Source organism: Emys orbicularis, chromosome 5 (assembly GCF_028017835.1).
Source record: "Emys orbicularis isolate rEmyOrb1 chromosome 5, rEmyOrb1.hap1, whole genome shotgun sequence".
Lineage (NCBI taxonomy): Eukaryota > Metazoa > Chordata > Testudines > Emydidae > Emys > Emys orbicularis.
The window spans coordinates 103,376,468-103,448,556 of record NC_088687.1 but is presented as its reverse complement, the minus strand read 5'-3'; positions in this window follow the sequence as shown (position 1 = coordinate 103,448,556).

The following is a 72,089-nucleotide window of genomic DNA, read 5'->3' as shown; positions in this document are numbered from 1 at the left end:
CCCTTATGGGATAAGAGCCAGATTCACACAGGCTATGCACTAGCACCTACCAGCATACCGTTGCTAGAAAGGGAAAGTCCATTCAACGTGGGAGTTTCTGGAGAGCAAAGCACCTAGAGCCAAGAGGCCTGCAGCTGGTCAGCACCAGAACCATCCCTTGGGTAGGGCAAATTGGGGGAACTGCCCTGGGCCCTGCACTTTGGAGGCTCCACACTTCGATAAAATTGGGACTGTCCCAATATTTAGCCCTTTGTCCCGCATCCCGACCAATGTTCGATCGGGGCACCATTTGTCCCGATATTCAGGTGAGGCGGTGGGTGGGGAGGTGAGGCAAGCGGGAGAGGAGGCAGGCGGAGAGTGAGGAGAACGGTGGGCGGGGGGGGGGGGGGGTGAGGAGGCAAGTGGCAGCTGGGGGGGGGGGGGGGGAGAACACCAGGCAGATGGCAAGGAGACTAGTAGGGAGGCTGATTTGTCCTGGGCCCCGTATCCCGGCTAGGCAGACAAGGGAAGCACTGGTTCAATGTATTTGCACTCATGGGCACCTATCCAGCCCACTCTAGAGTCTAAAGCTGCCTTCCCACAGCAGACTCCTCAGAGGAGGTCAATGGCATTCAGTCTCCCACTACTCTCAATCTGCTTGAAAACATTTCAGAACCTTCCGACTGACTGAGTAACTGCAAGGGAACCTTAACTCACCCACTTCCAACATACAGAACACTTCATATGTTGGTGTCCTTTTAGTCTGGGGATGTTTTTTGTTGCTGATATGTTATTGGGTGGATTTTGTTTGCTAGTTATTGGATTTTTACAGGCACGTCACCTTTTCTTGTTGTAACTTAAAAAAAAAAATCTTTAGGCTAAGTAGTGGGAGCTCAAGTCTGGAGCCTATAATTAAAGTTTATTATTGCCACTGTAAAAGGGACTATAATTGACAAAGCTAAGACTAGCAGGTTCTGCTAGTTTGCAGAAACAGCAAGTAAGGTATGATTTTACTCTGGCTTTTATAAAAATAACCCTTTCCTTTTGTCAAAGATTTTCCTTCCTCAATATCCTGTTTGATTCACACTTGCTTGTATTATTCATCCTGAAACTCTGTGGGATACCAATATTTCCCCTCAGTGGTACAGTTATTATTAATTATTATCAGTATTAACTTAGCCTGCTCCAAGGGTACACTATTGCTCTTTTCTTTCAAGAGATGGGATACATTGCCTTACACCACATTAGAAACAGTACTGTAAAGGGGAAAAATGGAAGCTAGTCTCTGACTTATAGGATCAGAAGATGAACATACACACTTATCTACAAGTTGGAGAACTATAGCAAGTGGAAGGATGGACAATACTACTAACCACATGAGAAGTTACGTCCACAGATACTCTAGGAATAAGAACTTGACTTTACTGGACATTATCTTCCTGGAAAGGGACAGTTTGGGGGGTAACCACCACAAACAGGCTGTGAGCTTCGAGGGACACGTATGAATGACAGTTCATCCAGGAATGGAACTCTGAAAACATAATAATGCTAAACACTACTGTACCTAGCTCTAATCTTGATGAAAATTCAGTCCTTAAGGTGAGATTTGCAGTTGTTGCCTACAGAAAAAACAAGTTATTTTCTTTTATTTATTGTTTTTACACATTTTTCCTCTTTCATAAATAAAGAGCATTGTGTTTACATTAGATGTATACTTTAAGCTCTCTGTAGCAGGGACTGTGTCTTTTTACACCTGTATGATATCTAGGACATAATGAACATATGATAAATCATTATAAAAGTAACTTTAATTTTGATTTGACTTAATCTATAGCAGAGCACGCAAGACTGATTGTCCAGAGAGATTAAAAAGGCCCAGAGATGAAAGATGAAATTGCTTAGAACCCACTCTTCCTCATGGTCACAGAAAAAACTGAGATCTCATCCTAAAGAAGTGGCACAGACAGTAAAGTGTTCAGAACCCAAGCCACAGTGATGGTCTTATTTCTGGATTATGATAAAAGGTACTGTGATGGACTGGTATGTCAGTACCAAAATGTGACCTTTGCTTGATATTGTAACCACCATTTTGAATAATGTGACTTATATTTTGAATATGTAACTGTAGGTGCCCACCGATGTCAAGGATAGACCAGGGCAACTTATTAGAATGGCTGACACCTCCCCTGGACAGACTAGCATGAGAGTCATCAATGGTGATTGTCATAACAATGGTTTTGCTACAGGGAAGGCCAATCTAAAGGGAACTGGTTTTCCCAGTCTGAACTTGGAGGGGGCTTGGAACTTCCCAGCTGACCATTTGAATGGGGTCTGAAACTGACCAGCTGGTCACATGACAGAGGAAGGGAACTTATTTAAGGGCAGGACCCATCCAGTGTTTGTGTCTCTCTCTCCTGAGCCAAACATCACCAGGCATCAGAAGGATAGCAGAAGGCAGAGAACAGGAGGGGCCTACCTGCCTGACATAGAATGGGCCTAAGGAGTTACAAGAAAGGGTGAGCATAGACTCAGGGAAAGTAAGTAATTTTTTGTTTTACCTAAAGATTTATAATTCCTGGATGCTTTGAGTGTAATAGTTAGTCTGGTTTTAGAAACTCCTGTGCACAGCTTGTGTTCCTTACTTTACCTGATATGTGGTCCCCAAAGAGTTAAGTATAACCAGAGCACCCACAGTGATGGGACAATGAGGGGGAAGCATAAATAAGCTATGAGGGAGGCTTCAGAGGTCAGAGCACTGGTTTCAGACCCTAAGACAGTTGGACGGTAGAGTATCACATCTCAAGGAAAGGAGACAAGTGGGAGGTCTGCCCCCAGGAGCATAACTTTGAGGCCCACAATTAAAAATAGTGACTGGACACTGTCCAGACCCAGCTGGCTTGAAAGCACACGGGATGCAAAGGTTGGGTTGTCTAATTACAAAATACTGGTGACCATTCACTTAAAGAACACAGACAGGTAATGATATTCTAAGCACAATTATTATATATGTATAAATAAAATATTGTGGTTACAGTATCTTTTACAGCTGCATATATATTTTTTTTTCCTTTATCCTATTGCATCCTCAGATGCATAGGGTATCCAGCAGTTTCTGCCATTTATTTTGGTCTTGTGCTGGTCAGTTCAGGTTTCTGTGTCATTATTTATATATGCATATATAGTGTATGTGTGTGTTCATTACAATGACACTTAAAAATATACAAGTTTAAACTCGCACATCAACATCCATCACGGCTTCTACATTTTTACCACATGGGAAAGAAGTGCATATATTTCTTCCCACTTACCACCCCAACAAATGAGTTTAGTGGAACAGAAGCTCTTGGAGACCTTGAGCCAAAGATTTCAAGTTCATTTGAACTCTATCATTAAAGGGATTTATAATTTGTTTTCTAGCATAGATTCTGCCTTAGTCTTCATTGATATGAGTAATTGTAATGAGATTTGGGGAGTTTTTTAATCTTTACTGAAGCCAGAGTAGTGCTACACCAAAGATCACTATAATTAAATGTATCAAAGAGAATAAAATAAAAAGCAGCATGAAAAGATTTTAAAGATTGATTAAAAAAAAAAATCCCTAGTATTCAAAGTCATCTTCAATACATGTAAAATTCTCTGGTAAGAGCTAAGGCAAAAAAACAAATCAAAGAACTATCAGTATTTGCAATACTTTTGATAGGTTAACATTTATATTCACAGCTTATAGTGAATGCAGGATTATCTGTATTAAGTCTGCAGGAGTTGTAATTCTATTGGTACCAACATTCAGACTTCCTTCTATTACAGTTAAAAAAATCCCCTTACTGTATTTATTTTTACTTCAGCAGAATAGCTTTGAGGTTATTAAATTTTTTTCCCCTTTGTCAATGGCTAGCAGAGTGGTAATGGCATTTCTGATATTCACAACTGATGCTCTCACCGGGTATGGTTATTAAAGATCCCATAGCACTTATTGCAGAAGGGTGGTCATGTGGTTAAGGCACTAGACTGGGATCCAGAGTTATAGGTTCATCCCAACTCGCCCAAGGTCTCATAGGAAAACTGTGGCAAAGTTCCTTAGGGCCTGATGCAAAGCTAATTGAAGTCAGTAGAAAATTCCCTTTGACTTCAATAGACTTTAAATTGGGCCCTATATTTCTCTGGGTGCTTCCAATCAACATCTGTTAAACTGGGATAATTGTTCTCCCCTATCATCCCTCACAGGGGTGTTGTGAGAATCTATTAGTGATTGAAGCACTCAGGGCTAAATCCACAAACATACAACACCTAACCCCTAGGTGTCCTGCCACCTGCTGGAATCCTCAGCTCCAAGTCAGGTGCTTAGGCTTCCCACAGAGTGCATGGGGAGAGGTAGGCACCTCAGAAAGGGATCTTTAGAAGCCAGCAAGCCTAGAGGGAAGCCACCGAAGCAAGCCAAGAGTTAAGGGGTGGATCTTATTCCCTGCCCCTCAAAGGAATATAGGCACTTAACTCCCACTGATCTGGGCCTGGCGAGAGATGGGCAGGAGGAGGTGCCTCTCTCTGTTTGGAATTCTCAGCCATCAACTCTCTCCTGGAGTTAAATGCCTAAACCAGGGCAGCCCATGCTCTACAGGTGAAACCCAGACCCTTTTTGTGAAGAAACTAAAGACAGAGATTAACACATGCTCCATTATAGCCAGGTGCTAAGGGCACTCACCTGGGATGTGAGAGACCTGTTTTCAATGCAGAGCAGGGACTTGAATGCAGATCTCCCATGTCCTGAGTTTAGTGCCAGATCCATCAGGGTATTTGATATTCTAGAATGGATTTATCTTTATCTCTTCTGTTGAAGCTGTTCCACTTTGTATAAATTCTTTGGACCAAACACTTTGATCTCCCACATCCCAGGTGGGTACCCCAGCCACTGGGCTATAGAGTCAAATATATTTTTCTCTCTGGCCAATGACTAATTTATAAAAACAGTGGAACAGCTGCCACAGGAGAAATTGAAAGTGGGCAGGGCACTCACTTCAGATGTAGGAGACTTAGAGTACGTCTTCACTTACATCCGGGTCCGGATGTAAGCAATCGATTTTCTGAGTTCGATTTATCGCGTCTGGTTAAGACGCGATAAATCGATCCCGGAAGTGCCCCGGATCGATCCCGGAAGTGCTCGCCTTCGACGCTGGTACTCCAGCTCGGCGAGCGGAGTACGCAGCATCGACGGGGGAGCCTTCCTGCCGCGTCTGGACCGCGGTAACTTCGGACTAAGGTACTTCGAATTCAGCTACGTTATTAACGTAGCTGAATTTGCGTACCTTAGTCCGAAGTGGGGGGGTTAGTGTAGACCAGCCCTTAGGTTCAAGTCCTTGCTTTAAATCAGGCAGAGCAAGGATTTGAACTTGGATCTCCTACAGACTGAGTGAGTGCTCTGACCACTAGACAGGGACATTTGTCTCAAATTGTCATGACCTGTTCACCCTTGGCTGTCTTTTACCAAGGCCCACTCCTGTAGACTTACCTTGAAAATGCCTAGGGGACTGGGCCCCATAGGTAAGGTAGGTAGAAGAACACTGCAAATCCTGCATCTGCTTGGAGCCCTAGCTCAGGCATCTCATTAGATGTGGGGTGGCATCATGATAGGGGGATTTGCAAGTGCCTACCAGCAGAACTTCAGGCAGCAGCTGAGTGGTAGTTTTGAGAATATCAGCAGTGCCAAACTGTTGGCACCTATAGAAATTGTGTGTAACCTTTGTGGATCTAACCCTCAGGTGCCAAAGTGATGGGAGCCACATAAAATGACTAGATAGTTCTATTTACATTTAAATTGGGTAATTACATTCCACCTACCTAAAAATCACCCTGGAATTTGATAAGATACTCCTCACTGTCAAACAGTTTTACAGAGTAACTCTGCATGGTTAAGCAGCTATTTCTCCACCAAAGAAACTGCCCTTCAACTGAGGATGAAGTGTACAATTTGTAAAAACATTTTGGAATCTTTCTGGAAGAAAGTGCTATATGAATGTGAGATTGTTTTGTTCTAGTCATATTTGATCTTCAGACAAAAAGAAAACATGTATATAAAAGAAACAGGAAGGAGGGGGGAGGGTCACCAAAAATCTGCCACTTTTTATTTTCTAACTTTTCAAGGAGAACTAGCTTGGAAAAGACTTTCTTGTGAGGAAAACTTTATTGGCTACATTATTGCTCTGTTCTCCACATTACAATTATGGATGAACTATGTTATATTTCATAACCATAATTAAATACACCAGTGCTTGCCAAGTTTTGAATGGAGTGAAGCAATAATTCAACTTAAAGATTTTCCCAATAAAGGAGGAACACGCTATTGAATATTTTGCAAGGTTTTTGTCTTGAAAATACCCAAGTTATTAATGCTGGACAACTCATCCCTATAGAGGCAGTTACTAGGTGCTGTGCTCTTTACCTGTTTTGACTCCCAACTCTTGGAGGTAAGCTAATCTTACTAGTCAGCACACCTAAAGGACAGCAGCATGACAAGAGAAAAACCTCATTAAAGAGAAATGCATTACCTGACAGACAGTTGATTACAGTACTAAAGAGCCTGAGCAATTAATTCAGAAGACAGAGGTGGCCAACAGAAAATCTTCTGCTTCACTCAGGAGACTGGACAGGTTTGAATATGAGTTTTGACAGGCTCATGCAATTGTGAGTGATTTTATGCAAGCTAATAGAATAGCATACTAAAATATAGCCTGCCTTTAATTAGAGCTGGCAAGCTGGAAGGAAAGCCCATTAAGCCTGGAAGCTTGTAAGGTTCATGGTATATTAGGGCCACCCAGGAGTGAATTAAATTTTCGAAGACTTTTCTGCTCTCCTAGGAACTCTCTCACATCGAGAACAAAATGGTTCAATTACACAATATTTAGAATCTAATTGAAAAAATTATACATTCTGTAGCATGATCCACTAATCCTACTGAGAAGAATCTAATTTTCCATTATCATTCCTGGGCTCTGGTCATCCAAAGCAAAGAATGTATCCTGCAGAACATTCTAAGCAGAGTATCTGTGCACTTCAGACCTGTGTGCTTGAGGGAATATTTGATCACAGTATCATTTTAGAAAGAAAATGTAAACCTTCAGACCCAGGGCCATTTCCCAATGGAAAACACATGTGTGCTTGCTAATGCATAATTTCACCCCCAGAGGCAGGCTTCTATGAAAATTTGAAGTCTTAAAAGGATTTTTCTATGCCTGAGTCCCTTACAGTATGTAGTGAGAGATGGACAAACCTAGGGAAGAATAAATGGAAAACACTGTAAGGGCTAGTCCTCGCCCACAGACAACCCACCAACCTTAAGCATATTCTCACTAGCAACCACACACCGCACCATAAACAACTCTAACTCAGGAACCAAACCATGCAACAAACCTCGATGCCAACTCTGCCCACATATCTACACCGGCAACACCATCACAGGATGTAACCAGATAAGCTACATCACCACCGGTTAATTCACCTACACGTCCACCAACGTTATATATGCCATCATGTGCCAGCAATGCCCCTCTGCTATGTACATTGGCCAAACTGGACAGTCACTACGTAAAAGGATAAATGTACACAAGTCAGATATCAGGAATGGCAATATACAAAAACCTGTAGGAGAACACTTCAACCTCCTTGGCCACACAATAGGGTAAAGGTAAAGGTAGCCATCTTACAGCAAAAAAACTTCAGGACCAGACTCCAAAGAGAAACTGCTGAGCTTCAGTTCATTTGCAAATTTGACACCATCAGATCAGGATTAAAGAAAGAAAGACTGTGAATGGCTAGCCAACTACAAAAGCAGTTTCTCCTCCCTTGGTGTTCACACCTCAACTGCTAGCAGAGGACCTCACCCTCCCTGATTGAACTAACCTCGTTATCTCCAGACTGATTCTTGCCTGCATATTTATACCTGCCTCTGGAAATTTCCATTACATGCGTCTGACGAAGTGGGTATTCACGCACAAAAGCTTATGCTCCAATACATCTGTTAGTCTTAAGAGCCACAGGACTCTGTTGCTTTTTACAGATCCAGACTAACACGGCTACCCCTCTGATACTTGACTGTAAGGAGAAGATTGCTTATCTCTTTGGAGATAAGCAAAGGCACACATGCAGTGTTTCCGTTAAGCCACAGCAGAGTGCACTCAAATCAGAAAAGGAGGCAGGAAAGTACAGCCTCCTAGAAGAACAGCCAAACAATGTTACCAATTCCCTGCAATAATGGAGGCCATTGTGGTCCTCAAACTTCAACTGCCCCACAAAACAGTCCACTCAAGCAGTGCTGGAAACAGAACAAGATGTACATATTTGGCAAGAAGTTTTTTTCCCCCATTCTGTATACTGGGGTGATATCCTAGCCCTATTGAGGTGGCAAAACTCTTATTAACTTAATAGGAACAGGGATTTCAGCCTAGAGGAGCTTTAGGAAATCCAGTTAATTCTTTTTAATTAAAATTCTTTAGATGTGTTAGATATGCCTACAATACACTGACCAAAATACTATCTACTGCTAACGGAAAGTGTCTTCCCCTTTTCTAACATACATGAATTTAAGTTGCTAAACAACTACTACAGATTCTGATTTATAATTTTGATTAATGGCCGATTCTATATTCCATCTAATTGGAATAACAATGTGATGTGTTAAATAATCTCTCTCTCATATGGAGAAAACATTCTTTATATATTTATCCACTTCTATTGTATGCATAGTATAAGCAGGATAAGGTGTATATATGTAAAAGTGTATTAATACCATATTGCAGGAAGTTAAGTGTTTGTGTGTTAAATCATGCATAAACAAAAACAAGTATGAAGATATGTGGTCAAATAAAAGAACTGAAATAGCATAGCTTAAAGATATCTTCAAAATTCATCCCACATGAATATAAACAGAATGTGACACACAATACCTGATGTATTGTAGGTAATACAGGATATACAGAGAAACAGACTCACCCAGTGGACTAAGCATGGGAGTGGAAGCTAGGTACTACTGCATTCTAATCTTGGATCTGGCTGGGTGGCATTGACCAAGCCCCTTAACTTCTTTGGTGTCTATTTCCCCACCAATGTGTCATTACATCAGCTAATCCTTGTACTGTACAGTGGAAATGTGAAATTATGTGCAAGTACTAATAAACAATGTTACATTTAGAAATATTGTAGCAGCAGCCAGCGAGTTCAGTGCTGCTAGAACAGAATCATAGAAATATAGGGCTGGAAGGGACCTCAAGAAGCCATCAAATCCAGTCCACTGTGTTGAGGAAGGAGCAAGTAAACAGACCATTCCTGACAGGTGTTTGTCTAAGCTGTTCTTAAAAACTGTCAATGATGGTGATTCCCACAAACTCCCTTAGAAGCCTCTTCCAGTGCTTAGCTAGCCTTAAGGAAAATTTCCCCATACATCATGGGAGACTAGACCCATAATTATTTTCTTTTCAAAGGTAGAGTATTAAAGAATATAGTCAAACTATACAAAGTAGATATTTGACCTGATGATCCATATATCAAAATGACCCTGAATTTAGTTTTCAACTAACAGCAATTAACCCTTTTAATTGATACCTCATGCTACAGTTGTTGAAACAGTCCAACTGCAACTAATGCAAAGCAGATATCTATAGAACCACAAAAGAGAGGATGTGCCTGCTGGCTACTGAAAAGGCTAAACTCTTTGTCATCAGAATTAATAGGGGAATATCAGTTTTGCACAATACCATGCAGTGAATGTAGTTTCTATAACATTGCATATGGAGGAAGAATAAAGAAAGTTTGAAAAGCAAAGCTTAGGTGTGAACTGTGACTTTACATTATAATATAATATTTGCCTTGATTATGTTGACTGTGATGCAGAGAGAAATGGAATTGGGACGATCTGTGAAAATCCACTTTAGGTTTATTTATTATCAGGTTCATATTTAGGGGGCTATGTTAAATTAAGTCAGAAAGGTGTCCTAGATATTTACTACTACTAAATGACTATTAAAAATTCACTACTTGACAATGCTGGTGTCTCAATGTGGGGGGACGTTCAGCTATGCTTTCTACTTTAGGGAAAAAAGCAATCCTACATCCTATGGGCAGCTAAGATCTTAGATTATCCTTTTCAATAACATGCCCATTGAGCTAAACAGTGCACTTGGGAAGGCACTCATTTATATTTAGGACAAAGGTGAGGCCAATAAAGACTCATTTGATGAAAAAGCTATCAATACATTGAGTTTTTGTTTAAGTCATGTACCTTACAAGCCATACAATTCCTAACTTCACACAAAAATTCCATTCTTATTCCCAGATTGCAAAATGCTAAATTATTAATAAGGGCAACTCTGAATACTTTGTCATGTAAAGAGTTATTGAAATATTTGAGCTGTATTTTGATTTCTCTGTATTTTTTCCCCTCAGTCCAGCTGGCCTTACTTATATAGAAGTATTAAATCAACTAGATTTTAGACTATTTGAATAAGAAAACCACAAGAATTTGGCCTTGTGGGATACAGTAATTTTTGACTATATATTCCATTCACTAAACTAAAGCAAGTTATTGCTACTATTCCTTGAGTCTCCATTTATGAAAAAGGACACTAGGAAAAATCAAAGAAGTTATTCAATAAACTGCATTATATTTCTAATATGGCCTCCCACAAAAAATTACTTGTAGAAATGTTTATTAAAGATTTTAAGAAATAATGTTCCCAATTATTGTGATAAATTTACTTAATCTGCTGCAGAATTTTAGTGTGAAATTTAGATTAACTGGGGCCAAATTCAAAAGTGAATTCACAGACAAGTACATCCAGCTTCTCAATGTAATTTATTGTCAAAGGTACCTATCAAGGTGAAAATGTGAGCTAGGGGTGTGATCAAAGGTATTTATGCACTTAACTCCTGTTTTTAGGTACCACTATGATCCACAAGACTCCTGCTTGGCTGCCTGTAGGTGCCTAAACTCATGTGGTACATGAATTTCTGCCTCTGCGCCTATGCACTGCAGCCTCACTCTAGACACCCAGGTACCTCTCCCCCAACTGAGCATGTTTACTGGTGCCTTATGACAAGCGGGAGATAGGTGTCCAGATACTCAAGTCCCAGAGTCATTCACAAACTAGGAAAAAATAGCCTAGCCTCTGTTTGCCAGAAGCTGGGAATTGGCCACAGGCACAGGTGCTGGAAATAAGGGTGCTGCCGCACTCCCTGGCTTGAAGTGGTTTCCACGATATACAGGTTTTACAGTTTGTTTTAATCACTTTCAGCACCCCAACTATACAAATTGCTCCAGCACCACTGGCCACAGAGGATGGATCAGTTCATGATTACCTGTTATGTTCATTCCCTCTGAAGCACCTAGCATTGGCCACTGTCGGAAGACAGGATACTGGGCTAGATGGACCTTTGGTCTGACCAAGTATGGCCATTCTTATAAGGGTTTGGTTGATCAAACTGTGTCTGGGGGTAGGGGGAGGAGGTATTGATCCCATTGGCTGAGAAGCCACCTAGTCCCTCAGGTGAGTTCATCCCAAAGACCCAAGCAATACCCTCCCTTTAGCCTAGATGATAGGGTAATCATGCAGGATGTGGAAGACACCCCCCCCCCAGTTCAAATTCCCCTTCTTCCCGAGAGGGAGAAGGGATTTGAACATGGATCAGCCACCAACAGGTTTCCCTTGTTTTGAAAGTTTAGCTAGGTAAACAATCTTTTTAAAGTTATATATACACACTATAGCATTTTAAAAGTGCATTGGATTTTCAGAGTCTGATTAGTTATTTTAAGGATTGCTTATAAAGGACTTAAACTGACTAGAGATGGGTGAATACCTCAGAACAGTTTCCACAAATATTTGCTTGAATCAAAGCTGTGAACTGCGTGTGTATCTGTTCATACTCCCCCCCCCTCCCCTCATGGAAAACAAATTTTCATGACTATTCCAAGAAATAGGGGACTTGGCAGGAATGGTCATTTAAGCAGTAAATTATAAATGAATTTTCTGAAAAATAATTTTGAACACACAAACAGGAGTATTTATTTGCACTCTAAACCTGATTTTTAAAGCTATACTTATAGATTCATAGATTCTAGGACTGGAAGGGACCTCGAGAGGTCATCGAGTCCAGTCCCCTGTCCGCATGGCAGGACCAAATACTGTCTAGACCATCCCTGATAGACATTTATCTAACCTACTCTTAAATATCTCCAGAGATCCACAACCTCCCTAGGCAATTTATTCCAGTGTTTAACCACCCTGACAGTTAGGAACTTTTTCCTAATGTCCAACCTAGACCTCCCTTGCTGCAGTTTAAGCCCATTGCTTCTTGTTCTATCCTTAGAGGCTAAGGTGAACAAGTTTTCTCCCTCCTCCTTATGACACCCTTTTAGATACCTGAAAACTGCTATCATGTCCCCTCTCAGTCTTCTCTTTTCCAAACGAAACAAACCCAATTCTTTCAGCCTTCCTTTATAGGTCATGTTCTCAAGACCTTTAATCATTCTTGTTGCTCTTCTCTGGACCCTTTCCAATTTCTCCACATCTTTCTTGAAATGCGGTGCCCAGAACTGGACACAATACTCCAGCTGAGGCCTAACTAGAGCAGAGTAGAGCGGAAGAATGACTTCTCGTGTCTTGCTCACAACACACCTGTTAATACATCCCAGAATCATGTTTGCTTTTTTTGCAACCGCATCACACTGTTGACTCATATTTAGCTTGTGGTCCACTATAACCCCTAAATCCCTTTCTGCTGTACTCCTTCCTAGACAGTCTCTTCCCATTCTGTATGTGTGAAACTGATTTTTTTCTTCCTAAGTGGAGCACTTTGCATTTGTCTTTGTTAAACTTCATCCTGTTTAACTCAGACCATTTCTCCAATTTGTCCAGATCATTTTGAATTATGACCCTGTCCTCCAAAGCAGTTGCAATCCCTCCCAGTTTGGTATCATCCGCAAACTTAATAAGCGTACTTTCTATGCCAATATCTAAGTCGTTAATGAAGATATTGAACAGAGCCGGTCCCAAAACAGACCCCTGCGGAACCGCACTCGTTATGCCTTTCCAGCAGGATTGGGAACCATTAACAACAACTCTGAGTACGGTTATCCAGCCAGTTATGCACCCACCTTATAGTAGCCCCATCTAAATTGTATTTGCCTAGTTTATCAATAAGAATATCATGCGAGACTGTATCAAATGCCTTACTAAAGTCTAGGTATACCACATCCACAGCTTCTCCCTTATCCACAAGACTCGTTATCCCATCGAAGAAAGCTATCAGATTGGTTTGACATGATTTGTTCTTTACAAATCCATGCTGGCTGTTCCCTATCACCTTACCACCTTCCAAGTGTTTGCAGATGATTTCCTTAATTACTTGCTCCATTATCTTCCCTGGCACAGAAGTTAAACTAACTGGTCTGTAGTTTCCTGGGTTGTTTTTATTTCCCTTTTTATAGATGGGCACTATATTTGCCCTTTTCCAGTCTTCTGGAATCTCTCCCGTCTCCCATGATTTTCCAAAGATAATAGCTAGAGGCTCAGATACCTCCTCTATTAGCTCCTTGAGTATTCTAGGATGCATTTCATCAGGCCCTGGTGACTTACAGTCAAAGAAAAAAATTCCACAACTTATATATGCAATCAAGTCAACTAACTCAGCTCAGATTTTGAATATCAAATACTTTCAATAAACTGATGTATGCCAAAAACATCTGTCAGTTATTTGACTAGTTTCTAATACATAAGCTGAAGAAAATCTTAAATCATTCTGGTCAACATAGAATCCGAGTGCTTTCCAGTAGTGCATTAAGTAACGTGACTAATGTCTGTCATGGTTGTTCATTCACACAGTAAAGTTAAATCATCCAAGAAATTATTCACTATGAATTATACCTAGAAAATTTGTTTATACAGATGTAATGATATAGAAGTCTAAATCTTGCCTGATGTGGCTTGTAAGTTGCAGCACAATTTGCTTTCATGCTTGTTTAAGTTGATAGCAAAATTCATTCATTCAAGAAGAACAGCAGCCAATCATTTACTTTTCAATCTGGCCTTGCTGGTCAGCTCCTGAAGCAACATCTATCGGAGTCTGGTTGGTAGTGTCTCACCTACTTCCTTTTTCAAGCAAGAGGTCAGTCACTTGTAATGTTAGCTACCCGACTAAACAGAGTAACTTTACAGAGAGAAAGTGATAACCCAAGATGTCTCAAAGCTGATGTTCCTTTCCTTCTTCTAACTGTACATTCAATACTTCAAAATATGTAATATAATTTAAAAGTGATAGGTTATCATATGTCTTCTGAAGACTGACTATTACGGGCTGCTGGCAGTATTACAATGCTACAATCATAAATAAGTGCCGCCAGCAGATTGCAGCTAACTGTTTCCCAAGTAAAACAAAATAATCCACCCATATGTTTCCTAGTCACACCTAAATACCCTTTGTGACTAAACAAATATTTTCTAAGGCATAATGACACACTACTGATATACACAGTTAACCAAACCAAGATATTCAACAAAATGTGTCAGATCCTCAGTTCATGTGAACTGGCATAGTTCTATATATTTCATTTGAGCTAGTCTAAATTAGTGTAGCTGAGGATCTGACTTAAATTCAATAGTGCTGGATGTTGTTCTAACTGGACTATAAAACTCAATATTATGGGGCCTGTATGGTTCATGAGCATAATAAGGATTATTTCCCCACTGCTGTGGATCACCAGTTTGTATCCAGAAAAGGTTAACATTTACTATCTGAAACTAATCATTAGATAGTTGTTGATCAACTACTTTCACATATGATGGCAATGTCAGTCTAGTTCACAGCTGGACAGTTAATGTCCATGATAATGGATACTCTGAGTTGCAGACTTAGTAGAAGTGGAAAGGCCAAGGGAGAACACAGGAAAATTAACAATCATACAACAAAGAATGAATGAATGGGCTTGGAGACAATTACCTATTCAGCCCTAGAAGTGGAGCTCCAGGTCAAGGGTGAATATTAATAAGGCGAGTGACAAAGTCTGCAGTATCACACACAACACACTGTCATGTAGCTGTTTTACCAATAGAGAAGATGACAACATCTCATAATAAAACAAATGTTAAAATACACTTAAAAAAAAATCTCAGGTCTATGGGCCTGGTTCTCTGCATTACACTTATTTTAGTGGTGTTACATAGGTGTGAAGTTGATGTAACGTGGTGGAAAACAGGACCATAGACTTGAAAATTTAAGTGAATTTTAGCATGTGATATGCCAGTAGTAGATGCTGAAGCCTTTTCTTTATCATCAAGACAGCCACACGACAATGTATATTATGTATATAGAAAAAGGTCTTCTCCATTCAGTTACATCATTATATACATCATAGCATCTTTTTTGGAAGAAAAGAAGCACGTGCAGTAACTGTTCAACATGTACTAGTAACAAAACAAAAAGTATAAAATTAGGCTCCTTGATCTATGTCTAGGTATCTAAGCAAGTGGGTTGGCTTTGAAAAGTAGAGGGCACCTAGCAGCTCCCATTGAAATCAGTAATTACTCATTCATGAAAACATTGTTCCACAAAAATCAACTGACATCTGTTTGTGATTTTGTGGACAACCATTGTGTTTTCATCTTATCAAAGTTTTCAAATATATCTAATGCAAAACTAAAATGAGTCTACAACAGAATTATCGTCTGTGATCCAGAAGTGAAATCCAGGCCTGATTGACATCAATGGCAAAACCCCTGTTGACTGCAAGGAGGCCAAGATTTCACCCGAGGAATTTAGAAACATAAATGTTAGAGTATAAAGAATAAACTTCCAATTGGGTGCAATAGTCAAAGGAGCTAGGAGTGACTGACATAGTCCCACTGGGTCTAATTCGGACCTCACCAGTTTTATGCCAGTAATATTCCATTGACTTTAATGAAGTTACTCCTACTCTACACTGTTGTAAATCAGAAGAGAATCAGGCCCATTGTATCTAGCTATAGGAATGCTTTTAAAGAAGTTTTTTCCTATAATATTCTATAAAGCAGTACTTAATGTAAAGTTGTCCTATAATATCTGTAGCTTTACATTTAAAAACATTCTGCTTTGATATTTTTTTAAAATACTGTTTATTTTCAAAGCATCAAGTTGGTAACCATTTTCAAACAATAAGTAATCCAGAAAATAAATTCCATCAGAAATAATCATGTGACAAATCCCCAAATACAATTTCATTCCCCCATGGGACTGAATCATTTCAAACATATGAGTTGCACACAAACCACAGGGAGATTAACAATCATACAACAAAGACATTTTCAGGTAATAGAGCACTAGCAATATAAAAAGAGAACAGTCACTACTGGGATTAAAGAGATTAAGCAGCTTTCATCCTACTCTGAACTAAGTCAATTCTGCTTTACTTGTTCTAGTGTTTTTATTTTTCTGGAGTAGATTACATCCTACTAAACTCTGAATTCATCTAACTGAGGACTTTCAGCTTTTATCAGTCTTTCCATAGCAACTTTGAACTGCAATACAAGTGGAATTCATTGGGCAAGTCAGCCCTAATAGATATGTTTCTCATTTTTCCTATCACTGTGACAGTTCTCTGGGGACCCAGGACTGAAAATCACCTTGTTAGACCCCTACCTCCAGCAACAGGGAGGCTTACTTGTGCTTAACCTGGTGTCAACTCCCTGACACCACCAGTGAGTTAGCCATCCAAACAGTCTCCTCTGGACTATGCCAACCAGTAATGGGGTATACTCACCACTGTAGAGTCTCCTCGCAGCTACATTTGAGCATTAGCTGTCTCCCATTGTGGCACCTCCCCCCCCCCCATTCAGTTGTTCACTGAATGGTGTCTCTTTCTGGACTCTGCAAGCTCCTTCTTCATGACTCCTCCCTCCAGCCAAGTCAGTAGTTAGTCCTCCTCTATCAGGACAAATGGTCTATCTGCAGTCTCAGGCTGCACTTCCAAGTCTGTACCACTTTTCTAGTGGCAATAGGGGAACCTGGCCCACCCACTACTCCAGGTTCCACCCCAGGGACCCTGTGCCCTGCAACCATGGTCTACTCATGTTCTGATCCCATAGCTGTTTCCCTGGGCTCTTTCCTACCTCTTTTATCTATATTCTAGCCCCCCCTCTGGGTTTACCACTGCAGCTTTCTCCACTCCCTGTAGCTACTTCACCCCTCTCCGCTTCTTGCCAGAGTTCGTAGTCCAAAAGAGAATCTACCTACAGCTCCCTTTTTTGACCTAGCCAACTTGCCTTCTCTTTAGGAGTGATTATAGAGCTATTCCCTGCAGTCCTTCTCCTACCACCAACTTTCTCTTTTTATAAGCCTAGCCCAGCTCTTCCCCCAGCTGGGTGTCATCAGCCATTAGGCCTCATCTGTCCTTGGCTTTGGCTTCCCTCCATATGCAGCCTATAAGGTTAATTGGCCTATTTTACCAGTTCAAATCTTCATCACACAACCCTTATTTTGTCTTGTAGGTTAACAATAGGTGTACCGCAGTCCCTGAGACTCTTTGAAGCATTGTTCTGTAATGTGTAGCCCCTTATCCACTGAATATTCACAGAAATACCAGTTCTGCTGTTTCTAAGGGAATAGTGTATGATTCAACTCAGCACCTAGTTTAATACCATGGCACTGAGCTATATTTATAGTGAAAACAACAATAATTTTATTATCAAAGATTCAAGGGATAGTGATTAAGGATACTGGAAACAAAAGGGTTACATATAAAACAAAATCATAATGCTTTTTAGAGACTAAACTTAACCGGCTAACCTCCTGTCTAAAGAAGGCTTATCTTACCCAAATTCTTTTGCAGCATCTTCCAACAAGTTAGGCAGAGATCTTCTTTTCATGAATGTGAACACACTGTATGATTACTTTCCTGGTGCAGGATAAAGGAGTGTGTTTTTTCCTTCTACTTATATTCCCAAATGTCATTGTATGTATTTCAAGTCAGAATAATCCTTGTGGTTTATTTTCCTGTGTGTTACTTGCCTGTTGATTTCATATTCCCCTGTTGACTTTGTATGTAGATGTGTAGCCATTGTGCTGGCATACAATACTTAATTTACATGCCAACAGAGAGACAGATGAATAAACATCTTTTGTCTGACAGAATACCTGTTTGTCAACTCTGCCTTGATACAGACTTTAAAACACATTTCAGTATACATACATAACTCCGTACATAATATCTCTATGTATATTTCACAATTATATTAATGACCAGTGTGACTGACTTTCACTTAATATCTCACATGACATTCTTTGGTGAACCAGAATATACATGCCAGACTCAGGATATATCTGTAATCCCCTTGCCAGCTGGCATTGAGGAGTTTTTGGGGCACAACAACATTAACAGTTACTGCAACTTTAATGAGTAAATTCTGTCTGCTCATCCACCGACATGAGGTGCTTGCACAGCAAGGTGCATTTTAGATATATGCACCTATGCACAGTAAAGCTGTAAACATGCAGCAGATCCTTGGAGGAAAGAAAAGCCTAGGACACCCTTCAGAGGCCTTGGGCTGGTGCATAGATTTCCTTGCCAGCTGCACACGTTCTAAGATCTGTGTGGATCTTGGGGCATCTGCAGGTTTAAAGGAGAACCCCCTAAAAGTTTCATAAGTGCCAGCAGGGAAAACCCTACCACTCTCCTCAATGGGCTGATGCAAAGAAACTCCACAAGCAGACACTTATGTGGAAAAATCCATCTAGGGACTGCATGTGGCCCACTGAATATATTCCTGTATTAGAAGTATATAACAGATCCATTCAAGATGCACCATTTTTTAATATGAAAAAATACTAATCTATTGAGACATATTATACCAATACCTTCTTGAGAACCATAGCAATTAGAGAAATAACAGACATATCAGGCAAAATTGTCCCACCCCCTACCAGTGTAGGCATTGAATGATTTGTCTACTATAACTTTGAATGACTCAAGCATGGAGTTTTTCCCACTTCCTACAGGAGACTATCTAAGCCTATTAGGAATGCTCGGACATTCTTCCTAGTGCCAAGCTAAATTCATTCAAGTTTCCTCTAAATAAAAATTCTCCCTCTTCAAAATTTACATCCTTGAAATAACAGTCCAGATGTATTGATAAAAAGGAAGAAGTGAAACACTAACTTCTAGGTGATAAGGTACCAACTGTACCTTACTTCTCAGAGCAGGTTATATGCTGTGATGAGAATCAGCCATCTGTGGTTGGGGCTGCAAAAAAACATGGAGGTGAAGTCAACAGAACTCACCATGAAGTTTGCATCCTGCCTATGCTTGGATTTCCAAGGAGAGTGCTGTCTTAATAATCAACTAGCCAATCTTCTCTGAATGGGAATTTAGCAGGCACAAACCAGGAGCAGATAGTAGGAGAAGCGAGTCCCACAAACAAGTAAGTACACTTTATTTCCTAACTCATGCTGTGAATCAACCTAGATGTTCAGATACTAAGGTGATGAGTCCCATCAAGTTGCCTATTAATAAAAGTCATGCTCTTATTCAGCAAGTAGTTCCGTTTAAATCATTTGAACTACTTTTGAATTAACATACTAGTGAAGCTATGGCCATAAATAAGTACATAAAATCCAGTTAGTGTGTGGCTTGGCTGCTGCTTCTAGCTAATGAGATTCCTCAGCAGGATTTTCTTTTTAAATCTAAAATAAATTCAGACAAATAGCCATGTTATACAGTGCTTATTTTGTGTTGATTTATATATTTTTTTCCAATAATTTGGTTTCCAGGTTTATTTACTGCTACATCCCTTTATTCACTGCAATTGCTCTCTAGATAACGGGAATGAAAGTGAACATCTCCTCCTCAGTTCATACGTTCTCACAATATTCAGTGTGGCTGTGTTTTTAAAATAATAAAGGCCCTTTGGCCTGATTTTCAAAGGCATTTAGGTGGCTAGTGGGATTTTCAAATGCACTTAAGCGGGTTAGGCCCTTAATGAGATCAGTTGGAGTTAGGCACCTAACCTGCTTAGGCATTTTTGAAAATCCCACTCGGCACCTATATAGATCTATAGGTGCCTAAATACCTTTGAAAATGGTCAAAAAGTCCTTAGTGGACTTGGTAAAAGGGAGTTAATCCCAATTTCTGAAAGTCTAGTTTGAGATTTCCATTCTTCTGCAATGTAGAATTTAACATAACTAACTGCCAGTGCAACCTAATTGGAATGACAAAACATAGCTATACCATCTCATTTTCAATATAAATCTTACTCTCTATCTTTATGTCATTATTGTAGTTTCCTTTCTTTTTCCCTTTGACACAAATCATTTTTAAAAATCTGTTCAAGCACTTCAAGCTTGTGATAGGTGCTTTTTTCCCCCTCCAAAACCTACCTACCTACCCAACCTTCATTTATGGTGTTGTCCCCAGTGGAAATTTTACAAATGAACATGACTGTCAATGTTACATTTTTTCCTACTTCAAAACTTCTAATTGGTTGAAAGATGTAAACAAAAGTGATTCCTTTACAAACATATAATATATAGTTTGTGGTTTGTATTTGCATTAACTACTGAGCTCAATAACACTGTTGTTGACTAGAAGGGAGCGTATTCTGGCTTGGCAAAAGTGCCAAGTTTTTGACTTAATTCAGTTTTTGCCCATTTGAAAATAGGCAATCTTAATATAATCCAAAAATTACAGCATTAAATGTTATACAATGCTAACATTAAAAAGCCTAAATTCCTCATGAAATGCAGAGAGTGTCCCTCATTGTTAAGGAGTTATGATAATACAGGTTATTTAAATTATTTACATGCACGTAACTCAATCTTTTTTTATTCTTATTGAGCTAGATCCAAAACACACTGAAGTCTGTGGGAATCCTTGTATCAGGCCCTAAAACAAGTTAAAAATACATTCTATTGTATATACATTTATACTTGGTGGTATTGCACAGAGACCAAATAAATACAGAGGCAACCAATAGCGCTGATGAGTTCATGGGGAGAGAAGCCCCATAATCGATAAGCCACTAGCTAGGGACTGTGACCCAAAGAACCCCTCAATGCCAATGGTAAAAAAGGTTACAAGAACATCCTGATCCTAGTATGTACCTTCTGGTTCACCAAAGTGTGTCATGTAAGTTCTTAAATGAAAGTCAGGACCACCCTGATCATTAATATTATTGTGAAATGTATGTACAGATTATATGTAAAAAGATATGTATATATAAAATGAAAATAAGTTCCTAAAGTCTAAATAAATGCAGAGTTAACAAACTGGTTTCTGCCAGACAAAGGACGCATATTCACCTATCTCAGTTCACATGTAAATTAAGTATTGTAAACTAACACAGTGAAAGCCCAATTTACATACAAAATCAACACGGGGGTGGGAAGTCAAAAGGGAAACCAGACACAGGATACTGAATCACAGGGGATTGTCCTGTCTCTGTGGGCAGACAATGAACTCTGGGGAATATGAGTGGAAGGCAAAAAGACATCCCTTTATCCTGCACCTAGGAAGGAAATGGATAGCACATTGACAGGATCCCAACCAGCCTTGTTTGGAAATACTGCAGAAGGACATTTGGGGTGAGATAAACTACTTTAGACAGAAGGTTCAGCCTGTTAAGTCTAGAAAACGTGTATTGATTTTGTTTTATATGTAACCCTTTTGTTTCTATTGTCCTTACTCACTATCTCTTAAATCTTAATCTTTGATAATAAACACAGTGTTGTTTTCACTATAAACATATCTCAGTGCTGGGATATTTTACAAGGAGCTGATTCTGAGCTGAATCATACAAGCTGGTATGTATACTGTTCCTTTGGGGACAGCATACCAGAAATTACTGTGAGTGTTCAGTAGATAAGGGGCTGTACACTACAACAGGCACTTCAAAGGGGCTTGGGGATGGGGTGCAACTATTGTTAACCTGCAAGGCAAAGAAAGGGCTGGCATTGCCCAGAGGAGATTGTTTGGGTGGCTAACAGACTGGATGGGTCAGGGAACTGACACCCAGTTAAGCATCAGCAAGTCTCTCTCTCTCTCTCTTGCTGTAGGCAGGAGGGTAACAAGGTGACTCACAGACCTGGGCACCCCAAGAACCATCCCAGGGAACCTTCTGGGATTTGCTTTGAACCACACACTAGGGATGAAAAGCCCCATAATCATTATCACATGGTAAGCAAAGATGTTCTTTACCAACCTATCTCACTAAGGTTTGTAAGGCATCAGTCCTTTGTCCATGAAGAATTCATCTGATGGGCAGGAGGGAAATGGATGTATTGTGTCCCCCAAATACCATTGTAGGAACAGGAACCTCATACTGGGCCATTTCTAAAAGACCTTGGTTTCAGGGTAGGGGTCACATATGACCTCATGAAGCCTTAGGGAAAGGCAGAAGGGACAAACTGTCCTAGAACAGGGGAAGGGTACTGGCTCTCAGAAGATACCAAATGAAAGTTGAGGGGAGCCCAATGTACTAGAGATTTTAGCACCCCTGGGAGAGCTTCCTATTTTTTTCTTTGCTCTGCCTCTTCATCTTTTTTTTCCTTATCGCTATTTCACGTCACAGTTTCTGATCACTCAAAGAAAGAATGGACTCCATGCATTATTCTGTTATTCCGAGAGAAATGGAGCCACAGAAGTTTAGTATCTCTTATTCATAAGTATTTACAGTCTTGAACAAGGATACTGATGATTAAAGCAGCACATTTACACTTCATAGGTGTAGATGACCTTTGAAACTCCAGCAATATTCTGTTCCCATTAATTGCTTGGTTTCTGTCTTTAACTTCACCCCAAATACATGGAAAATCTTTTCTCTTAAGACTGTCATTCAATTAGTACTCTAGTCATGTGGCCCAGGAGACAACTAAAACTAAATCAATGCAGTAGACGTGTCTTCCAGATAATCCCTTCTCACTATCACATATTAAAAGGCAAACTGTCTCTGAAATGATGAGTGATTTTTGTCTACTCACATACCTCTCCAAAGCACCTTTTCATAATTCTGTAGTGAGTATATCTGCAATAGCTGTTGAATGAATGAATCCCACTTTAGTTATTTTATTTAAACAAGGGGTGAAAATTCTACCCTCACAGAAATCAACAGAAGTCTTTCCATTAATTTCAATGGACTTTGGATCAGGCCCATTGTGAATAAATATTTGTATGATCAAGACCTTAGGGCAAGGTGCATATTTATTTACGATTAGAGCTGGTTGAGCAACAAAAAAAGAATTCAACTAATAATTTTGTAGCCAAATATCATTATTCATTGAATAATTTATTCAAGTAACAGTATTTCTCCAGCAATACAGCTAGTCATCTAATGCAAAAAATGAAATATATTCATTGAACAATGGCAGCGTTCTGCCAATATACATTTGACCAACTATATAAGTCATCCATGATGTAACTTCAATGAAGTAAATGGAGTTTTAACAAAGGTGAATTTGGCACTATGTGTTTTTCATGTTTTGTTTTGTTTTTAAAAAGTGAAAACAAGTGTTTATAGGAAACAAATATTTGAATGAAGCCACAGAGAAATATGATAATACACTGCAGTTCAGATTATTTTGAATGCCTAATTCTAACTATCTCAAAAGGAAAAAAAAGTTTAATGGTTTTTGAGACTAAGTAAATAGAGAAAAACTCCAGTTCTGCATTTTATATCTTATTAAGCTTTATTCCTAAATTTAAACCAAAATGTAGGCTGCATACCATATATCCAAAGCCAACAAATTCCCAAAGGCAGCAGGTAATGAGGGGTTTCCATCTAGATCTCCTACTGTTTGCAATTTGTTGAAGTGCACTAAAAACAGATGCCATCAAACATGAGGATGCACATCTGATTTTAACGGTTATTTAAAAATAATGAACTATCTAATAGGGATCTTTTTCTTTCTAAATGTTCACACAGTAGCTTAAATCACTGAAGTACTGTTGGGCAACTCTATTATGTATTCTGCTATTAACAATGATAGGGACAAAATTCATGTCACTGTAGAATACATTGTTACGATTATTTAAAACCTCTCATGGGAACACTGATATAGAGAAAAAATATTTTTTTAGCAATTAGAATTCTGAGGCTGATTAAACTGGTCTGAACCAATCTACCTACATGATTAGTATTCTTCTCATGATTCTGTGGCAGCAGAAAGCTTAGCTTTAGTATCAGGCAGTCATTTGTTAAGAATGATCAAGCATATACATTTGAAATAGGCCTTGGTTTATAAAGGTGGACAGCATTTAGACCAGGGATTGGCAACCTTTGGCATGCGGCCCGTCCGGGAAATCCACTGGCGGGCCAGGACAGTTTGTTTACCTACAGCGTCCGCAGGTTTGGCCGATCGCAGCTCCTACTGGCTGCGGTTTGCTGTTCCAGGCCAATGGGGGCTGCGGGAAGCGGCATGGGCCGAGGGATGTGCTGGCCGCCGCTTCCCGCTGCCCCCATTGGCCTGGAACGGCGAACCACGGCCAGTGGGAGCTGCTATTGACTGAACCTGCAGACACTGCAGGTAAACAAACCGTCCTGGCCTGCCAGTGGATTTCCCTGATGGGCTGCGTGCCAAAGGTTGCTGATCCCTGATTTAATAATGGAGATATCCCATCTCCTTGAACTGGAAGGGACCTTGAAAGGTCATCGAGTCCAGCCCCCTGCCTTCACTAGCAGGATCAAGTACTGATTTTTGCCTCAGATCCCCAAGTGGCCCCCTCAAGGATTGAACTCACATCCCTGGGTTTAGCAGGCCAATGCTCAAACCACTGAGCTATTCCTCCCCCTTTGGGTGAATTTTATGTGACCCTGAAGAGAGATGATGGTCAAATCTTTCCATGCTTTTGGTTGATACAATGAAAGAGTACCCAAGTGAAGTAGGGCTTTCAAATCACTTGAATCCCACCTATGTTATTTTTTCCTTAAACTCTTTTTACTGTTCTGAAAAATCCTGATTTAATAAACTAAAGAGTAATAGTGTGTTTATTTTTTAATGATTAAACCATAACAACACCATTATATTCATTTTGTATAGTACTCATTACTGGATTGTGTATTTATAAGATAATAGTGCATGGGTGGGTTCCTTGGGAGCTGAGGAAAGTCTCTTCTCAGACTCAAATAAAATATGCCTGGGCATGATTTGGGACACCTAAAGGCTTGAAAGCCTTCCTGTATCAAGATTTCTTTAAAGCCCCAGACCTTGGGCTAGTTCCAAAGTTGGTGCATATTGTCATAACTCCAGCAGCTACAATAAAGTTACACAATAATAGAAATAGGATGAAATGTAATAGTTCAAAGTGCAAGGTCATGCACTTAGGGACTGACAACAACATTTTTTGCTATAAGCTGGGGATGTATCAATTGGAAGTGACAGAGGAGGAAAAAGACCTGGGTGTATTTCTTGATCACAGGATGACTATGAGCCGCTAGTGTGAAGCACCCATGAAAAAGGCTAATGCAGTCCTAGGATGCATTAGGTGAGGTATTTCCAGTAGAGATAAGGATGTGTTAGTACCATTATATAAGGCACTGGTGAGACTTCATCTGGAATAGTATGTGCAATTCTGGTTTTCCATGTTTAAGAAAGATGAATTTAAAGTGGAATAGGTGCAGAGAAGGGCTAATAGGATGATCAGAGGAATGGAAAAACTACCTTACGAGAGGTGACTCAAGGAGCTTGGCTTGTTTAGCCTAACAAAATGAAGGCTGAGGGAAGATATGATTGGTCTTTATAAATACATAAGAAGGATAAATACCAGGGAGGGAGAGGAGTTATTTAAGTTAAGTGCCAATATTGACATAAGAAATGGATATAAACTGGCCACTGACAAGGTGCCCGTTGACAAGGTGTCTGGGTGGAGGGTCTTGCAAACGTGCTCAAGCGCCAACTGATCATCATATTTGGGATCGGGAAGGAATTTTTCCTCAGGACAGGTTGGCAGAGACCTTGGGTTTTTTTCGCTTTCCTCTGTAGCATGGGGCATGCATTACTTGAAGGTTCAAACTAGAGTAAATGGTGGATCCTTTGTAACTTGAATTCTTTAAATCATAATTTGAGGACTTCAGTAACTAAGCCAGAGGATAGTGGTCTGTTACAGCAGTAGGTGGGGGAGGTTCTGTGGCCTCAATGTGCAGGAGGTCAGACTCAATGATCATGACAGTCCCTTCTGGCCTCAAAGTCTATGCAATGTCCAAATTTCAGACTAGAGCTGGTCAGGAAATGCTCTTTGTTCCCATGAAAATAAACTTAATTAAAACCGAAAAGTTTTTGGCTTCAACAAAAATTTCTTTAAAAGTTTTCAGGTTTTCATTTTACCATTTTTGTAGTTGCTGAAAAATGAATGGGTTTTTTTGGGGGGGAAGGGGGTTCAATGAAAACTTGAACAATTTTAGTCAACACATATTTCCCACAGAAATTTCATTCTGACAAATTTTCATTAAAAAAACATTCTAAATGAAACATTTTGAACAGTTGTACTTCAGAGGCTCACAATGTTTCCTGTTGAATCACTAATATGGTCCCTTGTTCCTAGAGAATACTTGTGATCCTGAAGAATGCTCAACACTCCCTAGAATAGTGGCTCCAGGACCTTAACACTTTGTGTCCTCCTGTCCTTGTTTCCTCCCTATATACAACCAGATGCGAGCTTTCTGGATGACACGGTCTTTCTGGGGAAATATCTGAAGTGACTGACATAGCTGACACTATCTGGGAGCCTTCTATTCTGGGCTACCATATGTTGATCCTCTCCAGTAGAGCCTGTAAGGAATTTTTCCACAAAGTATTTTTCTGACAAAAAATGCCAATTCATCGAAACCTAAACTATTCATGGGAAGGGGTTGTGTGACAGAGTGTGGGGAGTGAACACTTATTGAGGTCCCAGAAAGGTGGGTGGGCGCAAGCCTAAGGGGAGGAGCTACTGAACCCAGAGCACATATGATTATGGGGGACAACAAATGAAAAACAGGATCAGGAGTGAGGATCACAGGTTTAAACTCAGGGATCCAGAAGGGGACATTAAGCAGAGAACCACAAACAGTGCACACTGCTCCTCAAAGTTGTCTAGAGAGCCAGTGGGTGAGGCCCAGAGGAACTCTGCTTGGATACGTTAACCAAGAGAGGAGTGGAAATAGGCCCCGCAGTTGCACAGCACCTCCCCATCCAGCTTCCTCATCCTCGTTTTATAGATGGCCACTGTAGCGAAGGGGCGTGGTCTCCCTCCCTAATGGATGGGGAGAGAGCTGCAACCGCCCCCTGATGGGCAGAGCCGGGACACCAGCGACCGCTCTGCCGGAAGCAGAGGGATGGGATGGGAACTGGAAATATAAAAGGCCAGCCCCCCAGCTCAGTTGGAGGAGAACTGCTGGAGGAGCAGGGCATCTCTCCCCCACTGCTGGAGCTCAGACCCGACAGATGCTACTACAGCACCAGAGACCCAGAGGGATTGTCAGAGCTGCCAGGCACTGGAGACACCGAGGAGTTGTTGGGGCTGCCACTAGCTGTTTACCCGAGTGAGACAAACAACCCAGGTACCCGCTGCATAGGAGTGTAGGAAGGAGCCCAGGAAAGCCAAATAAGGTTTGGCTGCATTACTGACTGCAAGCCAGCCAGTGTATTGTAGCTGGATTCCCCGCTGACCCAGTGGCGGACCACTCTGCCACTGTTAGGGCCCTGGGCTGGGACACAGTGGAGTCGGGTGGGCCTAACCCCTGCCCCTTTGCTGCCCCACCCCGGGGGTGGCAGCCTCCCCACCTTTAGGCCAAGAGGCCTGCATTGGTCTGTCATCCACCTGAGCTAGGACACCAGACAGTTTTGCTGTCTGCACTGCTAGAAAGCCAATCCCTCTAGACTGCTGTGTTGCTCTGCCTGAGGGCAGGCCAGAGCCATTAAGGGTTTGCTGCCATGCCCTGATTGAGGGCCCTGGGCCTATAGACTCATTATTGCTCTGCCTGACTGCAGGCCAGAGCCCTTAATTCTTGGCTGTCCTGCCCTGGCTGTGGGCCTGGGCTCACAGACTCAACTGGTGCCTGGCCTGGACTGCAGGCTCGGGCCTACTAATTGTCAGCTTATTCCCCCCTGAACTGAGTTGCTCCAGAGGCATTGTAGAGAGGGGGCATGGTCTCCCTCCGTGACAGACAGGGAGAGAGCCAAGACCGCCTTACAGTCACCTTTGCCAGCGCCAGGTTGAGGCTGATGAGGAGATCTTGTGACTTTATGGAGAGGGTGTGTATAAACCAGGAGGTGTGGGGGAAAGTGCTGGCAGCCAAGTAGCCTATCAGCCCAAGTCTGACAAAGAGGCCCAGGAAGGAAGTGCCAAGAGGAGTGAGAGAGGGGAATAGGGCTAGTTGAGCCCAGTCACACACAGAGGCCCCAGGGAAGGGAGACCTCTGTTTCCCGCAGTCCCAATGAAAGGGCAAAAAGCACAGAAGATACTATAAATGGATGGTTAACTGGGGACTGTAGTAGGGTGACCAGATAGAAAGAGTGAAAAAATCAGGATGGGAGGGGGGTAATAGGTGCCTATATAAGAAAAAGTCCTGAATATTGGGACTGCCCCTATAAAATCGGGACATCAGGTCACCCTATACTGTAGTGATAATAAATATGACATAGTGAATGCACAACTAGTGAAGTCTGTGCAGGTTCTGCAGGGCAAGAAGAGAGGAGCGAAGGTTTAGAAGTTGGTTTAGACAAATTTCCCAATTTGAAACAACAGGAAAAAATCTGAAAATTCTCATGGGTTGGGAAAACCATTTTCTGCCCAGCCATACTCTTCAGTGATAATACAGTTGTGGTGTTTGTCGGTAAGCATGAGGGATGGCATGGCACTAGCATAAGCTATTGTCTTCGTCTTCTGGCCAGAAACTCCCTTGTACTTCCTGGGATCTATCAAGCTATCTTCAACGGAAAGACAGTTCATCAGGATTGGGTCTAGTACAGACCCCTAGCAAGGACAGTGTAGACTGAATTCATATATAGTCACCTGACAAATGCTCCAATCCATAAATAAAAGTCAAGTTTAATCTAAGACGATGCAGTGATTTTTTTCCCCGCAAATATTATCTTATCTTTCTGCATTGCTGAATGTTCATGCAATTACAGATGTTTGGATTCCTGGATCTGATCTGCTTAACCTCTCTTATTTAGTAATTGATGACTGAACCACTTTATTTAATATTATAAATATAAAATGAAGCACAAAATCCTGTTATCACTATAAAAATAACATCACAACCCTCATTAGGTTAAATTTCCTCCAGATGAACTTACTCATCTTAAACTGTATGCTTAGTTTCAATCACGTTGACAGCATATCACTGTGGATTTCAAACAAGGATCTCTTTAAAATTACATGAGGTGGCCCAAATGGCTAACACAAATGATAGATGGATTTTTTAAAGGTAGGTGAGATGAAGGAATTTTAGTCTTCCAAGAAAAGAGGGAACATGTCTCCTCACAGCAAGTACCATAGGTATTTAAAAACAAATATGTTACTATTTATCATTGTGCTACCCAATCAGCTTTCCCTTTGTGACTGTAGCTGAGAACTATGTGAAATTAGCATTGCAACTTTGGGGAGAGAAACAAAAATTGCACCAGGAGTAGTGACCTATGTTAGACCTCAGTCACATGATCTCTCGTCCACTTACCAAGCCACTCTACAACTCTTGGTAGTTTGAAGCTGTGAAAAAGAAAACATACTGAAAATGTAATCTGCCTGGTTTCTTGTTGAATCAGCCAGCTGGGTGTGGAGGTAAACTAATTTTCACCATCTTGTGCAGGCTTAGATGTCAGAGAAGCCAGAAAACATGTGATATTGAATTAGAGCTATTGGCCCTCAACCTTTTTAGTGGTATTTGAATAGTGTTTAATGAAGATGATCACCACTAGTGACAACATGACAGTTTTCTTCTCCACTCTTCACAAAAGGTGGAATAGGAAATGATTTCAGAGATACTGTACATCACATTTTCAAAGCTAGTGACCTCTGGCCACAAAAGTTGTAAACAATAGCAAAGCAGACCTTTATTAAATTAGATCATATACGTTGTTTTCTTTAGCAGTCACTAATTTATGTGATTACTTTGCTGGCATATGGCTTAAACTGTATGCTTAGTTTCAACCACTTTGGCAACATATATTCCCTAAAACACTTAAGGGTAAATATTCAGAGAACTGTACGAGGTTTAGCTACGCAACTCTTAATAACATTAATGGGAGCCGCACAGATAAATCCCCAAAGCATCATACTAAATATTTAGCCCTGAAGCAAAACCAGGCTTTTGTTTCTCTCTCTCTCTTTCTCTCTCATATACAGTATATATAAAACTCATCAGTAAATCATTTCTGATCTTGGCTGAACCAGAAAATATTTTTCCATTTCCTTAGGACAATATTTTCCTTTGAAATTCATTACATTTGACTTAATGATTCTGTACAAGTACCTACTGTATACTCACCCTTGATTATTGAAATGGCATGCTTTTAAGATTATTTTCAAGTTTATTGGATCGTTTCGCACTAATGAACCAGTACAGATATTGCACATAGACGCACTGCAAAGCGATCATTGTCAATGACAAGCCCATATTCATTGGACCTGATGTAGCATATTTTGTACTAATAAAACCTTCAGCCCTTTAAAGCCCGTGACGTATTCCAGAGATACAAATTAATTAAAAAAATATAAACTTTCAAAATAAATCAATTATTAATTCATTTCTTCAACAAATGTCAGTTTAGAATTTCATTACCCTATTATATTGTTATGACGCTCATGCTTTTGTTCTTTTTTAACCTCGTAATGCTAGAGGCCCCTGTATTCCAAAAATAGAAAATGACCAAGGTTGGAGAGTAAGCAAAACTAGATATCTATATTAGCCTGAGAAAAGGCAAAGATACTGAGACAAATGCAGAAAGATCTAAGTGAAATGAGACACTGGACAGATTGAAAAGCTCAGACAGCTGACTAGCAAACTAGAGAAAAGTAACATGGCATACTCCTCAGATCCCCTCACTTAGTTACATATTTAGATAATGTGGGACTGAAATTCGACCATCTGTCGAAAGATTTTTATGGTTCTAAGTTATGAAAAAATGGATTGAAATGGTAGAGAAGAAAACATTCTTTGTGCTTTCTTTCAGATGCCAGCGTTGGTAGTTTTCTGACATTATTCACAACGCAATTGCACACCCCGTTGTGCATGTGCATGTATGCATGTGTGCATGCAACTGTTATGTTAAATGCCAACTTGAGATAACCTAGTGAATGTTCTGGTTGAAAATTGTTTGTAATCATAATGCCCAAAGACTTGAGACCCTCTTAACCTGTTAATTTGCTTTTAATATTGGCAAGCATCTTCACCCATAGGCAAAGCACCAGGATCTAAATTGTGCTCTTTGTGCAGCTAAAACTCAAAGAATAGTTACATGCTCGCACTAATTGTTATTCCTTTGTTGATTTCAGCTATTTATTATTGTAGTATACTTGTCAGTCCCATATTACTTGGTATGGATCTTTATTGAAACTTTTCAGAGATACGCAGTTGGAACTGGACAAAAATTTTTAGACAAATAGTTTATCCACCGAAAAATGCATTTTTGTGTTGACCAAAACTATTCACAAATTCATGTCAAAGTCAAACAGTTTCAACTGAATTGAAAAAGTCAAAACAATTTGGTAATGTCAAAATGAAATATTTTGATTTTAATTCAAAAAATTTCATTTAGATTTTTCACGCATTTTGACAATAGCAAAAAGAGCTGGAGGAAGAGGTGAAGGTGATGCCTCCCTTATCAACTTTAGCACAGTGGTTAGCACACCCATCTGGGATGTAGGAGAGCTGGATTCAATTCCCCCTCCTCTTCTTGAAACTATTTTACTTGCTATAAATAAATTAGATAGAGCTGAGATGTGAGCTCTGGTTTCCATATCACAGGTGAGTGTCCGAACTACCAGGCTGCAGAGTTACTTTCATTCTTGTTCTCTGGCCCAAAGACTATCCATTGTCATTCATAGTGGCAGGTCATACTCATTCATTATGCCAGTGAATAGTCATTGGGCCAAGTTCAAATCCCTGTTCACAATGACTATTTAATTATTTATAAAAAGTGGAACAGCTTCAAGAGGAGAGACTGAGAAAGCCTCATACCAGAATATCTCACAGCCCAGTGGCTAGGGCAACCTTCTGAAATGTGAGAAGCCTAAATTCAAATTCTTTCTCCATACTAGGCAGAGGGGAGACTTTAATCTGGGTCTTCCACATCCTCACTTAGCACCCTGGTGAAGTCAACAGAACTTTTCTAAAATGGACTTTTGCTGCATTTCAGTGAATCCTGTCCAAAGCAAGAGTGTCGATTTAAAGGGGAGTTCAGAATAAAAAAAGGTTTCCTAAAAGGCATAGTTTGAAAGTAGATTCAGAAAGCAGTAACAACAAGCCAAGTCTTCTGCACTACTTTTTGAACGTCACACCTTTTTAAAATTAAATTTTAAAAATAGATTAATCAGAGTTGTGTCTTAGGTTCTTATTTACCGCAACTCTTTTAACAGGTTATCATCCTGACAATGTAATTTACATAACATTTTCTTGAGAAGCAAGCAAGTGTAGGTCAGCTTTGTAAAGATGTGTGTACACAGAGTGAATACTAATACTATAGTTACCCTGTAGCAATTGTTAATGTTAAGGGCGAATAGCCATTCTATGTGAAACTCTTTATCTATCAAAACATTCTAAAAAAATTCTTTGTACTCCAATCTTTTTCAGAATTATTTTTGTTTGTATTATGGTTGTACTTAGAGCTCCAACCAAGATCAGGGTCTTATTGTGTTAGGCACTCTACAAAACAATATCGCTTGATATGGTGTAAATCAGGGTTGGGCAAACTTTTTGGCCCGAGGGCTACATCTGGGAATAGAAATTGTGTGATGGGCCATGAATGCTCAGAAAATTGGGGTTGGGGTATGGGAGGGGGTGTGGACTCTGGTTGGGGGTGTGGGCTCCTGGGTGGGGCCAGAAATGAGGTGTTCAGGGTGCGGGAGGGGGCTCAGGGCTGGGGCGGGGGAGTGGGGTGAGGGTTCCGGCTGGGGATGCAGGCTCTTGGGTGGGGCTGGGGATGAGGGGTTTGGAGTGCAGGAGGGTGCTCCAGGCTGGGATCGAGGGGTTCAGAGGGCAGGAGAGGGATCAGGGCTGGGGCAGGGGGTTGGGGCATGGGGAGACGCTCAGGGGTGCAGGCTCCAGGCAGCGCTTACCTCAAGTGGCTCCCGGAAGCAGCGGCATGTCCCTTCTCTGGCTCCTATGCAGAGGCACAGCCAGGCGGCTCTGCACGCTGCCCCATCTGCAGGCACCGCCCCTGCAGCTCCCATTGGGGCGCCAGAGGGGGGCCATGCTGCTGCTTCCGGGAGCTGCGTGGAGCAGCCCCCAACCCTGCTCCCCAGCTGGCGCGCCGGAGGGGGACTATTCCATGGCTTCTGGGAGCCACGTAGAGCGGCCCCCAACCCTGCGCCCCGGCTGGAGTGCCGGAGTGGGGCAAGCCCCAGACCCTGCTCCCCAGTGGGAGCTCAAGGGCTGGATTAAAACGGCTAGCAGGCCAAATCCGGACCACCGGTCATAGTTTGCCCACCCCTGGTGTAAATGGTAAGGTGAACAACCCAAATGCAGATAAATAATTTGTCTCTATTCCTCTCAAATAAGCAGAATTTCTTATTCTTAAAATCAAAGTTAGTCTTGTAAAATATTATTTTACTAGACTCAAGCAATTAGTAGAAAATAATAAATTTGACAAATTCAGGTTCTTATTCTTGTTTACAAGTTGTCCTGAAACAGATTATGATTTTCTCAAAATTATTTTAAATGACCTGTTAAATAATTTCTATAATTAATGCTTTGTCTATAGTTCATTCATGCCCCATTTGCTATGAGTATTTCATAGCAACATTTCAAATTTGGATTGTGCTGATTGGACACAAAGGTCACATTGTGCTCTTGATTGGATGAGCCCAGCTCTTAGAATCAGGTGTCTGGTGACAATACCCATATTTAGATGTTTCAATATTAACTTTCTGAAAATAAAATTCATATATTTGGATTCAATTTCACACTTCCAAACTTTTTGAAGTTTGTGGATTCCTCGTGCACATCCCTTGAACTTGTTGGAAGCAAATCAATATGAATCCTAGACAACTAAGTTGAAATAATCACATTAGGACTCTAATTATAATGTCACTAATAGCATAAATGCTGGAAATGCAAATATATTGTTGGGTTTCTCTTACTCTCTTTTGGCCATAACTGTTTTGCAGTTCTGGGTAGAGTGCATTCCCATCAATTTTCCTTATCTTGGGGTAAATTTTTGTCATTCCATTGCTGTTCCCTTCCTTCTGAGTTGTTTTACCCTGTGGCTTTACCATGCTCCTCACAGCAAGGTCCATGTCTTATTTTGTATCAGTAAAACCAACCAATGGGGATTTTCCTATTGACTACCTCAGGAGTTGAATCAGATCCTATAGAAATAAGTAAATAATAATACCTATTGCCTATTAGAATAGCCTGTGAAATTTTTTTTAAAAAGTAACTACTGTACCCATATCATGCTTTTAAAATGTTGGTTACCAAAATGTGCAAAGTAGAACAGGATAAATCAGTATTACACAAAATTAGGAGACTTCAAATGTGCAGCACATATGTAAGAGACTCACAGAAAGGCACTAAAATGTTAATATCTCGCTCCCATAATTGTTGCTGTCTGTTGGTTAGCTGATGTTTGGAAACATAGCCCAATGCCTAGAATTTGCAAGCTTTTCCTTTCAAGCAAGAAATCATTAAGATTCAAGCAATCTTAATTGGTACTGTTAATGTAGACAAAGCTGCTGATAATTATGCTCTCAGTAATGCTCAGTGTAATGTGGGTTAATTTTTCTGCCCACATTTTTTTCAGAAAAAAATATGCTTGTCAGGGAGGGGAAAGAGGAAAAATGGTATGCAAATTGTGACTCAAGGACCTTGCTACTCTGCATTACATTTATAAGTAATAGGTTTATAGGCACACATAATAAGCATGTAAATATTGCCACTTCAATTTAGCAAGCTCTCAATTCAGTTGGGAAGAGCTAAGAGCTAATCTGTTGCGCCTTTTTTTTTTTAAGTAAGACCTCTTCTGTTGTATGTTATCAGAGACTATCTGGAAAACAATTCTTGTTTTTCATTTAGCTTCCTCTGTAGATGCTTAATAGGCTACTCTGAGTAGGAAGGCATCAAACTGAGAAGTCTCACCTGTTTCTTGCAGGTAGTTCCAAATCACTGACAATCTTTTGATTGCCTAAAACTGCTCTTTATAAATCTGTCACAAAGCAGAACAAGGTATTTAAAAGACTATCAGACAACTGAAGTATTTAGTTCAAAAACTAGCATTTTCTAAAGTGTGAATACATTGATCAGCTATGCAATTTAATGAATCTGCCATCTTGCATCAGCACTATTCTCTAAATTAAGTCATATTCTGTATAAAAGCCTTATTGTTATTCAGAACACTTCTCAGCTACAGCTGTAGGATTTGATTAAATCAATATGTGCCTACAGGAACAGCTTGTTGAGGGAAAGGAATGTGAAGATGCAATACAACACAAGGTGCAGGAGGAAGACAATGCCAGGCTAAATTCCACTAATAAAGTAAGGATATGCATTACATTCTTATTTAGAGTAATTTTTTATGATATTTACCCTCTATTATTCTAAAGTTTTCTTCAGGATTATAAAAATTGTTAAACTACAAAAATGGAAGTAGAAGCTAGTTTGAAGTTTATGTGCATACACACCATTCAACTCTTTTTCTAGCTGTGTTTGCTCACTGCATATTAAAACGTGTGGTGATGTCTAAATAAAACAATGGGATTCTAAATGTATATGATTGATTCTTAAATAAACTTTGGGCCAGCATTCATTTATGGGAGTAAGGAGTTCATAATCTGGCTTCTTGATATTTCCAGAGGCATAATGGAGGACACAAAGAGAAGACAATGAGGTTGAACAGGGCAATTAAGGCTCTAATTTGGCCTGCAGGAGACTCATTACAATTTATGACTCATGTGATCGAAAGAACCCAGCTTAACTCTCAGAATTCAGGTTGAGTTTTCAGGGCTGGCAGCTAACAATAGATCCCCATAATATATTCTTATGGCATCCCTATTCAGAATAGATCTGAACTGAATCTGTAATGTTGTAATGGATGAGTAGTGTAATTAAATAATAATGGTCATGGTTATCTTTGATAAATATTTCTGATACCTGAAGTATCATAAAATCATAGAAGATTAGGGTTGGAAGAGACCTCAGGAGGTCATCTAGTCCAGCTCCCTGCTCAAAGCAGGACCAAACCCAACTAAATCATCCCAGCCAGTGCTTTGTCAAGCCAGACCTTAAAAACCTCTAAGGATGGAGATTCCACAACCTCCCTAGGTAACCCATTCCAGTGCTTCACCACCCTTCTAGTAAAATAGCTTTTCCTAATATCCGACCTAGACCTCCCCCATTACAACTTGACACCACTGCTCCTTGTTCTGTCATCTGCCACCACTGAGAATAGCCAAGCTCCCTCCTCTTTGGAACCCCCCTTCAGGTAGTTGAAGGCTGCTATCAAATCCCCCTTCACTCTTCTCTTCTGCAGACTAAATAAGCCCAGTTCCCTCAGCCTCTCCTCAGAAGTCATGTGCTCCAGCCCCCTAATCATTTTCGTTGCCCTCTGCTGGACTCTCTCCAATTTGTCCACATCCTTTCTGTAGCGGGGGGCCTAAAACTGGATGCAATCCTCCAGATGTGGCCTCACCAGTGCCAAATAGAGGGGAATAATCACTTCCCTCGATCTGCTGGCAATGCTTCTACTAATGCAGCCCAATATGCCGTTAGCCTTCTTGGCAACAAAGGCACACTGCTGACTCATATCCAGCTTCTCGTCCACTGTAATCCCCAGGTCCTTTTCTGCAGGACTGCTGCTTAGTCAGTCCCCAGTCTGTAGCGGTGCATGGGATTCTTCCGTCCTAAGTGCAGGACTCTGCACTTGTCCTTGTTGAACCTCATCAGATTTCTTTTGTCCCAATCCTCCAGTTTGTCTAGGTCACTCTGGACCCTATCTAGGCCCTCCAGCATATCTACCTCTCTCCCCAGTTTAGTGTCATCTGCGAACTTGCTGAGGGTGCAATCCTTCCCACCATCCAGATCATTAACGAAGATGTTGAACTAAACTGTCCCCAGGACCAACCCCTGGGGCACGCGGCTTGATACTGGCTGCCAACTAGACATCGAGCCATTGATCAGTACCTGTTGATCCCGATGATCTATCCTGCTTTCCATCCACTTTATAGTCCATTCATCCAATCCATACTTTTTTAACTTGCTGGCAAGAATACTGTGGGAGACCATATCAAAAGCTTTGGTAAAGTCAAGGTATAGCACGTCCACCACTTTCCCCATATCCACAGAGCCAGTTATCTCATCATTGAAGGCAGTCAGGTTGGTCAGGCATGACTTGCCCTTGGTGACATAGGCGCTGACTTCTAGTGGTGCTGGTGGGTGATCCAGCCCCGGAGCACCCACGGAGTCGGTGCCTATGCTTGGTGAATCCATGTTGACTGTTCCTGATCACCTTCCTTTCCTCCAAGTCCTTCAAAATGGATTCCTTGAGGACCTGCTCCATGATTTTTCTGGGGAGTGAGATGAGACTGACCGGTCTGTAGTTCTCCAGATTCTCCTTCTTCCCTTTTTTAAAGATGGGCACTATATTTACCTTTTTCCAATTGTCCTGGACCTTCCCTGATTGCCATGAGTTTTCAAAGATAATGGCCAATGGCTCCGCAATCACATCAGCCAACTCCCTCAGCACACTTGGATGCATTAGTTCTGGCCCTATGGACTTGTGCATGTCCAGCTTTTCTAAATAGTCCTTAACCTGTTGTTACACCACTGAGGACTGCTTACCTCCTCCCCATACTATGCTGCCCAGTGCAGCAGTCTGGGAGCTGACCTTGTCTGTGAAGACCAAGGCAAAAAAAGCATTGAGTACTTCAGCTTTTTCTACATCATTTGTCACTAGGTTGCCTCCCCCATTCCGTAAGGGTCCCGTACTTTCCCTGACCTTCTTCTTGTTGCTAACATACCTGTAGAAAGAAAGTTAGTTGGGAATTTAAGATTTTACTAACAATGAGTTTTGTTCTATTTTGTATTTTCATTAGAATCTCTGTATTCAAAGTGCATATGTGGGGTTTTGTTCGTTTGTTTTTCTCTATTTTCACATTCTTTTTTCATGAGATACAAGTATTTGAATTTTAATCTCCAATAAATTTGGTTAAAAGTAGTTTGCAGCACTTTGACCACTTCTCTCTTCCACACTTTGAGTGGTTATCTATTCTAGCCTACTAGAAAGTAAGGCTTTCATGGTCATTACACTTTTCTCAGAAGTCAAAAGGAGATCAAGCTACCTAGAAGCATGGATCTACCTTTTCATGTATGGCTAGTAGTTATTTGGCAAATTGTTTCACCGCAGAGAGGGCTGCAATTGAAAAAAAATTAAGAAAAGAGTTGTTCAAAGTACAAATTGATATCAGTGTAACTTGGATACTATCCAACAGTATTTGTTGGGTACATGTTTGGAGGCTCCAAGAGCCAATGTAATTTTGAGATAATGAGAATTAATGGATTGGCTGTATCTTATTATCAGGATGAGGTTGCTGAAGGCACAGAATGAAGTTATGAGAAAAAGTTATCCATGGCTATCAGTTTCACTGTTCAAAGGGACTCTTGCCAGTTGGCCATTGCCTAGGCTCACTACGATTTATGTTTGATCTTAGGAAAATAAAAGTGTAGATAAGACACCAGAAGATATGAGATTTAGGGAAAATAGTGGAACTGAAATAAAATTATTCGGTGAAGCTGCTTGCATGATTTTCAGTGTCATGCATTGATTTAAAAATCAGTTTAATGGGCAATAATATACACACATTTTGACATCTTCTGGAGACATGAATTGTTAAAGCTGTGCTTCCCTAATTATTATTTTTTTCCTGTTTCTCCAGTTATAGACCCAGCATCTTCATTGTAGAAATATCCAAGGGAGAGTGTCCGGGAGAATGAAAACAAGGCCCAGTGCCACCATGTTGGGTCTGGGGAACCTAGTCTGCTGTCTCTCCTCCCAACTTCCTAGCAGAGCAGTTCAAATGCACAAACCACAAAAAACACCCACCTTTTCTTTCACAACCCTTTAAAAAAAAAAACACTTACCTATTCTACCCAGAACGTTTTATTTTAGAGTGTTATGTATTAAATAAACATCATTAATGAAGTTCTGGACGGACCACTTCCAGGTGTGTTAGTGTCACAAAGGATCATGGAAACTGAGTTTGGTCTTGCATTTATAAAGCATTATATCCATTGTTCCAAATCATTATTTATTTTCCACTTCTATGTGTAGGTAAGTGCAAAGTCTGAAGCCAAAAAATTAAAAAAAAAAATTAGATTGGAATATAAAGATAAAATATTAATTTAAAAAATTAAACCTTGAGCAATTTTACTGTTACTACACTCTGCAAATGCAGTGATTGTGGAAATTGGAAACACTTTCCCCAAACTTGCCTACTACCCTAACTCTTAATATTAATAATCATTTTCTTCATCATAATCATTTAATTACTAGAGTCACTACAACAATAAATAGGGGCATTAGTTTGTCCATAATAGCTATCATAATTAATGCATCAAGATTACTGTCTGTCAAGTCTATTACACAGCAGTGAAACCTGCAGCAATCTTAGGACATCATTTGCAAGAGAACAACAGCAGTTTAGGGAAAGGATTTTAATTGCTTCCTGATTATGTTGCAGTGGCTACTTTTAAAATATATTAAATCCATGTTAGCAGACTTATACATTTACCCCATCAGCTAAAGTTAATAAGTACTTGGCAACAGTTCCAAGCTGATAATGTTCTACAACCCCAGCTGACATACAAGGGCATTGTAATGTATTATCACTCTACATTTTACACATTAGAATAGTTGCACAACAGAGAAATAGTCTTTTTTATAAACCATGATATTGGTATTAATATCATTGGAATATTTTGTCATTGTATGGGCTCTATGACCCAAATCCTCAAAGCTATTTAGGGTAACTATTGATTTCAATGGGAGGTCGGTGCCTAAATATCTTTGAGGATGTGGGCCTATTAGACTTGATGGCCCAGATTCTGACCTCAGTCATACCAACAGCAATCCAAGGTAACTCCACTGACCGTAGCATCAGTTTAGCTGTATATTTCAACCAGCTTAACTGAGAACAGAATCTAGCCCTGTAAAACATAAAACTATGGAGCACAATAAAGATTTCAAGTCATTCCAATAATCTGTTGTATTGTGTATTGCCAGTTGGTTTCAAGACACAAAATGAAATATAGGAAATTCCTCCTCTTTCACTGTCAGAAATATTGTCTAACAAATACATATGTATAGATTTGATACATTTATTAATTTTTTTTCTTATAAACATTCTCTGTGTCTTACAACACTACATACATTCCTTTTCGTACAGCACCTAACATAATGGGATCCTAGTCCATGACTAAGGCTTCTAAGTAATACAGTAATATGAATAATAAAATAATTACTAATATAACTCCTATGGGTGTAGTGAGGTAAAATTTGCTCAGTCAAAATTTCTCTTCAACTATCCTCTGGGTTGTCTGATAGGAGATTTTATTTATTTATTTCAGTTGAAATAATAACTAAAAAGAGACCTATCCAAGGCTCCAGACACCCTACCACAACATTAACAATGCAATTACATCCCAGCAGCATTAAAGTGGTCCATTCGACTGGAACTCTGCCAGCCAGCTATGTACAAATCACCTTTCTGACCCTTCATCATTAAGAGGGAAATCACAAACCTGGTCGAACTCCCTCTGGTCAGGCACTCACCAAGCTACTGTGTTTGCATCTCAACAGTGGATCCCTGTGGCAGGCTGCAGGCACTGCCTCTTTCTGTGGCTCCTAGGCTCACTCCATGGGCATAGTAGGTGGGGGAGGAATAGCTCAGTGGTTTTGAGGGTTATGAGTTCAATCCTTGAGGGGGCCACTTAGGGATCTGGGGCAAAAATCTGTCTGGGGGTTGGTCCTGCTTTGAGCAGGGGGTTGGACTAGATGACCTCCTGAGGTCCCTTCCAACCTTGATATTCTATGATTCTATGATAGATTCAATCAGGTACCCCTTCTCAGAAGTGAAACCCCACAGTTCTGCTGCCCTTGGCCCCAAGACTAGTGCTGAATCCCCAGTAGCTTAGGTAAACCTCCTCAGAGCTCCACCCTTGTGGGTTCTCTGGTTTACAGATTGACCTTTCAGGGACTCATGATAGTTGAAGAAAATAAGACAGACTTTGCAAAAGTATGTCTAAACATATTTCTCTCTTTACTTTATACTGCAAGTCAGGGACCATCTTTTTATTGTGTTTGTACTGCACCTAACACAATGTGGTCCCAGTCTACAACTAAGGCCCTTAGGCACTATGATAATACAAATAATAAATAATAAAACAGCACAAGAGAGATACAGATCCATGCAAACTAAGAAACAATTGTATACAATTCCCTAGCTCAGGTTCCTCACCATGCTTTCTTTAGGATTTGGTCAGTGCTTTCAAGGGTTTCCAGGTCCTCTCTCCTGACCTTGCTTCTCCCAACTCAGTATCTTCTCTCTGTTCTGGTCAGTGAGAGTGCTGCTCAGAGAAAACCTTGTCTTTTTATAACTTCCAGTCCCTTCTGTCATGTGACTCTCCTGGTTAGTGTCAAAGACCCACCTTGTGATAAAAGTCCCCTGTCAGGTGGTGTGTTGGTTGCCACCAACATGGATCCAGACTTGAAAAGCTGGTTTGACTTAGATTGCAGCCATCCCATTGTTCTGTCAGGACAAGGCTTATTCCATTGCTGATGATCCTTAATGACTGTCCAACTAAGAGGCAGACACATAGGCACCAGTTCTCCTCTCCTCTCTACAAGAAGTGTGATGCAAGAATATCATAAAGACCATCATACGGGCATAAGCATACAAAGAGGTCACAATAGCAAACAGAATTCATAAATTGTACATGGACAGATTTGTCTATGGCTGTCATATCAAGTATATCCTCCAATATGCTTTCTCCAAAAACACTGTCAAAAAGATGGCAGCTTTAGAATCTGTTCTGATCCATTCATTGAGTAAGTCTACCTAAAGCTATTCATGAATTTGACATAAAGTCATCTAATAGTTCTAGCCCTTTTTTTTTTTTACTGGACTTAGCTACCATTCAAAAAGTGGAGGTGCCTCCCTCATGACCTTTAGCCCAGTGGGGAGTGCATGCTTTAACTCTCCCTCTGCAGGTTGTAGAGCAGAGATGTGCACTTGTGTCTCCTATATTGCAGAAACATGCCCCAGCCACTAGGCTATAGAAACTTCTGATATGGGGCTTTCTCAGTCTCTCCCCTATTGAAGCTGTTCCACGAGGATGAGACAGTAAACAGAGGCAAAGCAACTTGGAAGAGCCAGGACTAGAACCCATATCACCTAACTGCTAGATCAGTGTCCTAAGCACTAGACCATTTTCCCTCCCTTAAATATAAATTCATATACTCCAGTCCAACAAAAAAGAAAACAGAACATTTGACCTACCATTCTCAAGTTTCGTAAAAAGAATTAGGCATCACAACTCAGCACAAGGAAAATGTCAATTGTTATATCCCATCTAGAAATATCATTACCAATATTATTTAAAGGCTTTATCTTAAAATCCTTCTATATTCAGGACTCCCATTGAAGTAACTAGTTGCTTTGAACATACTGACTGGACATAATCATTTAGGACCAGCTACATTAAAGCACCTAAGCATGTGCTTAAAGTTAAAGCATGTTCTTAATTGTTTCATTAAATTGAGACCTTAGTCTCTTACTTTGAATCATAACTCTCTGTACGACCATTAGAAAAGGATACTTCACAACACGCTATTCTCAGATTAAATAATGTGCACTTGGTGCACTTGCACAGGTGCCCCTTCTCAGGAGAGCCCCTGACCACCAGAAAAAAACCTAGAACTGAGTGGCGGTGCTGCTCTGTGCACTAGATCACAATGCCATTCATTCAGATTTGGCCCAGCCATCCTTCTGTGAGGATGGAGGGTTGGCTGGGCCAAACCTGAGCAGAGCAGAGCCATGTGAGTGCATGGCAGGTGATGGGAGTGATCAGGTCATGGTGGCCAGAAGTGGGAGGAGCCACCCTCATTCAGGATGGGAGCAAAGCACTAAGCTGGGAGGGGGGTGCACAGGCGAATGGCCAGGGAGGTCCCAGAGGCAGTGGATGAGGGGGCAGGGGAGTTGTTGGTGGGCTACAGGGTGAGTGGGGAGTGTTGGGGGCCTGTGGGGCAAGGGGTTGAGGGCCAGGATGTTGATGGTGAGTGGGGTATGTTGGGGGTGAGGTACTGGGGGTTGCAGTGAGCAGGATATATGTCAGGGCTGCTGGGATATGTGTGAGGACTGTCCGGTGGAAGGTTGTTGCCACAGTTGCGAACTTTCACACGGTAAATAAGCACCCTGACTTTCACAAAAAGCCAAAAATCAAGCTAATCCCATTTCAAAACAAGGCCAAAACAAGCCAATCCCTAAGAACCCCAACACTCTATGTGACTAGATCCCCCTAACTCTCCCCCCCCCCCCACCCGCCCCTGCTTGCCAGGAGCCGATAAAAAAAAAGAAGCAACAAGCTACAACAAGCAACAAGCCAAAAACTAGCCAACAAGCAACTCACAAGCCAATTAAGCCAAAAACAAGCCCAATTTCTGCATTTTTTTCATGGATTTGGCATGTCTGGTTGTTGCACAATATGTAGGGAGAGACGGGCATCCTAGGGTCTGTGTGGGATGTGATATATATGGAATGAGGACATTTTAAGGAAGGCAAGAGGTCCCCATTTCCATAGGCACAGGGCCCCCAATTTTTTTAATCTAGGCCTGACCATTCTTATGTTGTCAAAATAGGTTTTTGATAATGTGCTAATCTTAATTACCCACAGCCTTTCAAAAATGCTAGGGTTGGGATTATATTTTCAGCCCCTGGCTACTTCATCTGCCTTCAAACAGATCTCTGAGAGTCACACAAAAATGAGTCATTGTGGTAGATTTGTTAACATGATTCCAGTCATGTGGTTGTCACCTTGGGTTCAGCATTCCAAGACCACTGACTTAGATATAATAAAACCAGATAAACTGAAGGGTCATCTTAAACACATACTGCAAATAGAAAATAAAGTTAGCGGCAATATTTTGACCTCAAGCTTTTTCTTGCTTCTATGAATCATCTGTAGAAGAAAAAAGTGTTAGACAAAAGAGAGAAGTAATTTATATTTATGCAGAGACAGATAATAGATGACGCATGCTAGAAAACATCAGGCAATGTGGAATCTAGGGGCTTGGCTACACTTGCAGATGTAGAGCTCTGTGAGTTAAACCAGCCCTCAGAGAGTGCAGTAGAGAAAGCGCTGCAGTGTGTCCACGCTGTCAGATTCAAGCGCACTGGCGTGGCCACATTAGCAGTTCTTGCAACGCCACAGGGAGCAGTGCATTGTGATAGCTATCCCAACATGCAAGTGGCTGCAACATGCTTTTCAAATGGGGGGTGGGTTGGGGTGGAGTGTGACAGTAGGGTGACTAGATAGCAAGTGTGAAAAATTGGGACAGGGGTGGGGGGTAATAGGAGCCTATATAAGAAAAAGTCCCAAATATCGGGACTGTCCCTATAAAATCAGGACATCTGGTCACCCTAGGACAGGGTGTGTGTTGTGTGTACGTGGGGGGAGAGAGAGTGGGTTTTTGGGGGGCTGAGAGCATGTCAGCATGCTGTCTTGTAAATTCAGACAGCAGCAGACCCCCCTCCTCCCCGCCTCTCTCTCTCACACACTCACAGCAGCAACATTTCACACTAATGGTTGCTTTGTCCCAGAGCAAATAAGCATGCCGGCTCTCAGAAACGGAGCTTTGAAAGGGCATATCTGCATTCCTGCAGCCGATTCCAAAACAATGACAAGAGTGGCCACTTGACTTAAGGGGATTATGGGACGTTTCCGGAGGCCGATTGCAGTGCAGTAATGCAACACCTCGTTCACACTGACGCTGGGGCGGTTCAACCGAGGTGCAGCAAGCGTTATGCTTCTCATGGAGGTGGATTACCAGGAGTGCTCCAGCTGCAGAGTCCAGGCACTCCAAGTGCATTATTTGCCAGTGTGGACGGGTCGTGAGTTAGGGCGCCTGGGGCTGCTTTCATGCACTCTAACTTGCAAGTGTAGCCAAGCCCTAAATGGCTATTTAAAATTTGTTTCCATTCTTGTTATCCCATTTTCTCACTTTTCAGTCAATCCTCCTTAGTTTGCAGGTATACAAAAACTCCACTTAACTGGAGAACATGTTGATCTCCGATCCCCAGCTACAATAAACTCAATCACATGTCCCAGTACCAATACAGTTGTCTTTCATTAAGAATAAAGTCTGCCCAAAACCTACTCCACATTGAATCTGTGGCAATATTGCCCCCAAAGCAACCACATATTAGAAACAACTTTACCCTTCTCAGTAACATCAAGAGATATCAACGAGAGAGGTGACACCTTCCCTGCCTTCAGATCAATATCCAATAAGTCTATAATAAACTGGAAAAATCAACAGAACAAGTCAGCCACCACTGACAATTTAACTAGTGTCCAACTTATAAATAACCCCCAAAAGCAAGAAGTACATCTTTACAATTCACAACTCTGCTAAAGGAAATACAAACCAGGTTCTGGACTGTACGGTAGAAGCAGAAGGTCTGCAAACTTCATCCTTCCACATTACTGTTTGTGTTCCCTGATTGGATAAGTATAGATAGCTATAAAGGGGGAGGGGAGGAAGTGCTTGATCAAGTTACTAGGCCTTCAATTCTGTCAAGGAGAGGGCAGGAGCATTCTATGGAGCTAGAGGAGCTGAGTCAGCAGGGTTAGGGAGTCCCTAGGACATTCTGAATCTCTCACTTTTTGGTTACTTGAATCAGGCATTTCTATGGGGAACATGCAGGTCATGCTATGTAATGCAGAGGCTCATGTTATGTAACTCAGGGACACAGGGCCAGCCCTAGACCAAATGGCACCCCAAGCAAGGAGTGTCTTTGGCACCCCCACCCCCACCTCCATTTGTTAAACATCTGAATACCTTATTTTTACTGCATTTGTAGCCCATTTCATGACTTTGATGCACAATTTGCATGCATGATTTATTCCTGTCATATAAGATGATAAATTTGCATGCTAGGATCTGTAAATCTGTATTTATTCATGCCATATATAAGCAAATAAAAAAATTGTTTCCTCTAAGCTTATAGAAACTTTTTATTTTTAAGAATAACTTAAAAGTACTAACAAGAAACTGAACTGTGCATCATTATTAAATAGTGTTACAGAAGGTGACAGCCTTAGAATGTTAACCATAGTCCTTTAGTTCAAAACATCGCTTTTCTCACCATACACAATATTACACAATAAAACAAGGTTCACAATATGGCAGCTGGGCTCTCACGTCATTCTTGTATCTCACTGACTGACTGGCAATGCCCCACCCCTTCTATACCTGCGAGGGCTTGGCTGACAACATTCTAGGAGGTTCAAGGAAAATGTAGTTCTTAGAAAGTCTTGAAGGTTCCACAAGATTCTACAAGGGCTCAGAACATTCTAGGAAGTTAGAGAAAAATGAATCCACATACGGAAGACCTGAAACATTTTACTTCAAACATTCTATTTTCCCTTTTGTTGCTAGCAACAAAACAGCATCCCGAGCCCAGCACTCGCCAAACCTGGCACCCCAGGTGATAGTCTGGGTTGCCTGCCCCTAAATCCAGCCCTGCAGGGACAATTGGAACTGACACACTGAATAAAAGAGATGTTTATCAATCACCTTGGCTGAGTGATTACTGAACACCACAGTTTCCTGAGACGGCATCACCAGAAAAGCTAGGCTACTCTAATATATAAGTTGAGAGTCAGATTTAAAAAGTTAATTTTCTTTTATTTTTGTACAGTACCTAACAAACCTCCTGCATGTGTTACCATAAATAAATATTAAATAACAGCCACTGCTTGGATGATACATGACATCTTCTGTAGCCCAGCTATACAACAATTAGAAAATGATACTTTACAGTGTACTATTCTCTTGTGACATAGTGGGGCATTTAATCTTCACAAGGAAATTAAAAAGGCCACTTGAGATTTAAAATAATCTACAACTCTCCCTACATTTTTGATAATGTGCTAATCTCAGTTTCCCACAATCTTAAATTTGTGGTTCTTATATTTCCAGTTTCTGGGTATTTCATCTGACTTCACAAATAGATGTCTGAGAGTCACACAAAAATGAGTCATCCTGCTAGGTTTGCTGACATGATTCCAGTTCCTGTGACAGGGTCTTTGGATTTAGGGTTTCAGAAGGCTGGATAAGAGCACTTTTATTTATAACAACAGTAATAAATAATAACTAGTAATATCAATAAAGTTCCAGTGAGCTTGGATAAACTTCCTCCTGGAAATAACAAAATTTGAATGAGCTGAATGCCAAAGGAATGATACAGAAATGATCAAGTTTGGTGGTCATTATTAGACCTTCAGCCTAGATAAAAATACTTTAACCTACAAAAAGTCATCCTGTTTGCATAAGGGATACTGTGCATATGTAGCATTCCCAATAATTTCAGATTATCTTGGTCAACAAGAGTTTGTTCCTTTTGTCCTCTTCTTTGGCCTACTTTCTGGGACATCGTCTTTGCCTGTACATTTTATCTTGCCTATGCCCCCTGAAACCAATCAACACTAACAAGTTCCTTATGTTGGTTACATAGACTCTAATATCTTTCCTCAGTTGTGAGATGTCCCAAACAAAGAATGTACATACAAACAGCAGATTAATACAAATATTTATCTGCCAAACTGATGATAAACATGTAATTTATGAACTCCGACATAGGAAGCATCTTTTGGTCATCTGTTTTTACATCACCTAACATAATGGAGAGCTGTTCTCGGAGGGGGCTCCTAGGAGTTACCAAAATACAAAACAATAATTGTAAATATTTCTCTTTATTGCTGTCCCATCACAGACCTTGATGGTATATTGCCATCTGTTCTTAAAAAATAATAAAAATGAAAAGCTGGTAAAATAAAAATACAAAAATAAAGCAAATCAGAACCATCTTCTTTAGCCTCAAGACTTACATTATGGAAATTACACTACAAAAATGAAGGAGGCAAGACAATTATAAATTATAATAATTTGAAAATTCTCATCACTTATCAATTCTTGACAGACAGCGAGTAAACAACATGATAAAAGCCAGTATCTCACATGAAATTATTTTAAAAAAATCACCATCTCCCTTTTCTAGGCTTTTATAGTAATTTAATAAAAATTTCACTGAATGGCCTCAGGAAAGTGGAGGATGAGTAATAAAAGTGTATCTGTGGTTAGAAATAAAAACTCCAACTTTTATTTAGTTCTCTCATTCTGACTCAATGAATATAAAAATGCAAGGTTATTTCTTTAATGGAACATAACATATCCGCTATGTATTGGTCTGGCTATTTTCTTATATATTTAAATTAGATATGATTAAATGATTGGCTTTGAAATAAAGTCAGTGGATAGGAATAGTTGGTCAATTGATGCATTAGCTACAAACTTCTATTTTGAGTATCCATAAAACAAAATGACATTAATTGCTTTTAGAAGGCACAGAGAAACAATTAAATTAAATTTAGGTAACCAGTCATGGTAGATAGGAAATCAGCTCAGCAGCAGATTTTACTTTAATTACTAACTTTGGTCATGAGAGACTGATTGGAAATGTTTTTTTTTTTTTTCCCACTTGGTAATCAGGAAAAGATGAATACATTTAAGAGTTCATGTGCGCTTTTCCCTCCAGAAAAGCTATCACACACACTAATGTTCTCCTACAAGTTGAAGTGGAACTTTTCTCGATCACAACATAAGTATGTGTTAACATATCTCTTGGCCACAGGCTAGTTGTGATGAAAATAGTGCCAAAAGTCAGAAAGAATTTGTGCTGTAGTGTATACATGATCAGATTATTTTTTAACATTTAACTAAATAAAATTAACTTTTCCAAGGACCTAACTATTCCCCCATTGGCCTGTACTTAAATAGCCTGAGTGAGTCACTGAGGCTTCTCAGGGTGATTCACCCCAGAAAAGGAATTATGGAGTCCACCCAAAAAAGAATAGGAATTGATTAGTGATGAGCCTAGATGCTGTTTTCAATAATTTTTTTCATGATGCTACATGGAAAAATCAGCAGGATATTTGACACGACAAACCTCAGAGAGATCTGCAGGAATGTGCTAACTCATACTTTGAGTGAGTGTGTTTTTTGGGTCATACAGTGGAAGGTGATGCACTTCATAGACATTTTACTCTGAATGTTGGATTGCATGTCACTGGAGTAGAATGCAGTAAACAGATGCTCGAAAAACTCAGAATGCAAAGCAAAGTTCTTCAGCCTGATTTAGTAATGTCTCTAAAATACGTCCCCTTTTCAGTGGGAGACCGGGGGGAGAAGGCAAATGTGTGCTTGGACCAGCAAGGGATAGACAACCCTTTAGGGGAGGGTGGAAGAGAGAGGCAGGGTCCTTTCACCCTCTCCTCACCCAGAGCTCACGTAGACATCGCGCCTGGGCAGGAAGAAGGGGCAAGATGAGGGTGGAGAGATTTCTCACCTTTACCAGCCCCCATTATCTAGGCAAGGTGGGTGGGGAAGGGAGAGAGAGTTGATTGTCTTTTACAACCTCCCCCCCCCCTGCAACTTGCTGTATGTGAAGTCCTCAAGGGGATGCATCAGCCATTGAAGGAGTCAAAGCACAGGGTTGGGGTAGTGGTGGCTGCACCCCCTAGCATGGCATGCAGCTCCTCGTAGAAGCGGCATGTCTGAGGCTCTGCCCCGGACCTTCCGTTTGCCTCTCTGGTTTTGTGGTAGGCTTGCCTTAGCTCCTTAATTTTCATGCGGCGCTGCTGTGCGTCCCTGTTATGGCCTCTGTCCTTCATGCCCTTTGAGACTTTTTCTAATGTTTTGGCATTTCATTTACTGCTACGGAGTTCAGCTAGCACTGATTCGTCTCCCCATATGGCGAGCAGATCCCGTACCTCCCGTTCGGTCCATGCTGGAGCTCTTTTGCGATCCTGGGACTCCATCATGGTTACCTGAGCTGATGAGCTCTGCGTGGTCACCTGTGCTCTCCACGCTGGGCAAACAGGAAATGAAATTCAAAATTTCGCCAGCCTTTTCCTGTCTACCTGGCCAGTGCATCCGAGTTGAGAGTGCTGTCCAGATCGGTCACAATGAAGCACTCTGGGATAGCTCCCAGAGGCCAATACCGTCGAATTCCGTCCACATTACCCCAAATCCGACCCGGCAAGGCCGATTTCAGCGCTAATCCCCTCGTCGGAGGTGGAGTAAAGAAATCGGTTTAAAGGGCCCTTTAAGTCGAAAAAAAAGGGCTTCGTCGTGTGGACGTGTCCAGGCTTAATTCAATTTAACGCTGCTAAATTCGATCTAAACTCGTAGTGTAGACCAGGCCTAAGCTTTGAGAGAAGTGATGAGCTGTAGGTAGGAGCCAGGCACACAGACCTTTTGGATTATAAACCTTTCCTCCATGCTTGCTATGTACCTTTGGGAAAATAGTCAACATGTCAGTAAAAAGTCATTGTAGACTCATAGACTCATAGACTTTAAGGTCAGAAGGGACCATTATGATCATCTAGTCTGACCTCCTGCACAACGCAGGCCACAGAATCTCACCCACCCACACCTGTAACAAACCCCTAACCTATGCCTGAGTTATTGAAGTCCTCAAATCGTGGTTTAAAGACCTCAAGGTGCAGAGAATCCTCCAGCAAGTGACCTGTGCCCCACGCTGCAGAGGAAGGCGAAAAACCTCCAGGGTCTCTGCCAATCTGCCCTGGAGGAAAATTCCTTCCCGACCCCAAATATGGCGATCAGTTAAACCCTGAGCATGTGGGCAAGACTCACCAGCCAGCACCCAGGAAAGAATTCTCTGTAGTAACTCAGATCCCATCCCATCTAACATCCCATCACAGGCCATTGGGCATATTTACCTGCTAATAATCAAATATCAATTAATTGCCAAAATTAGGCTATCCCATCATACCATCCCTTCCATAAACTTATCAAGCTTAGTCTCCTCCCCGATATTTATCCCTCTGATATATTTATAAAGAGCAATCATATCTCCCCTCAGCCTTCTTTTGGTTAGGCTAAACAAGCCAAGCTCTTTGAATCTCCTTTCATAAGACAGGTTTTCCATTCCTCGGATCATCCTAGTAGCCCTTCTCTGTACCTGTTCCAGTTTGACTTCATCCTTCTTAAACATGGGAGACCAGAACTGCACACAATATTCCAGATGAGGTCTCACCAGTGCCTTGTATAATGGTAGTAATACCTCCTTATCTTTACTGGAAATACCTCGCCTGATGCATCCCAAGACCGCATTAGCTTTTTTAACGGCCATATCACATTGGCGGCTCATAGTCATCCTGTAATCAACCAATACTCTGAGGTCCTTCTCCTCCTCTGTTACTTCCAATTGATGTGTCCCCAATTTATAACCAAAATTCTAAATGCATGACCTTGCAGTTTTCACTATTAAATTTCATCCTATTACTATTACTCCAGTTTACAAGGTCATCCAGATCTTCCTGTATGATATCCCGGTCCTTCTCTGTATTAGCAATACCTCCCAGCTTTGTGTCATCCGCAAACTTTATTAGCACATTCCCACTTTTTGTAGAAGGGTTGCAGTTTACTGAGCACCCCCACATGGCCAGAGTTCACTTTGCAGGCATCCAGCCTCTGTTAGCCCTCTCCTGCAGGCTCCTTAAGAATGCCAAACTGTCTCTCGTATGGCTAACAGCACCCTCATCTAGGGCTAGTTGAATAGCAGAAGAAGTTCAAACAATCCTCAGAGAGTACCTGAAGTAAAGTCCATAATGATAAAACAAAAGTTCATACTCACCCATGGTTCTTCTGCTGCATGTGGAGCTCTTTCTCTGTCTCAGTCTACTCCATGCAAAGCCCTAATCCTAGTCCTTTCTGACTGACACTCAGCCCTCTGACCACAGCTTCCTTCTCCTACTAGACACTCCCTGCAGCTTCCTGCTGGTCTTTATAAGGAATCACCCAATGCAACCCACGTGTGCCTCTTTAGTAATCAGGATTGGCTACCCTCAGCCCTACACACCTTAAGGGGCAAGCCACCCTGTTATAGTTACTCTAACCAGCTGCTGTTCACAGGCTCCTGGAGGGGAGTGTCTTGCAAGTACCAACTGCAGTTGGGGCTGTTGTGGTAACACAACTGGGAACAGGGGGGCTGCTACCACAAGATCCAGTCTTAGAGTAGAAGAACTGCCATGTTCCACCCGAAGAGAGTTAAAAGGTAGCGAAACCTGCCACCCGGGACACTCATGAGGGACTGCAAGTGGGTATGTGCCATTGCTCACCCTGTGGCAGGACAGTGGAAATGGGGGGGGGAGGAATAGGGGAAATAGGGCGTATTGTGACCTGGTGATCCAGTCTAAAGTGGGGTGAACCATGGAATTCCGTGCTGGGAAGAGTACAGGTAGAAGCTGGGAACTTGGAAAGAGTGGGAGAGAGATCATAGGTGCAGCTTGCCCCTGAGCCATCACAAATATACAAATCAAATGTTTCATTTTGACACTACTGAAATGGAATTTTTTACATTATTGAAATGAAACAAGGAAGTTAAAATGATTTGTTTTAACACTTTCCCATAGAAAACGTCATCAAAATAGGTTCCCGCAAAACGTTTTGAGTTTGACAAAACTGCATTTTCCAACAGAAAACTGTTTAGTTTTGAACATTTTTCAACCAGCCCTACAGATTTGTGATAACACCTAGCTCTTTTTATTAATATTTTTATACAATGTTTGTCATTCGGAGATATCGATGTGCTTTATAGCGAAAGTTAAATATTTTACATGTGGGAAAAACATGACACAGCGAGAAGAAATGACGTACCTAAGGGTATTTTGTGACTCAGTGGCAGACATGAGAATAGAATACACAAAGCTGTTGCTTATCCCATCCCCTAAGCACTTGACAATGCTGTCACAGAAAAGCAGCCTCCATCACAGGTGTTGTTTTGTTTCATAATTCAAGTGAAGTAAGTGCCTCTCTGTGGTCTACTTGTACTATTAATCTTACCACTCTGGATATTATAAAGTGGCTATGTTCAAGTTCCTCATAATAGCCATGACCCAAAGCCCACTGAATTCAATGGAAAGAGTCTCATTGATTTTGAATCAGGTTCTATATGTGTCACCGCAGACTCTTGGATAACATGGCAAAGGGATTCACTCTGGATCATAAAATTTTAATGAGGAAAGTAAATACCGGTTAACATACAAAGACATGAGAATGGAATTCTACACCATGCTCCATCCCAGAGTCCTCAGGGGAACTCAGACATAGGACTAGTGACATTTTTTCTTGAGCTAGACATAAAAATATACTTACTCAAGAAACTGACAAAAGACATGCTTTGCTGCTATTATGGTCTTGAGTCCGGGGCAGTGGTGGCAGAACTCAGGAGGTGTGGGTTCATTTGCCAGATCTACCATGGACTTCATGAGTGACCTTGTACAAGTCTCTAGAACTCAAATCCACAAATATCAGAGGGGTAGCCGTCTTAGTCTGGATCTGTAAAAAGCGACAAAGAGTCCTGTGGCACCTTATAGACTAACAGACGTATTGGAGCATAAGCTTTCGTGGGTGAATACCCACTTCATCAGATGCATGTAGTGGAAATTTCCAGAGGCAGGTATAAATATGCAGGCAAGAATCAGTCTAGAGATAACGAGGTTAGTTCAATCAAGGAGGATGAGGCCCTCTTCTAGCAGTTGAGGTGTGAACACCAACGTAGGAGAAACTGCTTTTGTAGTTGGCTAGCCATTCACAGTCTTTGTTTAATCCTGAACTCATGGTGTCAAATTTGCAAATGAACTGAAGCTCAGCAGTTTCTCTTTGAAGTCTGGTCCTGAAGTTTTTTTGCTGCAGGGTGGCTACCTTTAAATCTGCTATTGTGTGTCCAGGGAGATTGAAGTGTTCTCCTACAGGTTTTGTATATTGCCAAATCCACAAAGAGACTTAGGCCTGGTCTACACTAGGCTTTTATGTCGAATTTAGCGCCGTTACATCGAATTAACCCTGCACCCGTCCACACCACGAAGCTATTTAGTTCGACATAGAGCTCTCTTAAATTCGACTTCTGTACTCCACCCCAACGAGAGGAGTAGCGCTAAATTCGAAATGGCCATATCGAATTAGGCTAGGTGTGGATGGAAATCGACTGTAATAGCTCCGGGAGCTATCCCACAGTGCACCACTCTGTTGACGCTCTGGACAGCAGTCCGAGCTCGGATGCTCTGATCAGCCACACAGGAAAAGCCCCGGGAAAATTTGAATTCCTTTTCCTGTCTGGGCAGTTTGAATCTCATTCCCTGTTTGGACAGCGTGGCGAGCTCAGCAGCACTGGCAACGATGCAGAGCTCTCCAGCAGAGATGGCCGTGCAATCTAATAGAAGGAGGGCCCCAGCATGGACTGATCGGGAAGTCTTGGATCTCATCGCTGTGTGGGGCGATGAGTCCGTGCTTTCAGAGCTGCGCTCCAAAAGACGGAATGCAAAGATCTACGAGAAGATCTCTAAAGCCATGGCAGAGAGAGGATAGAGCCGGGATGCAACGCAGTGCCGCGTGAAAATCAAGGAGCTGAGACAAGGCTACCAAAAAACCAAAGAGGCAAACGGACGCTCCGGATCCCAGCCCCACACATCCCGTTTCTACGAGGCACTGCATTCCATCCTAGGTGCGTCCGCCACCACTACCCCACCACTGACCGTGGACTCTGAGGATGGGATATTGTCCACGGCAGGTTCCTCGTCGGACATGTTAGTGGACGGGGAAGATGAAGAAGGAGATGAGGAGGACGAGGCAGTCGACAGCGCTGGCACCGCTGATTTCCCCGACAGCCAGGAGCTCTTCATCACCCTTACCGAGATCCCCTACCAACCGTCCCCATCCCTTACCCCGGAGACAGAATCAGGGGAAGGATCAAGCAGTAAGTGCTTTAAATATCTAAACATTTATTTTTACAAGAACTGAAATATTTATAATATTAACAATGGCTTTTTCCTAAAGTGCTTAAACATGTAAACAATTATCTGCAAAAAAAGTGGAATATTTACAATAGTAACAAAGGGTTTTTCATGATTTGTCTGCCTTAGGCTCTTCACAATTTAGTCCCAAGTATTTAAAATTTTTTTTACAATGTCCGGTAAGTCATGATTATGCTGCCCCAAGACGCTCCACTCTTTAGTCCCAGTGCACCTACGCGAAAATCCGGTCAATATGGCCGGGGATAGAGGCGAAATCCTCATAGGAGAACTCCTCGTAGGTCTCATGAAGGTACATTTCCAGCCTGTTCATCAGGTTCCTGGGTAGGGCGATCTTATTGGGCCCTCCGTGGTAGGACACGTTACCGCGCCACGACACCATCAGGTACTCTGGTATCATTGCCCTGCAGAGCATGGCGGCAAACGGCCCTGGTTTCTGAAGGCTTTCTCGAAGCATCCTTTCCCTCTGGGACTCCGAGATCCTCAGCAGGGTGATGTCGCTCATGACGCCCTGCTTTGAATTAGGGAGGGGAATGTTAGTATTGGGACTGCTTTACAGCCACGCGGTGGAGGGAGAGGGGCAGCATACAGGGATCTTTCCCTGGGACAGCCGCGAGGGGGTGGGACAAGGGCATAGTTCATGCTGTCCTGATTGCTGGCAGCAGAGACTGGCATTGCTTTCAATGTGAAAGGAGGCCAGTGCTACTAGTACAGTGTTAAGCAGCCAGAAGTCTACGGCTTACCATGATTGCACGCTACATAAGTTCAGGTGTCCTGCCACGCTTCTCAGATAACTGCAAGACCACTGCAAGACCCCAGGCACTGAAGGCGAGGGCCGAAAATTCGACCTTGTCCTGAGTGCGCATGTGAGAGGTGCAGTGCATGGTCTTGTTCACAGAGAAAGACTAGGTTCTTTGTACACAACTTCATTTATCTGTCTCAGGAATTCACTCCATTTTTCCCATTCACACAGACACATCTGCGACTGTCTCCCAACCCAGCCTGTCAGCACACTCCCAGAGGCTAGCGCAGATTAGGAGGAGGAAGAAGAAGACGCGGGAGGACATGTTCTCAGAACTAATGAGCTGCTCCCGAGCCCAGGCAGCCCAGCAGACACAGTGGAGGGAGAACTTGTCACAAATGCACCGAGCAGTCATGGAACGGGAGGAGAGGTGGCGTCAGGAGGACCAGCAGGCTACTGAAAAGCTGCTTGGAGTAATGAGGGAGCAAACGGACACGCTCCGGCGCCTTGTGGATGTTCTGCAAGACCGGAGGCAGGAGGACAGAGCCCCGCTGCAGTCTATCTCTAACCGCCCTCCCCCGCCACCAAGTCCCACACCCCCCTCACCCAAAGTACAAAGAAGGAGGGGCGGCAAGGGCCGTTAAAACTTTCAGTCAACCCCTTCAGACTGCTCTAGCACTACAAGGCTCTCATTCCCCAAAATTTTAAAAGTCCTTTCCTACACACCTCACAGAAGCCCCCGTGCAAGTTTCAACCCCCACGTTTCCTGTGTGGTTAATAATAAAATATTCGTTTCTGTTAATTACTGTTTCCATGATTTTCTTTTGGAGGACAGTCTGTCTGAAGGAGGGGAAGGGGCTTGGTAATTGGACAGGACAGTCACCTTTACCAGGGTACAGAGGCGGGGTCAGGTCCAGCATCAGGACACATACCCAGTGCAGTGACTAGTGACCCTGGTTAATCTGGGAGGTGGTTTTCATGTTCTGGGGGGGGGGGGGTTGCTCTGTGACTTTGTGGCGGGGGAGGGCAGTTACAGATCTAATGCATCACAGAGCCGCGCAGCAGGGGAGCTGTAACCCTCCTCCCCCTGCCAGACAGTCACATAGCCGACACATACACGCTGTCCCACCCAGGAGGGCTGGCAGGCTCTGTTGAAACAACCAGTCCACCACTGCGGAACCTGCCATTCCTGGAGTTTAGAAGCATCATTTGCATCACAACACTAAACCCGCACCCCGCCACAGTCTGCGTCCCAGGTTTAAAACATTCCCGCGAAAACAGTAATAAAGACAACGGTGTTCATTAACAAAACAGAACAGATTTTATTTTTTGGGAAGGGGGTGAAGGGGGTATGTAACTGGAGAGGATAGTCAACGGTAACTGGGTAAAGAAACGGTGGCAAGTTCAGCTTCTGTGTCCACAAACTTAAAATTCACTGGTGACCCTGCTCAGTCTGGAAACTGTCTTTCAAAGCCTCCCGGATGCACAGTGCGTCCCGCTGGGCTCTTCTAATCTCCCGGCTGTCTGGCTGGGAGTAATCAGCAGCCAGGCGATTTGCCTCAACCTCCCACCCCGCCATAAAGGTCTCCCCCTTGCTCTCACAGAGATTGTGGAGCACACAGCAAGCTGCTATAACAATGGGGATATTGGTTTCGCTGAGATCACAGCGAGTCAGTAAGCTTCTCCATCTCCCCTTGAGACGGCCAAAAGCACACTCCACCACCATTCTGCACTTGCTCAGCCGGTAGTTGAACAGTTCTTTTTCTGTGTCCAGGGCGCCAGTATAGGGCTTCATGAGCCAGGGCATTAGCGGGTATGCTGGGTCCCCGAGGATCACTGTAGGCATCTCCACATCCCCAAGAGTTATTTTGTGGTCCGGGAAGTAAATACCTTCCTGCAGCCGTCTAAACAGACCAGAGTTCCTGAACACGCGAGCGTCATGAACCTTGCCCGGCCATCCAACGTTGATGTTAGTAAAACATCCCTTATGGTCCACCAGTGCTTGCAGCACCATTGAAAAGTAGCCCTTTCGGTTGATGTACTGGCTGGCCTGGTGGTCCGGTCCCAGGATAGGGATGTGAGTCCCATCTATAGCCCCACCGCAGTTTGGGAATCCCATCGCGGCGAAGCCATCTATGATGGCCTGCGCGTTTCCCAGGGTCACTACCTTTGACAGCAGTACCTTCACGATTGCCTTGGCTACTTGCATGACAACAACCCCCACGGTAGATTTGCCCACGCCAAACTGGTTCGCGACTGACCGGTAGCTGTCCGGCGTTGCAAGCTTCCAGAGGGCTATGGCCACTCGCTTCTGGACAGTCAGGGCTGCTCGCATCCGGGTGTCCTTGCGCTTCAGGGCAGGGGACAGCAACTCACAAAGTTCGAGGAAAGTCCCCTTCCGCATGCGAAAGTTTCGCAGCCACTGGGATTCATCCCAGACCTGAAGCACTATGCGGTCCCACCAGTCTGTGCTTGTTTCACGGGCCCAGAATCGCCATTCCACAGTATCCACAAGACCCATTGCCACCGTGATGTCCTCGGCACTGGGTGTCGTGGTTTCAGACAGGCGTGTGCTACTTTCGGAGTTCAGGTCCTCACCCCGCTGCCGTAGCCTCCTCGCCTCATTTCTCTCTATCTGCCTCTGGGAAAGGTCGATGATGAGCTGCGATGCGTTGACAACGGCCACAACTGCAGCGATGGTCGCAGCGGGATCAATGCTCGCAGTGCTGTGGCGTCCGCGCTGTCACTGAACAGAAAAGTGCGCGAACTGATTTCCCGCTGGCGCTTTCAGGGAGGGAGGGAGGGCGGTAGTGACGGACGGATGAGGACAGTTACCCAGAAGCACCCTCGACAAATTTTTTTACCCAGAAGGCAATGGCGGCTCGACCCAGAATTCCAATGGGCAGCGGGGACTGCGGGAACTGTGGGATAGCTGCCCACAGTGCACCGCTTCCAATGTCGACGCTTGCCCCGTTAGTGTGGACTGACAAAGTCGAATTACTGTCCTTAGTGTGGACACACACGTTCGACTTTGTAATATCGATTCCACATATTCGATTTAACTAAAATCGAACTACTCTCGTAGTGTAGACATACCCTTAGATTCCTACATCCCAGAATAGGTGCCTACGTTCCAGTTTTAGGCATCTATGTGATCCACAAAACCTCCATGTGGCTGCTGCCTAACACTGTAGGTCCCCAAACTCAGTGCCTAAAGTTTTACTGTAAAATTTCCCTAGGTACCTAAATTTCTGCCTCTGGGCATGTGCATTGCTGGCTCATTCTAGGTGCCCAGAAACATGACCCCAAGTGCAATCCTCAAATCAGGGAAAGCAGGCATTCCCCTTCCTGTCGTGCCTGTGAGGCCTGATCTAACAAGCTTGCTTTCAGCACACCTACTGGATCAGTCCCCATTCAAGATTCCAGAGAGGAGGGGGTGCCTGCTTTATAACTTTTAGCCCAGTGGGAGATCCAGGGTCAATTCCCTCCTCTGAGAAAAGTGTTCTAATCACTGGACTACTGGTTATTCTAGTGCATGGGTGTTTCAATCTCTCCTGTTAAAGCTGTTCCACTTTGGATTAATACTTCAATTGCCCGGCATTTAAGACACTCAAGCTGAGAGCTGGGAGACCCAGCTTCCAGTCCCCCTTCTCCAGTAACTATTTACCACCACCACCTCTTTTGGCTTTCATAACAGCTAAAATCCCTAACTCCAGGGGAGGGGTTCCCAGCTGTGGATTGCAAGCAGAGATGGGTGCCTCCCTGCAGCCTAGACTAAAGCCATGTCTACACTGCCCCTCCCCCCCCAGTTCAGACTACAGGGGTATAAATAAGAGTGTGCACCAAAGTGCTGCGCTGTAACTCACCTGTGTGGACGCTGTGGCCACAAACTAAAAGGATCCTTTTTGGCTAGGATTACACTAACGTGAAATAGGAACCTTTTAGTTCACTCCTGCAGCATCCACATGGGGGAGTCACAGCACAGCACTTTGTAGTCCGAACTGTAGAGCAACATAGACAAGCCCTTAGGCACCTAACTTCATGAGAGGACAGGGCTTAGGACACACCTTTCTCATTGACATCTCCCATTGGCTAGTTTAGGCAGCTCCCCGCCTCCTGTGCTACCTTTTATTTGGATCCCATTCTTAGGTGCCTAACTCTCTCCATTCATTGTACAGGGAGCCTAAGCAGCTAACTCAGGGTTTGTGGATCCCATTGTTGTTCCAGTGATTTTTCAATTGCCTGAAAGTTAGGCATTGCAACTCCTGAATTCCTTTGTGGATCTGGCCCTATGTGCCTCCAGTCACTATTGGTAAAATTTGGAAAATATCTTTTCTCGTATTCTGTGTCTATTTAAACTGTAAACCCTTTTAGCTACAGACAGTTTCTTACTATGTATTTGTATGGCACTTAGCGCAATGGGGCCTCTAGATACTATCATCCATGTAATAAATAATAGCATTATTAAAAGGTAACCCTCTTTTTCCCATCATTTGGGTGATAGTGCCAAATTAAATATTTTGTCCCATTAGATACTACTTCCAGAAAATTCAAGTTCGTTTTTAAAGGACTGTAAGAATATAGTGATGCCACAGCTTGGTTGCCAGGTAAACATTTTTTCTAGCACAGCCCAATTTTAGCACCTCATGTGGAAGAGAGTAAGTTTGTACATTAGAGATTTTAAAAAACAACCACATTAAAGTACCTAAGCTACGGGGAGCTCTGTTAAAATCAATTTTCTGTTTCTAGATGCTATAGGACATACAATCTTCCACATTGGCTATTCTCTAAGGAAAAGCAGATATGCCATTACTAGAGTCAGCAGGGAGTATCAGATACCGATGTCATCAGTATACGAACATTTAAACTGTGAATAGTCAACCTAAGGGCAGCACATAAATAATGAAGGGATGCCAAAATAAAGTCCAGAGAAACTCAACACTGAATGGTAAAACTCTTTTATGCTTCTTCTTCTTTCATATGGTGATAGTGGAACAATGAAAGCAATGGCGTGACTACAGTTGGATCTTAAAGTTTCTTATCCAGTCCAGAGCAGAGGGGGTAGCCATGTCAATAGCTGCGGCACCTCCAAGATGTGCATAGATTGGACAACTGTCCGTGATGTGTCTGACAGTTTCCACCACACCACAGTCACAGTTGGGCAATTCCCTCACTTTCCAGCTCTGGAGTACGTATGTGGCGGGTTGGACCCCCTTTGGAAGCCACCTGATGTGCTGAGATACCACTGAGTTTACCTGTTCTGCCAGCATGGCCCCCCTTTAACCTGTCTTGCTGAGCCAGGTTCTTAAAACCTCCTCTAACACACACACACACAGGCAGGGCCATATCCAGCTTCAGATCAGCTCTGGGAAGACTCAGCTTAAGGGACTTGCTCCAGCACTCAGATGTCCACCTCCCTTGGAGTGCAGACCCAAAGATATATTATGAAATTTGCCCCCTCTCTCAATATGGAGAGAACTGTGCACACTTCTTACCCCCAAATTAGAAATGACAGAAACTGGGATTAATAATAAACAAAACAAATTTTATTAACTGTAAAAGACAGATTTTAAGTGGTAAAAGGGGTAACAAACAGAACAAAGCAGATTACTAAGCAAATGAAATCAAACACACAAACTAAGCTAGTTCCACTAAATAAATTGGTTACAACTAGTATTTCTCACCCTACATATTGTTGCAGGCAGTTTGCAAAGTTTCTGTGGTTCAGAGTTCCAGTTATATTCCTTTTCAGACTGGACCCCTGTCTCAGTCTGGACTCCCCCCTTGCCTTCTCTTTTGAAGTCTTTCTTCTTGGGCAGACAGGCCATGGAGAGGAGGAGTGCTGTTTGCCTTCCTCCCCACCCTTAAATAGGATTTACATAAGGTGGGAATCCTTTGTTTCCCAAACTTGACCCCCCTTCCCTTACAGTGGAAAGTCACAAGGAGTCCCAGGTAATGTTTTAGTATCAGGTGACAAGACCACCTGACTCTGTAGGATCACAGCGCCCATGAGTCAGTGGCAGTATGGAGCGTCCACAGGAAGGCCAAGCTTTTCACAGTCTATTGTCCTTGCTGATGGGCCATCCGCCCTGTCTGGCTTTTCCATTGTTGTACCTGAAATGTTAGCAGTGGGTGTTACCCAAAGTACCATAGTTGAAATACTGATACATAGTCAATATTCCTAACTTCAGATACAGAAATAATACAGACATACAAATTGGATAATCATAATGATATCTCACATTAGCCATCTAGCATAAAGTATATCTCAGTTATGTTATATTCATATCATAAGCATATTTTCATAAAGAATATGGAATGACACGTCACAATGTGCATTGTCCACGTCAGGTGCGGATATGGTTTAGAACTGTCCATATGCACAGTGGGGAGGAGAAGCCTAGCATTTGCACAGTTGAGTCATTGATTAGATTTTTGTGTGGTACATAGGCAGCTGCCAAGGCTTCAGACCATCTTCTGTGAACATCCTCACCTTCCGCAAGGAGGTCTGTGGCAAGAGACCAGAAGAGTTTTCTTGATTTTACTTGGCGGCAAGGGGGGTGTTGTCAGGGGTGGCTCTATGTTTTTTGCCGCCCCAAGCACGGCAGTCAGGCGGCTTTCGACGGTGCGCCTGCGGGCGGTCCGCTGGTCACGCGGATTTGGCAGCATGCCTGCAGGAGGTCCACCAATGCCGCGTCATCGGCGTCCCCGCCGCCGAATTGCCACCGAAGCCACGGGACTGGCGGACCTCCCGCAGGCACGCCACCGAAAGCCGCCTGCCTGCCACCCTCACAGCCACCAGCAGGCTGCCCCCCGCGGCTTGCCACCCCAGGCACGGGTTTGCTGCGCTGGTGCCTGGAGCTGCCCTTGGGTGTTGTAGGTCCTGGTGAAGTGGTAGTATGGTCTTTGCTATGATCTTTATGTATTCCCCAACAGTCACAGTTTCTCATTGGATATTTGCTGGTGCAATGTTAGCCAGTACCGATAGCCATGGAAGTGGTGTTGATGTAAGGGTGCTGCGGTGCTAATTATATGAAGAGCTGTGTTAATTTTGGTGTCCACTAAAACAGGGTGTGGGCTTTCACTCCAAACTGGGGCACACTGTTCCACTCTGGAATGGAACAGGGCATGTATCAATATTCAGAACGTGCGGTTGTCGCTATCCCAAGATGTTCCTGCAAGCTTCTGACCCTAGCCTTCATTTTCTTTTTTGTGTGTTCAAGGTGGCGATGGTGTGGTCCAGGGTTATCCCCAGGTAACACAGATTATGATCGTGCATCAATAGTGACCCACAGAAATTGATGTTTAATTTCTTCTTGGCCTGGGTATTACTCAAATGGAAAGCTGAGACCACTGTTTTTCAGGCATTTGGCTTTAACCACCATGTCTTGAAATAGGTTTCTAGTGCTTTTAGGTCCTGTTCTAGAACCTTTTCTGAGGTTTCAAAATGAGGAAGACTGAGTAGCCAGTGCGATGTCATCTGCATACATGAACTTGTGGGAGGACATTGGTGGAATATCGCTGATATATAGGTTGAAAAGTGCTGAAGCTAGAATGGACCCTTGCAGGAGTCCATTGTTCAGTCTTCATGGACTGTTGCTCAGTGATCTTTTATACTAAGCCTCCTATACTGAGAAAATTGAAGTGTATGGAGAAGTTAGACAATCCTAGATCTGCATGGAAAAATGCCATTGAAGGATTGAGAACTCTCCTCTGTCTATGTTGGTTAAATCTCTGGATTCATTGGACCACTCTCTTTGCATTTTTATGACCTCATGACATGTTCTTATGATTCCTGATTGATGGTCAATGAATCCCTTTCACTTTGTGCAATCCTAGATTAATTCCATTGCACAAAATATGTCCAATGAGCACAACCCTGGACCTTCCAAAATACCTGATTGCCTCGTTAATTGATGCCATTACTGTTGGCCTCAATTTATTTTGGGTAGGATTGTGTGTGTAGGTAAAGAATGAGATTTATTAATTAGAAAATATACTCCAATAACAATGAAAGAAAAATCTTTACTGTACCTAACAAAAGCATTGGGCAAGAAACAGTAGGAAAGGGGAAAAAATGACAATTCAATGCTTCTCACCTACTTTTGAGACCTAACTCCGTTATTTTGAAAAGCCTGGACAAAAACAGTCTCAGCATTGAGAATGGACAGCAGTTCAAGAACAGATTATGATTTCTCATCGTCTCTATAATATTCTCTTTGTGGTTTATAACACCGACATAGAAATTTCTATCAAATGCACCGGGAAGACTGACATAGCTCCTTTCTAAGAAAGAAAGAAAGAAACTTTTGTGAGTTTATGAAACAGCAATGCCTTCCTAGATAGAAGTATTGTTTGCATTTTGGGTTAGGGTCCTTCCTCCCCTCAAAAGCAAACAGGTTTTGCAGCCAGAAGCACTCATTTAGCCACAAAAAGTTGATTTTGCTCCTCGGATAAGAAAAAAAGAGCTTCCTATTTCACCGAAGCGCGAACGTCACCATATTTGTAACAAAAGGCACTGTTAGCTGACCACCCTCAAATTCACAAAAACAGCATCACCAAAATACTAGTGTCTGTGAGCAGTTTTTTATAGAGCCAGTACTGGTAGTTTCTGCCTATCACCTTGGGCCCCAATCCTGCAGCCATTTAAGCATACGGGTAATATCACTCACATGAGTAGACCCATTAAAGTTAATGGGACTACTCACATAAGTAAAGTCATGGACATGATTAAGTGTTTGTAGGACTGGAGATACAGTGAAATTCAGCTCCACTGAGAGCTTGCTATTGATTTCAGTGGTGCCAGGATTTCATGTATAGCATATGAGTGCCTGATCCAAACCCCAATTAAATCAATGGAAGACTTCAATAGGCTTTGGATCAGGCCCTATGTGCATTTCACACACCTGCATTCTTTCCTTATATGGATATCCTGGCAGCAATCAAACCACTCGCTGTTTTACAGCACTGGCCCTTATTCCATTCACAGCATGTGACCTCGCCAGTTAATTAAAAAAGAAGAAGAAGAAATGCACTACGTAGTCAGATTTACCAATCCGTCACTGTAAAATCACTTTGGACAAAATCCCAGTGCTTAACGTCAATAATAACCATACATCCTGTATTGCTTTTATGTTAACAGATACGGCCTGAACAATATTCTTATTGAAAATAAAATTAAATGCATTGGTAACTCTTGAGTTATTGTTGTCAACATCGTTGCCATAATACCCATAGCTGATTTTTTTAACATATAGTCACAGAATGTTCAGTAGGTGCAGTATTATATGTAGCACAAAGGAGGGTCTTGAGCTGGGAAGTGTGCGTGGGATGGAGTCAGACAGTGAGAGGAAACAAGTGGCTGGCCATTGACATTACAGATGGCTAGCACGAGCATACCAGATTTCATTCTCTTTTTCCACTTACACCTGCAAAAAGAGCACATGCATTACCCTGAAGTTCAATATTCTTCTCAGGACCTTACAGTCATCTTTGATTTTATTGACTCTCTATTTACTCATGTCATTTGTTTCTTCTTGGATGAAATTTGTGGAAATTCACCAGCATTCTTCAGGATACACTCCTCCCTTATTGCACCCATCCTTTGACCTGGCACTCAAGAAGCAGTATATAATTTCATCTCTGTGTTGCAAGTTTCTTTGGACATATTCTTCAGTATGGAATCAAAGTTCTAGGATCATTACCCATCTGTATGGTTAATTTATGGCTTAGAGAAATGTGGACAGCTCGTTGGGGTGATGTAATGGAGCAATGTGTACAGCATGTGTGACCTGTGATAATGGAGAGAGAGGTATTATGACACAAGGAAACATAACGAACATGTGTTCTTGCAAATGTGTTGCCTGTGCTCCTGCCTTTTAACTCAACAAGGTCCAAATGTGTGAAAAGGACCCAAAATGAGGAATGCAAAAACATCATTTATGCAGGAAACTTGAAATGATGCAAGATTCTTAACTTTCATGGGAATGTCTTCTTATAACCTCAGTTTCTTGATGGTTTATTTCAGGTGCAGATAATTTTCAGCAATAAAATAGAGAAGACGTGAAATGTATGTGGTATCTAGGGAACTTTGGGACTGAAATGAGGCCTGTCACTTGAATGAGGTATACTTGAGAGATATGTTGATGCTCCACCTTAATGTTCCCCTGACAAAGCACAATGTCAACTAAAGGGGGTCATGCCCTCCCCAACTGGAATCATCCCTTCTAGGCATTGTTAGCAATATTGAAACTCCCCTCTTAGAGGGGACCCAGCATTAGCATCCTGTTTCTTCCTGCATAATTGTAATGGGAATGGGTTCTTTTTATGATTTTCCCTTCTACCAAACCCACAGAAGATCAGCTATAATTTGACCCATAATGTAATATCTACTTCAATAGGTTAGAAAATATAAAAATATGAAAACCTAAGTATTCTGCATTGATAATCGCTTCTTATATATTTTTTTTTTTACTATCTGGAAGTGGGTATCCTTTCTAGCCATTTAATTTTAAGGGCCATGAGGGATATGTGGATTTTCTTGATCTTGCCAGTCACCAACGACCCAAGCTTGTCATTGCACTTACTTTAAGCAGGAGACATTCGTTATGCAATTAAGGCCAAATCCTGCAGTCCTCACTCAGACAAAACTCCCATTGCAAGGATTTAGCCCATTTCACTCACAAAACATTGCCACGGAGGAGCCCAAACATTTACAGGGAAAGGATAATAGGAGTAATGTCACAGTATGTGTGTGAGATGTTTGTTTTAACTTGTAGGCTTTTCAATTCCAGTTCTTTAATTGCGATGGAAAACATCATAAAAAAGGAAAACATAAAAAGGAAATTAAAACTGAAAGGTTAATATTTTCTTCATTGCACATATGATCATTTCAAACATTCTCTCCATTGCTGGAAATGGGCTGCCTTGAGGGAGAGCATATAATTAGAATAAAGAAAAGATCATTGCTACCAGTCTCTTCATGCAATGCTTACAATTGGCTTGTTGGCAATGGACTGTTAAATAGAATGCATTAAAAGCACGTAATCATAATGGGGGTTAGCATTGTGATTGTCATAATGTCAAGATCCAGTAACTTGATTGTTAAATCATTCATTTAGGGGAGGAAAACTGTTGAGATAAAATTTCTCTAAGATGTGACGAGTATTCAGAAAACTGATATATTGAATTCCATAACAAAACATGTCATGATTACAAAAAGCTTGTTCTTAAAAAAGACAAGTCAAGGAAACAAGTTATCATAATTTTGACAGCAAATTTTAAATGCATTTGATATAAAATGACTGGACTGTGACAGTTATGTTGAAAATACTTTTGTTTCATTTTTGTTTCATGCCGTTTTGAAAATGAAACAATACACTGTTTTCTCAAAACTCCATCTTTCATTTCCCCCAATCCTTCATTCTCTTCCTACTGTAATTATGAGACAATCACTGTTCTAATGTTAATTGGTAGTGTCAGAGACAATTGGAGCTGGCAACTCTCCATCATAAACAGCAAAATACTCTCTAAGCTGTTGTTTATGGAGAAGAGCAAGATAATCTTTATATAAGGAAAATCTCATTAAAGGACAAATAACTGCTTTTAGACCAGCAATGTAGGTCTTGAGGATTTGGTCCTACTAATTTGTCATTGGGGCAGAACACAGCTTCTATAATTATCCTGTGTTCCAAAGAGTGAGGATCTGTAGATACATATGCCTACGACATCCTTGATGGGACGTTGACTTCAATGGGATTTGGATCATGCCCAATGTGCAGATCTCCCATTGAAGGAAATGGAAGATCTACATATGCAGTTTGAAGGAACTGACCTAAAGTTTGACCAAATGTGGTGGAGTAGTTGGAAATAAAATTGCTTGACTATTCTTTTATCCTCCAACTTTGTTTCCATCTCCTTCATTTAATGTTGTCCATTTCTCCATACATGATGCAGTAACCGCCTATTCCTGAGTTAGCTGATTAAAAAAACATAGCATGGGCCATCTTCAACTCTAACTACATACTGTCAGTATTCTGTACTTTTCCAAACCTACATCATCTTCACATAAGAAATAAACAGCACCATCTGGTCATGTGGCCAAAAGGTCACCAAACTCTCCCTCCAATTGGAATTCACCTTTTTATCTGCAGTTCCCCTTTAGCACCTTTCCCCACTTTGTGCTAAATTTATGTTTGCAGAGCCAAGCTAGCATTTTATTAACCACATTGAAATGAATGAAGTTTGGCTTGTAACAGCAAATTGTTTCCCCCCAACCTTTCAAAAAGCTAAAGAAAACGCAATATCCACCTGTACTGCTTTATATAGAAAACTGTGGCTATGACTCTGCATTCTCCTGGAATTGATTCTAAGCAGGATAAACCTCATCCTCAAACTTAATTGTTTTTTTAAATAATGCTCTGTGGGAAAGGCCCACTCAATAAGAAATGCACACGCAGGAATAAATCATGATTTTAAAACATGATACATTTTAAACTTGTATTTTTAAGTCCAAGGGGGGGAAAAAAAACTTTGAAATTCCAGTAATGTTCCCAAGGAAAAGTTTCCAATACCATGCATTCTCTCAGCTTTGGAACCTTTGTCATCATTACCTTCTTCTGTTGCCTTATAGAAGTGAAATTAATACTGGATTGGCAATACATGCTTACAGCCAGGATTGGACACTCCAGTTTGCTGAATCCTATTCACCACATCCAATAGAACATGCAGTGAAAAGTTAAAATCTGGGGACTTACAAAGCCAATACTTCTCATAGGAAATAAACGTTCCTTTCATAGAATCATAGAATATCAAGGTTGGAAGGACCTCAGGAGGTCATCTAGTCCAACCCCCTGCTCAAAGCAGGACCAATCCCCAACTAAATCATCCCAGCCAGGGCTTCGTCAAGCCTGACCTTAAAAACCTCTAAGGAAAGAGATTCCCCCACCTTTCTAGGTAACCCATTCCAGTGCTTCACCACCCTCCTAGTGAAAAAGTTTTTCCTAATATCCAACCTAAACCTCCCCCACTGCAACTTGAGACCATTACTCCTTGTTCTGTCATCTGGTACCACCAAGAACAGTCTAGATCCATCCTCTTTGGAACCCCCTTTCAGGTATTTGAAAGCAGCTGTCAAATCCCCCCTCATTTTTCTCTTCTGCAGACTAAACAATCCCAGTTCCCCCATCCTCTCCTCATAAGTCATGTGCTTTTCCTTTTGTAATATCCTTTATGACTCTGGCTGTTTTCACATACACTTAGGCAACCATGATTAATTTCAGTGAGGTTGCCTAGGTGTGAAAGCAGAATCTATCTAATTGTTAATAACATAGAACTTGATTGAAGAGCACAGTTGGACCACTTTAGATTTTAGCAATGTATTGCTTCACTTGGTGTCCAAATTATAGTTTAGCTACATTTCAGCAAAGATGCAACTTGTTGCCATGACAGCAGCTGAAGCGAGCTATATTGACAAAAGAGTTCTGCATTCCACATAAAGGATGGGTTAGGTGTTAAAACAGACAAAAGGATAGTAAGTGGCTTCAGACCAGAGCATTCTATAAATGCCTCTAAACCAGATGAGTAAGGATCTTTGCCCTCTGCCAGTACAGTAGAGAGAGCACTGTCTATGCCAAGTTTTTGACACTGCAAATCTCCAAAAGGCCACCACTTATATAGGCTCTGTAAACACCATATGTGTATGCTGAGAAAACATTTCCAGAAATAAATGAGTCATATGCCAGATCTCTATATTTGTCAGCAACATGGATGATAGGTTTGTGGAGAATGATGTAACAGGGTGCTACCCTAGAATCCACCCCAGGTTTTACAAATCCGTGTATGTAACTGGACAGGACACATAGTGATTTGGTTTATTTTCAGGAAGACAACCAGCAGTCATTCCAGATGCCTCCAATAACTTACTTGCTTCTTACTTCAGTAATGAGTTAGTGTATCCGTTAGGGACTCATGACCCCTCCATCCTACCTCATGTTAGATAGTTAAATTGAAAGCACTCAATATGTCCAAACCCTCGTATTTTACTGAAAAGCTCATACCCTGCAAATGTATCAATGATTTAGAGGGCTGGTAAAGTTATTTATATTCAAAAAGTTCTCTGCCCTGAACTAAACAGATTACAAACCAAACACAGGAGGCAAGACTATAACCAACAAATTATGCCAAGCCAGGACATTGCCTAGTTAAGATATGAGACATGCCAAAACCTAGTCAGTATGGTTGAATGGTATATACAGTAACTAGTACATGCAAGTCTCATTTATCATCTCTATTAAAATAGCCCAACAAAGATAAAGGACTTCATTATGTTAGGCATTGTACTAACATGTAACACAAGACAGACTCTGCCCAAAAATATGTTAATCTAAATAGACAAGAAAGACGAGAGAAACAGTGGCAAAGAGAGGTGAAGTAACTTGCCGAAGGTCATAGAGTAGGGCAGCAGCAGAGTTGGGAATAGAATTCTCACCCTAGTATCCTGTCCACTGGACCACTCCACCTCTCACGCTCCCCACCCTGAATGACCTAATCCCTTCCTTTACTCCTAAAATGTGTCAAAACTTTTGTTAGACTGTAAAATCAAGCTCATTTGGATTTCTAAAGTATTTTAATACTGGGTATTTTATTTTGATATTGATACCGTACTTCTATAGTGAAATATTGTGGCATGGAGCCATTTAATATAGAGAAATGGAGAATGTGAACTGACAATCTTTAGCTCTACTTCTTTGAGCTACTAGATGTCATATCTCATAAGCTAAGCAAGGCTTGGCCTGGTCAGCTCTTGCATGAGAGGAAAGTGTTAGTGTTGAGAAAGTAGGGATGCAGCAAATAATACTGTCCCCGTCACTATCACACTAACGCCGGCTCTGGGCCTAATCCAAATCCTACTAATATCAATGGGAATCTTTCTGCTGACGTCAATGGGAGTAGAATCGAGCTCTACGGTATTAAGGAACATTTTCAGATGAGATGTAAAAATCAAGATGCTAAATCACTTGGAGGTGCTCTCCAAACTTCTTGCATGACTTCTGCTCCAAAGAGATTGTATTCTATATAGCAAAAACAGGCTCATTTTCAACTGGTCAGAAATCTTCTGAAAGCACAATTTCCCATCAGAAAACACAGATTCGTTGAAAGCGAAACATTTAATAGAAATGTGTTGCTTTCAACGAATCTTCCAGTGGAACACAGGCTGCTCTCAAAACTTATCTGCCTGGTTTCCTGCAAGCTCACTCAGCTTCTCAGCAGCCTGCCTGAAGAATGGCCTTACAGTCAGGACCCCAGGGCTTCCCAGTCTCCCAGGCCAGTGGGCTCCCCAGATTGCTTGATTCTTGCAGCCTGGGAAGCCAGCTGGCCCAAGAGTTAGACAACTCAGGGAGCCAGTTAGGCCAACCGGGAGGATCTCAGAATCTAGTTCCCACCTCCACAGCAGGAAGCCTGCAAACCCTGGGGCTATCAGGGATTCTGCCTCCCTGTCATGGAGCTAGGACCCTGGAAGCCCTGGCTCAAGCCAGAATGAATCAGAACAAAACAAAATTTGGAGATGTCAATTTTTTCTGCAAAACAGAAACTTTGTGTTGTGGCCATCTCTAGTACAATATAAGTAAAGTAATCAAGTAGCTAAATGGTTGGGGGGGGGGGAGGAGGAAGAGATTATTTCCAGGTACCCACAATCTAGCCATAATCAAACAGTTTCTTGTAAATGTACTGTAGAAATACAAAATAGTCTTATGTTGACCAGTTCATGGAGAGACATGAAAGAATGCACAGAAATGATTGTGGGAGGAGCAGATATGTGGGTAGTTAGCCAGACATTGTTGGCAGAATTGAGAGTGTGGGAAGAGGGATGTGAAAAGAGAAAAGCAGAAGTAATTAGGGAGGGGCAAAGATAGGCAGGGCATAGAAGATTAAAAAATGATAATCTGATGCAGTGGATCAGAGAAGCCAATGGAAAGATTTAAAGAGTGGGGATATGGTGAGACCAATGGGCAGGGAAGCTGAACTCATAACAAGAACAGCCATACTGGGTCAGACCAAAGGTCCAT